The sequence below is a fragment of the Leucoraja erinacea genome, chromosome 7 (genome assembly GCF_028641065.1).
Source record: "Leucoraja erinacea ecotype New England chromosome 7, Leri_hhj_1, whole genome shotgun sequence".
Lineage (NCBI taxonomy): Eukaryota > Metazoa > Chordata > Chondrichthyes > Rajiformes > Rajidae > Leucoraja > Leucoraja erinaceus.
Window position 1 is genome coordinate 10,301,831 of NC_073383.1, and position 72,089 is coordinate 10,373,919.

General features: G+C 43.4%; 1 protein-coding gene across 2 annotated transcripts; it reads left to right on the plus strand.

The window, feature by feature from the left end:
• Positions 1-3,495: 3,495 nt before the first annotated feature.
• On the plus strand, positions 3,496-49,791 carry nab1b (NGFI-A binding protein 1b (EGR1 binding protein 1)). Of its 2 annotated transcripts, none has more exons than XM_055637772.1 (8): positions 3,496-3,799; positions 12,300-13,130; positions 17,636-17,769; positions 17,867-17,918; positions 26,403-26,522; positions 39,610-39,775; positions 43,934-44,086; positions 47,424-49,791. In XM_055637772.1, the coding sequence occupies exons 2-8, from the start codon at positions 12,315-12,317 to the stop codon at positions 47,528-47,530; spliced, it is 1,548 nt and encodes a 515-aa protein (XP_055493747.1). In that variant the 5' UTR covers positions 3,496-3,799; positions 12,300-12,314; the 3' UTR covers positions 47,531-49,791. The 2 variants fall into 2 exon arrangements, with proteins under 2 accessions (XP_055493747.1, XP_055493746.1); XM_055637771.1 differs by lacking the exon at positions 3,496-3,799 and adding an exon at positions 3,886-4,288.
• The last annotated feature ends 22,298 nt before the right edge of the window (positions 49,792-72,089 follow it).

Genomic DNA, 72,089 nt, shown 5'->3' on the forward strand with positions numbered 1-72,089 from the left:
GTCACTACCATTAGATTTGGAGTATCCAAATTATTTTCAGGTTAGTGCAGTAGACCACAGTCCAAAATTAATGTTGGCATGAATTTGAAAAGTCAGTGCATGGAGGCAGCTGTGCAATTGAACTTGTGTCAAATAACTTGTAAAACAACTTTTCTGAATCTCATTTCCCTCTTTCGGTCTTCCCTCCATAACCTTAAGTGTAGGATAGTTGAAATTTTCATCGACTCTGAACTCAACAGCTTCATGAGAATGGGCTTTAAGATTCCTCCAAATCTTTGTGCGAGAAGCCTTTCAGTTGATATTGTTTAACAGTCCAATTTTTTTAAAGTTTTATCTCTTTTAATGGAATCTTGTCAAAGAAAGGTTTCCCTCTCCGTAGCTAATCAACGTCTTCAGTCATTATAAATGTTTCAATTGGATTGATCTTTTAATCTTTTTCATACCGAGGCAAATACAAAGTGGCCCCATAACTTAACTCTATTAACCAAGATGTCTTTCCGACTAGGATAGAGCTCCCCTGCTCCTTACCTTGAGCCGCTCCAGCCTCCACATCCAACACATCATTCGCCAATAGTTTTGCCACTTTCAATGTAATCCCACCACCAGTCACATCGCCCATCCCCACCCCTATTTGCTTTCTGCAGAGACTGCTTCCACTGCAATATATTGGTTCACTCATCCTTCCCCACTCAAACCACTCCCCTCCCCAGGTACTTTCCTTTGCATTTGCAAGCACTCTGTCCCTATACGTTCTCCCTCACATCCATCCAGGTACCCCAGCAGTCCTTGCATTGAGACAGAGGTTCACAAGCACCTCCTCTAACTCCATTTATCATATTCACTGCTCCCGATGAGGTTTCTTGTACATTGGTGAGACCAAGCATAGACCAGGCAACTGCTTCGCAGAACACTTGCGTTCAATCTGCCAAGGCCTATTGGATCTCCTGGTTGGTAACAATTTGAACTCCCCTTTCCATTCTCATACTGACCATTCAGTCCTGGGCCTCCTCCATTTGCCAGAGTGATGTCACATGCAAACTGCAAGAACAGCACTTTCTTTATATGCCACCTGGGTAGCTTACAACAGTATGAACATTGAAATTCTCCAATTTTAGATAACAAGCTAACCAACAAGCATTGGGGTAATATAGAACTAGTGTGAAAGGATGAACAATGGTCGGCATGAACTAGGTGACCAAAGAGCCAGTTTTCATTGCTGTATCTTTTCATCAATTAATCGTTAATTCTAAAACTCAGGGTGGGTAGTTTATGTTAACTAAAGGTATTAGACCATAGAGCAGTACAGAATAAGGCAGGCCCTTCGGCCCACAATGCCTGTGCTGGACATGATGCTAAGCCTATGCCCCTGTCCCACTTAGGAAACCTGAACGGAAACCTCTGGAGTCTTTGCACCCACCCAAGGTTTCCGTGCAGTTCCCGGAGGTTTTTGTCAGTCTCCCTACCTGCTTCCACTACCTGCAACCTCCGGCAACCACCTGCAACCTCCGGGAACCGCACGGAAACCTTGGGTGGGGCGCAAAGTCTCCAGAGGTTTCCATTCAGGTTTCCTAAGTGGGACAGGGGCATTACTCTTATCTGCATGCACATAACCCATATCACTGCATTCCCTGCATATCCCTACGTCTATCCAAAATAATTCTTAACTATCATATCTGCTTCAACCACCACTCCTGACAGAGTGTCACAGGCACTCACCTCCCTCTGCATTAAAATTAACCCCGCACAACTACTTGAAATTTTGTCTCTCTCACCTTAAAGCCCTCTATGGTGTTTGATTTTTCCATCCTGGGGAAAAAGATTCTGACTGTCTATCCTATCTATGCCTCTCATTGTGGTATATGCTTTTATCAGGTCTCTCTGCAACCTGATAGTGTTCAGAGAAAAAGGCAATTGTGCAAAGCAGGGTAACTCGAGTTTGGTCACATGAAAATAGGAGAATAGACTTATTGAGCCCTTATTCTTTTGTTTTCCTAACCTCCTTAAATAACAAAGTAGCATCGGCAATTTCCTAATCCAGAGGACAAATTCTTCAAAAAGGCAGCCTGTAAGAACATGACGAAGCCTGCAGCCCCATCTTCCCGTTTTAAACCCATAAGGCGAAGTTGGTCAGATACTGGAGATGTGTCTATCATTAATCTTTTCTTCATTTCTTGCTTTGAACCTAACAACTCTTCCAAATTTCTTTGCTTTGAGTCAAGGAAGGCACAGAAACTGTTAACCAGTGAATTACAATAATAGCAATTCAGAGTTTAGAGACCCATTCTGTAGGAAGGCCCAACATTTCGTCATCTTTTCATCAGCCAAAATAGTAAAAACGTATATAGTACTGTTAATAAATTCAGGGACGATCTCCACTTCAATCCTGAATGTAAACACATTACACAGCAGTGTCACACATACATGTGAAACAATAGTAAAGTTATTCCAAAAAACCTTCCAAATGCAAATGCTGGCATCAACTGTTGGCTTACAGTTTTCAAATTCACATTCATATTCACAACTTTCTATGTTTAAGATAAAGCCTAATAAAAGGAATAGTCTGTGCATAATGAGCCGGGAGGGGGTGTTGCAAAACTGAATATGTTTGCTATATTTCTAGCATTGTTTTCTGTAATGTATTCTTTACAGGTTCTATGATAAATGGCCAAGTCACGCAGAAAGAGCCGGGTTCTTGTGATCACTTGGATTTCGCCCGCAGGTTTGAATCAAATGATGCCGACAGTGATCTGAGGTGATGTACAGAAAGCCAACAGTGGTGCGCTTAGTAGCTAGTCAGGCTGTGGCAAAAAAACATCCAGTCAGTGTCAATTATCTATTTTACACCATGAAGTGTGCGGCAGAGTGAATCTAACGGGGGAGGGTCTTTGCAGGATTCCCTACATACACACACACATATATATATATACATACATATATATTAAACCACTGATGAAACCATGTCTTAAAGCTCGAATTGCGGGATTATCAACGTAATTCTTGCCCCTAAAACATTGGGTCCCGCGGTCTGCAGTTCAAACCCCCTTCATTTGGATGTTTACTAACAAAAACGCGGCACAAAGCAACGACATCTGTTTCAAAGGCAGACAAAAATGCTGGAGAAACTCAGCGGGTGAGGCAGCATCTATGGAGCGAAGGAATGGGTGACATTTCGGGTCGAGACCCTTCTTCAGACTGAAGAGTCTCGACTGAAGAAGGGTCTCGACCCGAAATGTCACCTATTCCTTCGCTCCAACCCGCTGAGTTACTCCAGCATTTTTGTCTACCTTTGATTTTTCCAGCATCTGCAGTTCTTTCGTCAACATCTGTTTCAAAGTAGCCTTTGACATCAAGTGCAGGGGTGGGTGTGGAGGTCTATGGAAGTGGTTAATAAGTTCACACACACAGCTACAGAAATGTACATTTTGTATCAGCTCATCTAGCACCATCTCCGCCCACTCCAAGTCTTTAGAGTGTGTGAGAGACCACCCTCTCAAAGCGAGATGTTACCACATGTGCTCCCGCAAGCAGCGGCAGAGTTGCTGGTCTGCAAGAGAGGCAAACGCACAAGGGTTTTTTTTTTAATTTAAAGAAAAGCAACACAAATGTATTTCTCTTTCACGGCGAGGGAGACTTTATAAATAGAGGCGACAGCAGTCCCTGCAGCTACTGCTCAGTTGGTAACAAGCTGACTGGATTTGCAATTCGGCGCGACACTAGTTATGTTCGGTATTCCTTCCACCAGCCTCCCACTTGCTGCGCCCACCCACGCCAGGATCTGCGTCACGCTGCCCGTGTGGGAGTGAGTATGAGCAAGAACAAGATCGGAATATCCCATAGGGGCTGGAGGGGGAGGAGGCTGTGTGTGTGAGTGAGAGAGAGAGAGAGAGAGAGAGAGAGAACGAGAGGAGGAGGGGGAGAAAGTTGAGGGGGTGTGTGTGTGTGTGTGTGGGAGGGAGAAGAAGCAGAGCAAGAAATCCAATTCGCGTAGGTGGCTGCAAGAGACGGACTGTGTAACTAAGCGGAGCCGCGGGCAGATCTCTCCGGGCAGAGAGAGGAGGGAGCCCAGTGTCACATCACTGAGAGTGAGAACAAGTCCTCCCACTCCCTCCCTCTGCCCCCACGCTGTTCCAGGCACTGGCGCGACCAGAGAGGACCAGGCGCTGGGACAACAGGCGACAAAGTTCTCACTTGGCTCCACACACACAGCACCCAGTTCCACAGCAGGGAGAGTGTGAGTGTGAGTGTGAGTGAGAGGGAGAGAGGCAGGCACTGACTCACAGTGGATCAGGTAGGCACGGCGGTCATTTCTGCAGCTAAGCTTTGCTGGCACATGTTTGGGGCTCTTTCTGTCAGTTGTGACAAGCCTGTGTTAACGTGCAGCGCCAGAGACGGAGAGAGTGGTGTTTGAATTCTGTTGTTTTGGGGAGGGGAGTGTAATGTGGTCAAGCTTGTCCCCCCCCCCCCCCCCCCCCTCTCTCTCTCTCTCTCTCTCATTTTTTCTCCTTTTAATCCGGTCTGTGCGGTCCTTTCATGCCGGAAGGAGAGGGTGGATTTCGTAGCTGTGTGGGTGATTCCCCAAGAGCTCGAATACTATGGGCTTAAGTAGGCGTTCGAGCTGCAGCAGTGCGAAGGAGAGAGGGGAGGGAGGGAGGGAGGGAGAGGGAGGTGGAATGATGGTAGAACCGGCCGAGTTATATTTAATTGAAACCTTTTATTTACCAAATTCAGCCAAATTTTAAATGTTGTCACGTTATGGGCAAATGCTTGTATCTGCGCAGCACTTTGAAGTAAGTGACACATTACTACCGAGAAGCGTCTGATGAGAAGAGAAGGTCTTCGTTTCGTGTTATAAATATCGTTCTTTACAATATATGGACTGAAGTTACTTGGATTCGTTAAACCCAGCAGTAATCTCACTTGACAGTTCGCGGGCCGGTGACTTGATAGGAGGGGGGGTGTATAGAAATCTACACCGATCATTTATTTTCATTCAATTGTGGTTTGTTTGTTATTGATGGCAATGTTCTGGAGAGGAGGGGGTGAGAGAGAGAGAGATAGAGAGGACTTTTTGGGGATAGATACCCGGAATGTTGACCGAAGGCCTATTTAGTGTTTTTTCCCCCCTGTAAAACGGGGTTGTCGGCCTAGCTGGGGACGAAATGTGTAGGAAGGAACTGCAGATGCTGGTTTCAAACCGAAGATAGGCGCAAAAAGCTGGAGTAACTCAGCGGGACAGGCAGCATCTCCGGGGATGAGTCTCGACCCGAAACGTCGCCCATTCCTTTTCTCCAGAGATGCTGCCTGTCCCGCTGAGTTACTCCAGCATTTTGTGTCTACCTAGCTGGGGGTGAGTTGCACAAGTGACATCTGCCTCTGTGTGATGTCGATGTGAAGCATCTCGATTCTCTGATCTCTTCAACTGCAGCAGTGACATGGAATGTACTTCCTGAAGATGGGTCTCGATCCGAAACGTCACCCATTCCTTCTCTCCAGAGACGCTGCCTGTCCCGCTGAGTTACTCCAGCTTTTTGTGTCTACGTGGAATTTAATATCGGTTAACCCTTTTTTTTCCATCAGTTGCCAACTTTCACTTCCCGGGACCCCCCATCTCTCCTTAACTGTGTTATTAACACCCTTTGAGGCCAGTTCATTGGCTATATTTAAAAAAAAAAAAAAATGAAATGATTCAATTTATTGTCATTGTCAGTGTACAGTACAGAGACAACTTAAGAGGGAGTTAGATGTGGCCCTTGTGGATAAAGGGATCAGGGGGTATGGATAGAAGGCAGGTACAGGATACTGAGTTGGGTGATCAGTCATGATCATATTGAATGGCGGTGCAGGCTCGAAGGGCCGAATGGCCTACTCCTGCACCTATTTTCTATGTTTTACCACGATAGCGGGAAATGTCAAGGGAATTGCTCTTGGTGTCCGTCCTTCATTAGCTCCACTTGAGTTGTCGCCGCTACCAAAAGTGGGGCATTTGTTGCCCTTTTGCGCCGTGATTTCAACAGCGGGCATCCAGAATTAGAGGCAAATGTCCCGCTGGTGCTGGCACTGGTCTCGGGTGAATACTGGAGGCGGTTGTGGAGGTGTAGTCAGCCCTGCACAACTTTAGAGGGTAGGGTGGGACCGGCACATTCCACGTTGTATCGGCGCCTGTGAATATTAGGTGAGGCCAGGCGTGGATTCGACTGTCATGTGTTGAGGAGGGGGAAGTGATATCAAACGGTTGGTGGGGAAAAAATAAACTAAATAGCCACGGTTATTTGCCCAGGGTTTCATCTGAATGGCACAGATAGAGCAATAGGTTGTCACAACCGCAAGTTGGGATATGGAGGCTCTAAAAGCAGTGGCACCAACACACATCAGCTCCCAATGCCGGCCGGGTTATTTGAGATGGTGTGTAGTGTAAGAAGCAACGCAGGGCTGGTTTACAGCGAAGATAGACACAGAATGCTGGAGTAACACAGCGGGTCAGGAAGCATCTCTGGAGAGAAAGCATGGGTGGCGAATCGAGTCAAGACCCTTCATCAACCATGTTGCATCATTGCTCCTTGTAAATCACCGGCACACTTGTAAAATATGCCGAAATGTAGGCAATGTGTAAATCTACTTCACTGCATTTAGTCGCTAAATTCCCAAATTCCCAACTTGTCATTTAAGAAAATAGAAAAATAAACAGTAGGGGGGGAAGACAGAAATGCAGGGTATTATTTAATTGGTGAGTGGTGTGCAAATGTTGGTGTGCAAAGGGATCTGGATATCCTTGCATGCCAGTCAAAGAGGCCATGCATGGAGATGCAGAAAGAAGTTGGGAGGGTAAATGTTATGTTGTCATAGAGTAGTACAGCATGGGAACAGGCCCTTCAACCCAACTTGCCGATAGTGACCAAGATGCCTGTGTTTGGTCCATATCCCTCTAAACCTTTCATATTCTTGTACTTGTCCAAATGTCTTTTAAATGTTCTTCCTTGCAAGAAGTTTTGAGTAGAGGGAGTAGGAATATCTTATTACTGTTATACTGAAACAAAAGCAGAAAATGCTGGAAGAAAGTAACTGGTCTGCAGACAGCTTCTGTAGAAACAGCCAACGTTTCAGATCTGTGACCCTTTGTCAATTATACAGGGACATGGTTAGACCACAGTTGGAGTGTAGAGCACTGCATTGGTGTTAACTCAGGATATACGTACCATGGGGGGAATGCCATGAAGTTAATCAAACTGATTCCTGGGGTGGTGGGAATATCATATGGGGTCAACATCGCCTTGTTTCACTACAGTCGGAAAAAGTGAGATGTAATTGAAAGGTACAGCATTCTAATGTGATTGAACAAGTTGCATGGAGGGTGGATATTTCCCTGGCTGGGGGAATGTAGAATCAGCAGTCGCAGTTAGGTTTTGGGAACTATATTGATATATTTGAGACTAAAATGGAAAGAAATGTCTTCATCATGGGATCAAGAACTTGTGGAATTCTGCACTTCACAAAGCGACAAAAGCCAATTTGCGCAATATATATTTGCAGAGAGATTTGTGGACACAGAAGCTATCCAGGTGTACGTAGTGAGACAGTGGAAATACGTACAAAAATGGGAGAGTAGTCAGAATTGTACTGAATGGCAGAGGAGGCTGAGATAGGCTAACTCCTCTTAGTTTTCTGTATTTCCATATTCTGGAGCTACAGTTTAACATTGAATAGCATGCAAATTTTAATTGCAACATAAATGTTCTGCCACCTACTTAGAGCCATTATCATGTATATCTTCTGAGCTTATGGATGCGGTAATTAAACAAGGAGTTGGCACAGTTTCCATTGTTTCTAGATGTCACAGGTTTGCATTGGTGAAAAAGAAGCATAGTGGAAAGAAACATCCAGTTAAAAAATATATTTTTGTGACCGTATTGGGTCATGTGCACACACTACTTTATATTTTGTCAGCTTTTTGCACCAACTTTTCAAATTTTAGAGAGATATTTGCATTTGCAGAAATGTTTTAATTTTTCAGACTGTAAGTATATCCTCTCACCCATAGTTGTGCTCTGGAGCATCCGTCTGTAGTTCCCCTAACCCACCACAATTAAACGTCCCTCCCTCCCGCCCACACCCATCTCCATCTTCTATGGACTTTAGAGCTTTTTGTGGTCTGGCATTACTTTCAAAACTTGTCTTTTATTTAACCATAAACAATTAAGGCTGATTTTTTTTTTTTTTAAATTGTGATTAATTTCTCAACAAAAATGCTGAATATAATAATAATCATTAGCCTTCATTGCATTTTATAGTGCATTGCATCTGTATGACTCTAACTGGCTTTTAGCTCTATTGTTGTCGTTGCATGGAATTAATGTGCACATTTTAAAAAGCTGTTTATCATGAAACCTATTGGAACCTAATTTGACAGTTGTTACAAGTTAATATCTTTCTAACCAATGAACTGTCAAAATGTTTTAAAAAGAAAACGTTTCATTCTTTGCTCGCTTTTTTTGCTTTATTTTATGATGCCTTTGTTCACCTTCTGTCCTTGTGGATTTGTGATAGATATTGGACCATGTCAACCTCGAATACATGTTTTATTTATTTCTATTTATTCCATTCATAGAAACGTAGAAAATAGGTGCAGGAGTAGGCCATAGGCCTTTGAGCCAGCACCGCCATTCAATATGATCATGGTTGATCATCCAAAATCAGTACCCCGTTCCTGCTTTCATCCCATATCCCTTGATTCCCTTAGCTCGAAGAGCTAAATCTACCCCTGTGGTATCAGCCTTCTGTGGCAGAGAATTCCACAGATTCACAACTCTCTGGGTGAAAAAGTTTTTCCTCATCTCAGTCCTAAATAACCTACCCCTTATTCTCATTTGCTGTACAACTGGCAGCCTCCTCTACAGACTTCATGACCCTTCCTTACATATCCAAACAGCAAAGGTTATGTAGCCATGACGCAATAGCAACAAGGGTGTGCACCAAAGGATATGTTGCTGTTTGAAGCATAATCATTTTACATTTGGAAACAAGCATGACAGTTAATGAGTTCTGAATATATATTATGCAAGTGTTTTTTAACAAAAAAACATATATACACACACACACACACACACATATATATATATATGCACATATATATATATCTGTATTTTAAAATATATATATATGTGTGTGTGTGTGTATATACACACACACACACACACACACACACACACACACATATATATATATATAAATATATACAACACATATATACACACATATATATATATTTATATATATATATATGCATTTATATATATATGTGTGTGTGTGTGTGTCTATATATATATATATATATTTGTTAAAAGAAACACTTGCATAATTTCCTGAAATTAATGCGTTATAAACATTCATCACCAGTAAAACTAAAGCATTAATCATTGGGAATTAGCCAGAATTAATCAACAGTTCCCTAAATCTGAAAACAGCACGCAACTGGATGATGTTTGAAAACAAACTTGGATTTTACCTTTGCTGGGAAATATTTCCATGATTTGTCTGAGTTTATAAATATTGGCAAATAATTGACAGCCTGAAATCACGTATATTCTAAAAATAACATAAAAATATGATTTTAAAATCTGTCTCTGCATCTACATATAGTGTATATTAAAAACTCTTATGCCAGATGTTAGTACTTAAACCATTCCAGATTCATTGGTGTCTGTTACTGTTCTCTCCTTTTCAACTCTAACCTTTGTTCACCTTCTTACCAATCAACCCCCCAACTAAAATCCGTCTGAAGAAGGGTCCCAACCTGAAATGTCAACAATCTACAGCATGTCCTCCAGAGATGTTGCCTGACCCACTGACCTACTCCAGCACTGTTTTTTTTTGTACACCACCATCTGCAGTTCCTTGTGTCTCCATGTCACTGTTATTCATGTGAATATACAGCAGCCCCAGAGTATGCAACAGTACATTCAAGATAACAACCTCTCCAGGGGATTCATATGACTTGTTATGTTTTTGTAAATTCACTTTGATGGGGGTTTGATATTTGGGTGGTTATCTTTTCTGGAATCTTTTTTTTTTGCCAAATCCCCACTAACAGCATTGCCATGTTAGCAAACTGGGCAATCCTTTTCCGAAATACGCGGATGTTTTCTGATCTAACTGTTATGGAATTCCAGCTCATGATCTCTCACAGGCTTTTAAAGCAGTCCAAATTTCCCATTATGAACTGTATGTTACAGGAATACTTTATCCCTTTGCTACTTTGTACATTAGTCATTCAAGGGCTGAGTCTCCTTATGTTATTGATGGAATTTACTTATGGCTTTAGCCCCGATTGCAATCAACATATGTGTATATATTCACAGAATGTTTAGTTTAGTTTAGAGATATAGCATGGAAACGGGCCCATCGGCCCACTGAGACCACCCCTTCACACTAGTTCTGTGTTATATCACTTTTTCCTCCACTCCCTGATACATTAGGGGCAGTTTACAGAGGCCAATTAACCTATAAATATGAATGTCTTTGGGCGTGGGAGGAAACCGGAGCACCTGGAGGAACCCTCGCAGTGAGAACACGCAAAATCTGCAATCCCACAGTGACAGCACCCGAGGTCATGATCAAACCCGGGTCTCTGGCGCTGCGAGGCTGCAGCTCTACCAGCTGCGCCACTGTTGTGCTTTTGACTGCTCCAGTCTATTACTTTGACAGCATTGTTTTTGGACTTTATTCACATGAAAGTCTTGTAGCATGGTAAATCTTTTTGCAGCTCACAAAAATACCCCTGATATGGCTTTAAAATATACAGCTCAGAACATACACCTTTGGCTCGCGATGTCTGCTGAATTTGATGCCTACTTAAACTAACCCTTCTACCTACACATGCTGCATTTCCCCCCATTCCCAGCACGGACAATTACAGAGGGCAGCATGTCCACTGAACTTGATGTTTGTTACGATCAGAGTGGGGAACAGGAAGGGCTTTAAAACTATGATGAAGGAAGCTGGGTATAACCTGTTGATCTATAGCCTACTGATGCCAAGACCCAAGGCAAGCTAAGAGGAAGAAATAGGGACAAGAAATACTGCAAACTAAAGTTCTGAGCTCCATTGGTTCCCGCCTCAAAGAAATACTCGAGTGTGACACAAAATCGTATATTTGGCAGTGATCCAATTGTATCTTTTCCCACAGTCACCGTCATTATTGATGAACATTTTTTACCCTTTCCTGGTATTGACTGATGTTAAGTCGTGAATAACGCTAATGGGAAAGGACTTGTGTGGCAGATCTGTGAACATACCTGTAGTTGGGGGCACTTGTAGATAGTAGATCATCTTTTGTTGTTATTTATAGGTAAAAATATCAAAGATTATGCTCTAATAATTTCTAAGTACCAAAAATGCAACAGGTGCATTGAACTAAAGTGTTAATTCCTAAACATCGTATGATTTCTACAAGAGGTCCCATAGATTTCAAGATGCTCATTCAGTGATGGGCACTGGCATTCTTGCCAAGCGCAGGTGTTGTTTTTGCTCTGTTGTAACTTTCTACAGTAACTTGGGTTTAGATTTGGTAAATTAGACAATTATTGGCCTGCATTTTTTAAAATTATGTGATCAGAAAAGCACAGTACAAAGGAAGGCCATTTGGCCCATCAAGTGTACCAGCACTAGGTTAGAGCAGTTTTGCTTAGCCCACATTTTCTGTCTCTTTTTTGGTTAATTTTTGAAGACTATTGTCCACCATCCCATCAGGCATTATTCCAAATCATAATCAATTGTCGCACAAAGGGAAGATTTTGCTTGTGCTGCATCTATTCTTTTGCCAATCAACTCAAAGATAAGATACCTGCACCTTTTAATATATTTTGTTATCACCTATCTGAGCAGGTCATGCATTGAACAACAGGTACATTTTTAGTGATCCCTGGTTTGCAGTGCCAACGTATTAAATTAAGATTTTCATTGGAAAAAAATCACACCGCAATTATCTGAAACATGTAAATAATTTGTTCTGTCTTAAATGAAAACAATATTTAAGTACCAAATATAAATACAAATAACACTTAGATGTACGTGTATTGTGCGATAACCTATAACTTGCTTTGCATTGCATAAAACAGTGGTGAGGTTATCAGGCTATGAATTTCGGAGAACGCCTATGCTCTGAACAAGAGGAGCCTGTCTCGTACCACCTACACACTGCAGAGGTGGAGTGTGGTATGAGTGTAGTCAGAACTTGTTGTGTAAAGAGCCAGAGTCTGACATTAACTCTGCAGCTGGTTTTTATTTTAATTTTTTTGTTAAACCAGGTGCAGCAGTTGGCCATGGCCACTTCACTACCAAGGACTCTTGGTGAATTGCAACTCTACCGTATTCTTCAACGAGCCAACCTTTTGTCTTATTATGACGCTTTCATACAGCAAGGTGGAGACGATGTGCAGCAGCTCTGTGAAGCAGGGGAGGAGGAATTCTTGGAGATCATGGCCTTGGTTGGCATGGCCAGCAAACCTCTGCATGTTAGGAGGTTGCAAAAAGCTCTGCGAGACTGGGTGACAAATCCCTCTGTCTTTAACCAACCACTGAACTCTCTTCCAGTCAGTAGCATCCCACTGTATAAGATATCCGAGGGCTCCGCTGCCTATTCTGGTTCAACTGCCAGCAGCAACGAACGAAGCAATAACCTTCGTGATCCAGTGAAGTTTTCAAAGTGCTTGGCTGCCCTGTGTGGACAGGGAGTGGGGTCAACCAAGCCTGTGTTGGCGGGAAGTTCGCCACTGCAGATGCCCAACGAGCCACGCTTCTGGCAAGGACAGTCCGCAACTGAGAGTGAACAAAGTCTTTCCCCTGCTGATCCCTCGTCCCCGTCCTCGCCAAGAGAGAACGGGGAGACTCTCGATGCTGCTGCCGTTGCTGCCGTCGCCGAATCTGTCGAACGGCTGATTCAAGGCATTCCAAAGACTGACCAGAATGAAGTGAAAGAGTTTTTAAGAACAAATAAGAAGTTAGCAAAGATGATCAGTCACATCTTCGACATGAACGATGGCGACCCCCACAAAGAAGAAGAAATACGAAAATACAGTGCGATTTATGGACGATTTGACTCCAAAAGAAAAGACGGAAAGCAGCTGACACTTCATGAGGTACAGGATTTTCCTTTCTGTCTTGTACTCCATTTTGTCTTGTTTATAACATTATTACATTTTGCGGTTGAAATGTTGAAGCCCAAGATTTCTTTAATATAAATGTTGCCGCAGCCGCCGAGCCATGCATGAAAATGGGCAGGATTTCAGCACCTGCCCTAGTTTAGAAATGACATACCTTCGTGCATATGGTCATGGTGGGTGGGAGTGTTGTCTGTCTTGGGTGCGTGGATCATTTACAAGAATGTGCAAAGCCTGTAGTTTTAGTCGTTAATGTCACATACTGGTTTTCCAATAAAAGTTGGGCTGAAGCAGGAACAAAACAATTAGATCACATTATAAAAGATCAAGTGACTTTTTAGACAGTCGACAAGAAGGCTTTTCAGAAATGCTCAAGAGCATTTGTCATCTACCTGCAATGCATATAGCATGAAGTAAAAGACTGTGGACAATTAAATGCAGCTCACGTTGTCGGTTGGCAACTTTTTTTTAATACATTCTCCCAGATTGCTTTACCGAACTGTAAGGGCACATCTCCAGGTACATCTTTTATATATTTTCCCTTGCCTTTCAATGTAACATTTCCCATATACATTACTGATATTAAAGCTGTTTAGGTTTACTATTGTGTCATGTACCGAGGCACAGTGTAAAGCTTTGTTTTGTATGTTAGCCACACAGAAATGATATACCACATATTGATACAATGCTCAAACTCAAGCACAATGGATAGAGCCATGGGGCAGATACAGAGTGCAGAATATAGTTGGCAGCTATACGGATTATCTCAAACCTCACCGCCTGAGGGGACCACTGATGTCTTTTCATAACTAACGAGATTCACTGATTGAGAAAGGAATAGGGGAACAATAGATAAAAAATAATGAGCGGCACAGTGGTGCAGCGGTAGAGTTTCTGCCTTACAGCGCCAGAGATCCGGGTTCAATCCTGACTGTACGGAGTTTGTACGTCCTCCTCGTGACTGCATCGATTTTCTCCGATATCTTCGGTTTCCTCCCACACCCCAAAGACGCACAAGTTTGTAGGTTAATTGTCCCCAGTGTGTGTAGGATAGTGTTAATGTGCGGGGATCGCTGGTCAGTGTGGACTCGGTGGGCCGAAGGGCCTGTTTCCATGCTGTATCTCCAAACTAAACTAAACTAAAAAGAAAGAAATATGATGAATGCGAATAAGATTGTAAACAGAAAAGGAGATTATTTGATTGATAAAGTAGCCAAAGAAAAATAAAAGATCTTAAATGACCCTCTCTCTACCCAAAACGCCACCCGTTATTTCTCTCCAGAGATGCTGCCTGTCCTGCTGAGTTACTCCAGCTTTCGATGTCAACATTTTGTGTCTATCTTTGGTTTAAACCAGCATCTACAGTTCCTTCCTCCACAGTTTAAGTTGCCTGCCCACTTTTTGAGAAGAGAGAGAGATTAGTATTCCAACACTCTGAAGCACCTTTGGTGTGAGTGGGAAGGTCTGTACCGACAGAGTTGTGTGGCTAATTGGTAATTAGTGCTAAGATGCAGCAATTTCATGGAATTCATACAGGGCAAGGTGTCATTTTTGCATTTGACTTTTGCCATAGAGCACCACCTTTCAGGCACCTTTTGTTAAGGATATACATTAATAACAGTGAATTGCATTAAGATCACTGTAATTGCAGTGAAAAAAATCTAGGCTATTAACTTAATGTTATTCTGTAAATGATTTTGGCATAATGTTAACAACTAAAATTAAAATGTATTAATCATTGTATTTTACATATAACATTTGCATCCACTACATGTTTCCGTTTTTTTTCTCTCAACTGCATTATATTTTTAAAAACTTGTATAACCTTAAAATTACTCATCATCCAACACATCATTCTCTGACATTTTCACCAGTATCAATGTGGTCGCACGAGTGGCCAGATCTTCTCCTCCTTGCCCCTTTCTGCTGTCCGTAGAGACCACTCTCTTTGCATCTCACTGGTTTGCTCATCTCCCTTCCCTTCTCCAGCCACTTTTCCCTGCAACCACAGGAGGTGTAACACTTGTCCCTACACCCCGTCACTCACCTACATTCAGTGACCTCAACAGCCCTGCTAGATGAGAGGGAGGTTTTACATCCACTGCCTCCAAAAGTGTTTAGTGCCCATTATGTGGCCCCCTGTACATCGGTGAGGCCAAGCATAGACGAGCCAACCACTTTGTCAAACATATGCGTCTATCTGCCAGGGTCAACTGGACCTCCTGGTTGCAAGCCACTTCAATTTCCCTTCCCATTCCCAGACCAACCTTCAGTGAAACACAAAGTGCTGGAGTAACTCAGCAGGCCAGGCAGCATCCCTGAAGGACAAGACACAAGGAAGTGCAGGTGCTGGAGTCTTGAGTAAAACAAGACACAAGGACCGTGTGTCACCCAACCGACCTTTCTGTCCTTGGCCTCCTCCGTTGCCAGAATGAAGCCGCCCGCAAACTGGAAGAGCAGCTCCTCATATTCTTCCTTGGTATCCTGCAACATAACAACATGAATGTTGAACTCTCCAATTTCAAGAACCCACCCCCTTCTCTCTCCTTCCAATCTATCCAGGCCTACATTTCTTTCCCCTCCCTCTGCCACCATCCCCCAATTCCTTTCCACTCATCCACCACACTCTGCACATCACACACCCCTAAACCCTCCATGCCCGCCCCCATTAGCTCCGCCTCCCTTGTTCCAATTACTCGTATCTCTCCCACAACTTCCCCAGTTCATCTTAACCTTCACTTCTTATCAGATTCCACCAACTGGAATCCTTCGGCTACTCCACTTATCACCTCCAGCTTTGCTTACTATCTTCACCTTTCTTTCTTTCCTTCTTTCCTTCTTTCTTTCTTTATTTTTTCTTTTCTTTTTTTTTATGATACTGCCTGTAAGGGAAATTCATTTTGTTGTCTCAAATTGAGACAATGACAATAAATTTGAATACAATACTCTTTGTCCACCTGACTCATTGACCCTTTTTACCTGAATATGCCTATTTTTTTTTTTTCAATTCCTGCCCCACTGCTTCCCTTTCCCTCTTTCAAACATAGAAACAGAGAAAATAGGTGCAGGGGTAGGCTATTTGGCCCTTGGAGCCAGCACCGCCATTCAATTTGATCATGGCTGATCATCCAAAATCAGTACTCCTGTTTTCTCCCCATATCCCTTGATTCCGTTAGCCCTAAAAGCTATATCTAATTTTCTATCAGCTATCTCTCCTTTAGAATCCCCTTTTATTCGACATCCTAATCCGAAACATCGTCTACCCATTTCACTTCATAGAGGCTGCTCGACTTGTTTGTTTCTCCAGCAGATTTGTGTTTCTCTTTGTATAAAACTAGTTTATTTGGGGAGCTCCATATATCATAGCAAAAGATTCCTGCAAATATAAAGGCACAACTTATGTGTTTGTTGCCACTGGAATCTTCTTCAACTCCAGCTTCAGAAGTATAATTTATACTGCACCAAAAGTAATATTAAGCAGGTATTTTGGAAAACAACCTGGTATTCCAACTAACCTTGGAAGTGGATGTGAACTTGTATTATGAAATGTGTTCTCATAAATTTAGTTTACATTTAATTTAATGAGTGTCAGGGGTTTTGGAGGGAGAGATAGATCAGCCATGATTGGTGCAGACTTAATGGACCGAGTGGCCTCATCCTGCTCCTATCACTTATGCATTTATGGTATTGCATTGTTTTAATTCAGTTATGGAAAATATGAATTTAACTTTCATTAAATACTTTGTTGAAAAGCTTTAATTTTTTTGGCAATTTTATCCCCTACATTCTGTAAGGAATATATAATCTCTGTATTAATCATAGGAATATTGTTGAGGATAAATTATTTTACAGCCATCCAACAAATGGACTTCCCGATGCCAATAGACAGCAGCTGTAGAAGGGTCTCAACCCGAAACGTCACCCATTTCTTCTATGTTTAAGAAGGAACTGCAGATGCTGGAAAATCGAAGGTACACAAAATTGCAGGAGAAACACAGCGGGTGCAGCAGCATCTATGGAGCGAAGGAAATAGGCAACGTTTCAGAACGTTCTTCAGAAGGAGGGTTTCGGCCCGAAACGTTGCCTATTTCCTTCGCTCCATAGATGTGCTGCACCCGCTGAGTTTCTCCAGCATTTTTGTGTACCACCCATTCCTTCTATCCAGAGATGCTGCCTGCCCCGCTGAGTTACTCCAGCATTTTGTGTCTATCTTCAGTCAAGCAACAAACTTTGTTTCTTTTCCCACCCTGACCTTGGTTGATTTGTGAATCAAGTTCTTGATTATGATCTTTCACACCCCACCTAGTTTCTCAGAAGCACCTCAAACTGATAACTAGTGCAGTTACTATTAAAGTAGCCCTCTTTGCCACAGATTAGCTGACTCATACAAAGATCGTCTTTCTACTAATGGCTCACCCGCTCCCATTTCAGCCAACTATGCCATCAAAGTAACATTACAACTCATCATTTGTTGTTTTCTGCAGCTGACTGTAAACGAAGCAGCCGCTCAACTCTGTACGAAGGACATTGCTTTGCTCACTCGACGAGATGAACTATTTACATTATCCCGTCAGGTGTCTCGCGAAGTAACCTACAAATATACTTACAAAACTTCCAGGTGAGAACCTTCATTCTAAACTAAATTTGTGTTTTCCTGACTGTTAATATTTTGCATTGTCAGATTATTAACGTTACTCACGTTTCCTTAACCGCAGGTCGAGATGTGCAGAGCAAGAGGAATTATCTCCTAAACGTATAAAGACCGAGGTAACATATGATTTCATATTTTAGGGGCAGCCTTACAGTTCATTCTGTACATGTGTGCATGGGATATGTAATGAAGTGTATAGGTTCTAAGTTTCTTGAAGATGCATTCCAGTAGTGTTTGCAAAGCGTCAAAGTTTCATGTTGGTATAATATACACTCTGGTTTCGAAGTGGCGAAAATGTGGTTACATACAGAAAAAGGAGAGGAATATTTAAAAAAATAGTTTGCCACAATGGAAAATTAGGCCATGCATGGGTGGAATTTTCCCTTCTGAATAAGTGAGATTCAATTCTTTGAAATTGTAGTCTTTTTACCCATGAGATTGGTTGTATTTTCAGAGTGCACACATGCAGAATCGACATCTCAGTAGACAATAGGTGCAGGAGTAGTCCATTTGGCCCTTCAAGCAGTGATCACATGATCAATGTGATAATGGCTGATCATCCACAATCAGTACCCCGTTCCTGCCTTCTCCCCATATCCCCTGACTCCGCTATCTTTAAAAGCCCTATCTAGCTCTCTCTTAAAAGTATCCAGAGAAACCTGCCTCCACCGCCCTCTGAGGCAGAGAATTCCACAGACTCACAACTCTGTGTGAAGAAGTGTTTCCTCATCTCCGTTCTAAATGGCTTACACCTTATTCTTAAACTGTGGCCCCTGGTTCTGGACTCCCCCAACATCGGGAACATGTTTCCTGCCTCGAGTGTGTCCTAGCCCTTAATAATTTTTTATAGTTCAATAAGATCCCTCTCATCCTTCTAAATTCCAGAATATACAAACCCAGCCGCTCCATTCTCTCAGGATATGACAGTCCCGCCATCCTGGGAATTAACCTTGTAAACCTACGCTGCTCTCCCTCAATGGCAAGTACTCACTCGCACAGCAAGAACTCACATTTCGGACTCACTACTAGAACAGGGTGTGGTACAATTTAAGAAAATCAGAAATCCTACAAAGTATAATAACTGGGCCAAAGGTTACACATGCAGTTGAAATGACACAGCCTGGAATGTTTTAAAGAAATAATACGCATCATGTGTAATTTTCATCGGAACTTATTTATGTAATTGTACAGAACACATAAGGGAGCATTAGTTATTTTATATGTAGGAAGGAACTGTAGATGGTGGTTTAAACCAAAGATAGACACAACATGGACAGGCAGCAGCTCTGGAGAGAAGGAATGTGTGACGTTTCGGATGGAGACCCTTCTTCAGACCTATGACGGATGTCAATGTTCTGTGCAATTAATTACATTTACGTCCAAATCCTATAACTAGGCTGAGATTCTCATACATCAAATCATTGTGTTTAACACAATATACTATGCCAAAAAAATCTCTATTTTTAGCATATATGAAAACAACATTAAACACTTAAAAGTGTACGAATGAACAGCAGATGCTGGTTTAAATTGAAAGTAGACACAAAATGCTAGAGTATCTCAGTGGGACAGGCAGCATCTCTGGAGAGAAGGAATGGGTGATGTTTCAGGTCGAGACCCTTCTTCAGACATTCTGAACACTTAAACAAGAAATAGATGGAATATTTTAAATGTTTCTCATTGCTTCAGACAACTGTCTTAGACATCAGAAGTGCTTGCGTATGTTTTACTTGAAAGAAGGTACACAAATGGAAATTCAGCCCAGTAGGAGGTAATCAAAATGTGGAAAGGTTTTATATAGCTGGTAATGGGGGGAGAGGTAGCTGGAGAATTGCAGCCAGATTCATTTGACAGGTTGAAATATAGAAGCTGTGGAAGATGATTTTTTGTTTTGTACAAATAACTGAAAGGCAATGACAGAAATGGTCTAAGGTTAATTTCTAAGATGTCTGCTATTTAATAATTCAGTAGAATTTCTGGATTTCTTCTATCTCACGGACTTGAATAAAACCTGTGTATTCTAACCAATAAAATGAGGGTTGGAAATCTGTCACCCCCAGCAGTGAAAAGTTCATTCAGGACACTGGCTCCCGTCTAACACTAGATATTCTCACGGTTCACTCTCAAACTTGAGGAATGCTGGAAAGTTTCCTTAATAACGTGCTTGTCATGGGTTTAACAAAACTTGAGTCTGCAGATTTCACGTATTGCTCCTGGCAATTCATGGCTGGTCTGTCAAGAGGGTTGCTTTCCAGAACCAAACACACACTGGCAAGCTTCCATTTATGCTATAGTAAATCTTCACAGCCAAGCTTTCCTTTACTATTAGATACACTGTAGTGATCCATTACTGTTTTTATATGTTAAATGCGATTTAGACTGGGGACACAATATACAAAACAATTTTTATTTTGCTATTCTTATGCAGCCTGTCTTGTTAAGGAATGATTGCAGAGTAAATCTTCCTCGTCACCTTCCTTGTGTTTGCAATCCAAACACGTGCTTGTCTAAATGTTTTCAATCCATAAATAGATTTTTTTCTCGCCAACGTCAGTACTGATTTTCATTGCCTCAGCTTTCAATTGCCAATAAAATAAGCTGCTAGGCTCTACCTTCAAGGAAGCGGAAATAAATCATTTCAAACATGGCTCGGATTTTTGCTGATGTCATGTTGGCATTTTGGGTTCTACATCAAATAGGCAATGATGTGTTTAACTGGGTTGAGAGAAGAACATAATATCTCTTCCGTAGTGTGCCCGTGAGTCTTTGTAGGGTAAAAAGGATGTGTTGGAAGGAACTGCAGATGCTGATTTACACCAAAGGCAGACACAAATGCTGGAGTAACTCAGCATCTCTGGAGAGAAGGAATGGGTGACGATTCGGGTTGAGACCCTGCTTCAGACTGACTGAAACATCACCCATTCCTTCCATCCAGAGATGCTGCCTGTCCCGTTAGTTACTCCAGCATTTTGTGCCTAAAAAGGATGTGTTCATTTGAACTTGGCACTTCACCAATTCCACAAGCCTGTGGTATAGTTTTATTTGAATGGGAGTTATATTTAAGCACATTTTGAGTACTAATTAGAGATCTGTGATTATCTATGGAGACATTTCCCTTGGCAGGCTGAATGGACAGTGCTGACATTTATAGCAGCATTATTAGTAGTGGATTTTAACCACCAATTTTCATCTTGCACTCAAATTTACCTGGAACATCTCTGACACCTCCCACCCTTTTCTTGATCTCACAGTCTCCATCACAAAAAAACAGACTATTGACTGACGTCTATTACAAAACCCACTGACTCCCACAATTATCTCGACTACACTTCATCCCACCCTGCTTCCTGCAAAGACTCCATCCAATTCCTCTGTCTACGCCGCATCTGTGCCCAAGATGAGGTGTTCCATACTAGCACATCCGACATGTCCTCATTCTTTAGGGAACAGGGTTCTCCTCTCCCATCATAGATGAGACCCTCATTCATGTCTCCTCAGAACCCCACAACGCCATCCTTGCTTCCCCTCCCCCCAGTCGCAACAGAGACCCCCTAGTCCTTGCCTGCCACCCTATCAGCCGTCACATGCAACACATAATCCAAAATTTCCGCAACCTTAACGGGATACCACCACTAACCACATTTTCTCATCTCCACCCCTTTCCGCCTTCCGCAGAGACCGTCCCTTCCGCAACTCACTGGTTAACTCATACTTTTCCACCCAACCACCACCCCCCCCCCCCCCCCCCCCCCCCCCCCCCAAGGTACCTTCCCCTGGAACCGCAGAAGATGCAGCCCCTTCTATAAACCTTCTCCCCTCGACTCCAGGGACCCCGACAGTCCTTTCAGGTTAGGAAGAGGTTGACTTGCACCTCTTCCAACCTCATCTACTGTATCCATTGTTCAAGATGTGGGCTCTATACATCGGTGAGACCAGACGCAGACTTGGCGATCGTTTTGCGGAACACCCTCACTCAGCCCGCGTGAACCAACCTGATCTCCCGGTTGCTGAACACTTTAATGCTCCTTCCCATTCCAACACAGACCTTTCTGTCTCCTCCATTGTCAGAGTGAGGCTAAACGCAAATTGGCGGAACAGCATCTCATATTTCGCTTGGCCAGCTTACAGCCCAGCGGTATGAATATTGATTTCTCCCACTTCAGGTAGCCCCAGCATTCCCTCTCTATCCCTACACCCCCCCCCCTCCCTCATCCCACCCAAGTCGCACTAGCTTCTCATTTTCTCATTTTCACCCAACAACTAGCTTACAACGGCCTATTTCCTTTATCATCGTTACTTTTTTGCGCATCTTTCATTCATTGTTCTTTATCTCTTCACATCACCGTCTGTAATTCTCGGTTCCCATATCCCTACCCAGTCTGAAGAAGGGTCTCGACCCCAAACGTCATCCATTCCTTCTCTCCAGAGATGCTGCCTGTCCCGCTGAGTTACTCCAGCTTTTTGTGTCTATCTTCAGTGTAAACCAGCATCTGCTGTTCCTTCTTACACATGCGGATTTTAAGAGTGGACTTGAAGGTCTCACTGGCCTTTTACCCAAGATTAATTTTTAAGAGTTCTTTAATGATTTCACCAGCCAGAACATTGGCTCATTGTGCAAGGTAAATTAGTTTTCTGTGTCCTCTCAAAGGTTCTCTGCGATTACTTATTACACATTATGCCCACGTCCATTTTGGAGGTGATATGGGAAAAATTGGTCTGCATTTAGAAAAATGGTTTACAAATGTGAATTTCAATAAGTGCAAGAAAAGAACATTTAGCTTGTGTGTAACTTTGTTGTAAAACATTTCTTAGCTGTAAATTCACAATCAATATCTATCAGTGGACGTTTTTTTTATGTGGAGAGTCATATTGACAATCCGAATCTCTTCTGACGGCTACCCGTGCTAATAGATACATAGAAACATAGAAAATAGGTACAGGAGAAGGCCATTCATTGTGATCATGGCTGATCGTCCCCAATCAATAACCCGTGCCTGCCTTCTCCCCATATCCCTTGACTCCACTAGCCCCTAGAGCTCTATCTAACTCTCTTAAATCCATCCAGTGACTTGGCCTCCACTGCCCTCTGTGGGGAATTCCATAAATTCACAGCTCTCTGGGTGAAAACGTTTTTTCTCACCTCAGTCTTAAATGACCCCCCCTTTATTCTAAGACTGTGGCCCCTGGTTCTGGACTCGCCCAACATTGGGAACATTTTTCCTGCATCTAGCTTGTCCAGTCCTTTTATAATTTTATATGTTTCTATAAGATACATCCTTCTAAACTCCAGTGAATGCCATCAATAAAAGTCGTGAACTTCCTCAGAGGACCGTGTAATTTTTTTTTTTGTTTTGAATATTGTTACTATGTGTGACATGGTGGCATAGTGGTAGAGCAACTGCCTTAAGCGCCAGAACCCTGGGATCAATCTTGACTATGGGTGCTGCCTGTATGGAGTTTGTAATTTCTCCCCGTGACCTGCGTGTGTTTTCTCCGAGATCTTCGGATTCCTCCCACATTCCAAAGACGTACAGGTTTGTAGATTAATTGGCTTGGTATAAATATAAATTATCCCCAGAGTGTGTAGGATAGTGTTAATGTGCAGGGATTGCTGATCGGTACGGATTAGGTGAGCCGAAGGGCCTGTTTCCATGCTGTACCTAAACTAAATTAAATTAAATGTGAATGTCAGATAGTTGGAGCTTCTGATGTCTCTGACAGCCACAAAACCTTAGGGCAAGACATAGCTGGCTGTTAGTATGTTTTGAATGGTGGGGGTTGTTGTTTGCTGCAAGACTTCACAGTACAATAGCACCATCCCAGTAAGGACCAGGATGCTGCTGCAATGAAATTGGCTTGGGCCTGTACTCACTGGAGTTTAGAAGGTTGAGGGGGGACCTCATTGAAACTTACAGAATAATGAAATGCAAGGATAGAGTGGATGTGGAAAGGATGTTTCCACCGGTGGGAAAGTCTAGGACCAGAGCTTATAGCCTCAGAATTAAAGGGCGCTCTTTTAGAAAGGAGGTGAGGAGGGTGGTAAATCTGTGGAACTCATTGTCACAGAGGGCTGTGGAGGCTAAGTCAGTGGATATTTTTAAGGCAGAGATAGATTCTTGATTAGGACGTGTTTCAAGGCTTATGGGGAGAAGGCAGAAAAATTGAATGTTTAAATGGTGGAGTAGACTCGATGGGCCAAATGGCCTAATTCTACTCCTATAAGTTGTGAACTAGTGAACTTGTGAAATACTGGCAGTCTGCAGACTGACCAACATGAACTGATGACCCGTCGGGAGTGGCTATCGGGTTGATTGTAGTGCAGCACTGATCTCGGGGGTCTTCTTCACCTCGTAAAATCCTGTGGACATCTTATTATACTTTGTGGAGCTGCTTCTTTAAAATCAAAATGCATCCTGAAGAATTTTGAATGCCTTTCTCAGTTGTGCTACATACATGTTGTGTCTGCAGTTTCTCTTTAGCTGCTATGAGCATTGGCAACCAGCCTAAGATGGAACTAGAACAAAAGCTTCAATCCTTTATTGAAGGCAGTAACTCTCACCGTTCCTGGGTACAACAATTTATCGAATCCCAACATTTGACACAAACCTATTATTAAAGTCACCCAACACTATTAAAATAAAACAACATCAAATTGGCCCAGATTTTTGTGGTCAGTGCCGAATGAATGGTGTTTATCAAATGTTATGTGCACGGCGGCCCACAGATTTTCCATGGGTTTTTAAGCTGCAACTTCATTACTAGAGTTCCTTCTCTGTCTGCTTCCCCGTGCAGAGGATCAGAGGTGTTTGAGTGAGCAAAGGCGGTCTTTTCAACCAATCCGTCAAAACCATCCTCACATAGTCTAAACCTAGAGGTTTATATCAGAATAACAAAAATCATGTACAGAATATGACAGAATAAGCAGAAATGAAAATGTGATTGTGAGAGGTAAAAGTCAAGGGAAATAGAACACTTTATATAGAATCAAGTCAAGTTTATTCGTCACATACACATACGAGATGTGCAGTGAAACGAAAAGTGGCAATGCTCGCGGACTTTGTGCAAAAAGACAAACAAACAAACAACCAAACAAACTACAAACAGAATGGAACAGAATCACGTTCTTTTTCATATTAAATATTGTGGGCGGAAGAAAAAATGCAAAAAAATAGCAATTTAAATAGAAGCAGTAGGGTGGTTCAGTAAAGTTAGTCCCTGGTGAGATAGGAGTTTACAGTCTAATTATCTCTAGTATAATTTGAGATGTGGCACGGTGGAGTTGCTGTCTTACAGCGCCAGGGACCCGGATTCAATTCTGACCATGGCCGCGGTCTGTCCAGAGTTTGCACGTTCTCCCTGTGACTATTTTCTCTGGATGCTCCCATTTCCTACCACATGTGGGTTTGTAGGTTTATTGACCTCTGTAAATTGTCCCCAGTATGATGGTTAGAACTAGTGTATGGGCGATCATTGGTCACCGCGGACCCGGTGGACAGAAGGGCCCGTTTCCATGGTGAATCTCTAAACTAAACTAAAAATCTAGTTTTTCTAAAATGAGACTTGACATTTGTAACATTGAATGTTCTCGGCCAGAGAGAGAGATTTGGCGTGAGGTGAGGCTCAAAATGTTATTGAAAAGCAAAAGATATTCCTGATTTAACCAGCATTTCTGACATATTTAGTGGGAAAGTAATGCAAGTTGGGTCAGATCCTACCCACCACACACACCTACCCCATGCATTCACTCAGTGACTCTTTTTGTAGTCACTCAGTTCCCTAAAATCTTAATGCCCCAGTTTGGTGGTCGTCCTGCCCCCAGCACAACCCTGGTAGCCTTTCACAGTCCATGCTGGCTAATTCTCTGAGAGTGAGAAACTTTTTCAAAAAAGTTGCAATTGATTGATAACTGTAAATTACTTTGTTCAACTTACCAAATGTATCCAAGTTGCTGTTATTATAAAAAGATAATTAAATGAATGCTTTTGATAAAGGTCGCTGACCAACATTGAAATGAATGGATCTCTGCAGGAGGCACCCATCATGATTGGTATAAAGCGGTGAGGTTAGAAAGGAGGCATATCCCGTTCCTGAAGAAGGGTCTCAACCCAAAACGTCACCCATTCCTTCCTCCCAGAGATGCTGCCTGTCCTGCTGAGTTGCTCCAGCTTTTGGTGTCTATCTCCCGTTCTTTCACATGAGTTACTGCAGATTCTGTAGTATCCAAAGATGACGATCAGATCCACTCATATCTACAGCATGTTTTATACTGTACTCCACTGGAGTGTATGTCCGGGATGTGAGGCTATGTGTGGAAGCAATCGGTATAGTCTGGCTCAGGGTCTTTAGTGTATTTGAATGCTGACTATGTTAATGATGCTTGTGGAGCTACAAAGCAATTCCAGCAAAGATCCTTCAACGGCCATGGAGAGGCTAGACGTTGCTATTTGACTTACTCTGTGCCGACAATTAGTATTGACAGCCTCGTCATTATTCCTTGTGCCAATTTTGGCACATTGCTTTCACTGATGTCTATAGTTGATTGGTATAAAAATCTTCTATGATGAAATATTTAACTGATGATTGCATTTTCATATTTGCAGGATGCAGCTGTTCACATTCAAGAATCGTTACAGATTTTACAGCAGAGACAAGAAGGGTTAAAAGAGCAAATGACTCTTGCCAAGATGAAAGGTGATGATGCGATGGTTCGTCATGTTCAGGTACAAAATTAGAACATTGCGTATATTGTTGAAGGTTCTAAGCTGACTTCCACATAAACCATAAACTGATTCTTTACTGTTCCTAAATGTCACAGATGCTGTCCCTTGGAGCATGAAAGTGATTACATAGCTCTCGGGTTCGGTTTGCTTGTCGAGCCCTTGCATGGTTTGAAGCTACCACGTTGCCCCTGCAGGGCGAGAGCATGCATGACCTTTTTTTTTTTTTTTTTTTTTTTTTTTTTTTTTTTTAAATTTTATTAGAAGTTAATACAGCACAAAACAGTACAGTGGCACCTAATTTTAGGTGCCAACTATGTAATACCGTAATCCATTCTATGTACAACCTCTAGTTTTATGTTATAAGAAGGAAGTAAGCAGGACAAGAAAAAGAGAACAATAGAAAGGGGAAAAAGTGGAAAAATAGATGGTAGAGAGTAGAAAAACGTGAAGTGTGTATATAAAAAATAAAAAAAGGAAGAGAGAAAGTGGAAAGTAGAAATAGAAGAGAAGGCCCCTTAAAAGAGAATTTTTCAAATCTGTATTCGGAGATGTAGATCTATCCGCGTCATGAACTGAAATCAGCAATCCTTACGGTACCGCTGCATCACATGATTCCAAAAAGTCGATGAAAGGAGACCAACTCCTTAAGAATTGGTCATGCATGACCTTAATGATGTCAACCACAAGTCTTGGTTACAAGTTTTTTTTTAATTTAGACATCCAAGACATTTAGTTACCACAAGGTTTTTCTATAAACATTCCATTATGGGACTGAAAAGTAAGCGTTTTCTCATCCCATTGACGAGAATGATGATTTCCACATCAGACTTATTCTGCAGTGAGTCAATGGTCAATGGTCCTTTATTACCACATGTACAGATGTACCGTGAAATTTATTTTTCTGCATACAGTTCAGTAAAGTATCGCCATACCTCAGCACGATCCCCGATTAATACAAAGTGGATAGAATTAGTCCACGGAGGCCGCATGCAAGAGTCGCCAGGTTTTGCATTTTAGAAGTCTAATCCGGGCCTCTTACGGTCACCTGGAGCGGCACTTGATCCAGACGCGCTCCGGGATGCTGCTGGGTGTCCAGCGAGCTGTCGTCCCTCTCCTCGCCCGGCCATCTTCAGCATTTCTGCACCTCGGCCACCTCCCACAGCCGACCACAAGGGCACGGAAGTAAGCTCCCCAGTTCTCTCTCTCACCGTCTTTGCTCTTGCATCCGCTGTCGCCAGCTCCCTCCATTCTCTTATCCGGTTCTCTGGTCATCCAAAGGCAAGTAGCGGCTGGGCCCGCCAGTCCTTCTTTCTCAGGTCATGACCTTTTTCAGAAAGACCTATGGTGAGGAATCAATATTTTTTCAGAAAAGGCACCATGAATTATCCATGTCTATCGAAAGACCTCTTAATTGACACGATCATATTTGCCTCCATCAGCAACCCTGGTAGTGCACTCACTATTCCTTGTCTAAACAAAGGCTTGTCCCGTACATCTCCTTTAACTTTGGCCCCTCTCACCGTAGAACTATGCCCTCTAGCTTTGACATAGATCAATGTCAGTTCTCAATTCTGTCGTCTCTGGACATTCAGCATAAGTGGGAAAGGTATTTAGATGTTATTTTTTACAGTCAGTTTGGGAGTGAGACTTTGATGTGGTGGTGAGACAGTTTTGGTTAGTCTAGTTTTTGGTTTTTAGTTTTTGGGGGGGGGGGGGTGTTGAAACAGGGCTTGCTGTCTCTCCCTGCGGGGGGAATGCGACTTTTTTGTCGTATTCCCCTTCTCTGCCTCCGTCTGCACTGAGGCCTAATGGTGGAGCTGGCGACCTCGAGGCTCAGGAGGCAGAGCCCGCCAGGACTCGCCCTGAGCTCGCTGCCGTGAGGACGGTCCGGCTCGGGGCTGGAACAGTGCTTCCGTGAGGGGCTGTGACGCTCCCATGAGAGCGGCCAGCACGAGGGAGGAACGGTGCTCCCGTCGGAGTGGCCGAGCTCGGGGAGGTACGGCGCTCCCAGCCCGAGGGAGGAGCGGCGCCCATGTCGGGGTGGCCCAGCCTGAGGGAGGAGCGGCGCCCATGTTGGGCGGCCCAGCCCGAGGGAGGGGCGGCGCCCATGTCGGGACGGCCCAGCCCGAGGGAGGAGCGGCGCCCATGTCGGGGCGGCCTGGCGCGAGGCTGAGACGGTAAACTTACGTGTAGGCGATCCGGCTCGGGGCTGGAACGGTGGTCCGGTGGCTGGGACGGCGTTCTGGCGGTGATGACCTGAGTCCGGGGTTCGGCCGCGAGCCAGCGGCTGCATCAGCAGGACTGGTGGACGGCAGCTTCGACCACCCCGGGCCGCGGTGATTGAGCTGCGGGACTGTTTTTAACATCGCCCGGTGGGGTATCGCCTCAGCGCAGAGGGAGAAGAGGAGGGAAGAGACTGCAGACCTAAGACTTTTGCCTCCATCACAGTGAGAAGGTGCTAGGTGGACTCACTATGGTAGATGTTAATATGTGTTTATTGTTGTTTTTTTTATTTATTGTATGTATGTATGACTGCAGGCACGAAATTTTGTTCAGACTTCGGTCTGAATGACAATAAAGGAAACCTGTAACCTGTAACCTGTAGGATGGAAGTGCACACAAGTTCATAATGGGAGTCTGCAGAAGGGTCCCCACCCAAAACATGGGCCTATGCATTCCATCCACAGAGGCTCCCTGACCCGCTGAGTTACTCCAGCACTTGGTGTTGTGCTGAAGATTTCAGCATCGGCAGTTGCTTGTGTCACCATAATGGCAGTATTACACATTGGGCTCGGTGTGCGAGGCCCGTGTCTGCCCTATATTGTGGTAATCATCACAGTTGGCCAAGGGAGTGAATTGCTAAAACGAAAACAGAAAATGCTGCAAATACCCAGCAGACCCAGCTGCAGAGTTAACATGTGTAAGAAGGAACGGCAGATGCTGGATTAAATAGACCCAAAAAGCTGTAGTAACTCAGCAGGTCAGACAGCATCTCTGGGAGAAATGGAATAGACCTGAAGAAGGGTCTCAAGCCAAAACGTCGCCTATTCTGTTTCTCCAGAGATGCTGTCTGACCCGCTGAGATGCTCCAGCTTTTTGTTAACTCCAGAGTTAACATTTCAGGTAAGAGAACCTTCATCGGCATTTTCTGTGTTTAGTTTAGGTTTCCAGCATCTTCTGATTTTTTTTTTTTAGTTTACGAGAGAATGAATTGCTGCCAATAACATTGCTTAATTCCAGTATATTTGCAATGAAGTTGTGCAGTTTCGGAGGAGGTCAGGACTGTAAATATGATACCAATCACATGAGTTTATTAAGACTTGATGTTTGACAGTTTCATACGTGTTGCTTTCCAGGACATTGGCTTCTGTTGTTCTGGGCATTGCCGTTGGTCAAGTTCAGATTATGGTCAAGCCACTTGAATTTACAATGTTGTAAATTGCAGAATAACTATGCTGCACCTGCCTTTATTGAGTCAATAGCTGGTTAATTTACTGCGGAGATAGGAAAGCTGGATTTAAAAGTAAGTGAGGAAAATGTATATACAGGCGAATATCCTCTTGCGTAAATTTGGTGCGTGTGCAGATGTGGTGAAGATGTCGCTATTTAGAGCATACTGCACACCACTCTACACTGTGCACCTGTGGTCGAACTATTTAAAGACAAGTATGCAGAGACTAAAGGTGGCATATAACGATGCCATGAGAACATTGCTAAGGCAACCTAGATGGTGTAGTGCCAGTAATATGTTTGTGGCTGCAGGAGTCAGTACTTTAGAAGCTATCCTAAGACACCACATGTATAAATTAATTTGCAGGATAAATGGCTCTAAAAATGTGCTTATTGTGGCCTTCGCAAACATAAGGGTTAGCACTACACGCTACGAATCCCAGTTGTGGAGAAACTGATATCGTTGTCTCATTGTAGGACATTGATCATCTTTTAATCTGGATTTTTAACTTAAGCATTGTGGTTTTTTTGGGGGTTTTTTAAATATAAATTATGTTTTTATGGGATATACCACGATTTTATGATATTTAATATGCAATGCATTTTTAATGTAATGTTGCCCCTTGTCTGGACCTTGAGTCCGTAATAAAGTTTATTATTATTATTATTATTATTATATACTTTCCAAAAGCGGACACTGTTATGGTACTTAAATTAAAGTACCTATACCCAATAAAGTAACAATATTGAACCTTGTTTGCAGTTCCCTATCCTCCAACCACATTTAAAGGCATACAAGCCAAATTAGATTTGGTATTATATAGAGTGCTCAAACAAAATGCTTCAGATAAATCAGATAGGGCGGTATGGTGGCGCAGCGGTAGAGTTGCTGCCTTACAGCACTTGCAGCGCCAGAGACGCGGGTTCGATTCCGACTATGGGTGCTGTCTGTACGGAGTTTTACGTTCTCCCCGTGATCGCGTGGGTTTTTTCCGAGATCTTCGGTTTCCTCCCACACTCCAAAGATGTACAGGTTTGTAGGTTAATTGGCTTGGGTTTGTATACTTGGTATACAGTAAGTGTAAATTGTCCCTAATGTGTGTAGGATAGTGTTAATGTGCAGGGATCGCTGGTCGGCCCGGACTCGGTGGGCCGAAGGGTCTATTTCCGTGCTGTATCTCTAAACTAAACAAAAAAAAACTGAAGCATGCACGTACTGGGTAAGCAACTCTTTAACGACATGCTGTATTTCCATGCTTAACTTTCCATAACTTTCCCACATCTATGCTTTTGGCATCAAACAAGGCATCCTGGAATATGATCCCCAGAGTTTTACTAAAATTCCAAAATCCAATGTGTTTTTTTTTAAGAGTGTCCTTCAGTTGCTATAAATCAACTGCCAGCAGATTGACTTTTGTCATCCCTCCAAGGGACCAGCTTTACTTCCTTGGCCACATCAACTGTGATGCTGTACTGTCATTAGTATCACAGAAAACCCTGGCCATTTTACTTCCTCTATTGTCTTGAAGATGAGCAAGAGGCTCCGTCCAAGAAGCTTTGAACTGCCGGTACACAAACATGCTGGAGAAACTCAGCGGGTGCAGCAGCATCTATGGAGCGAAGGAAATAGGCAACGTTTCGAGCCGAAACGTTGCCTATTTCCTTCGCTCCATAGATGCTGCTGCACCCGCTGAGTTTCTCCAGCATTTTTGTGTACCTTTGATTTTCCAGCATCTGCAGTTCCTTCTTAAGCTTTGAACTGCCTGTGTGTTTTGTAGAATTTGGATACCTACATTCTATGGATGGATATTGCTTGACCATAATGACCTGGAATGGGTGAGCTGCCTAGAATTCACAAGGAAATCTGCATTAAAAAAAAACCCCAAACTGTTTCTGCAATATTCAGCTACTTGTTTCCATACATTTCTATTTTGATACCACCAACTATTTTACCACATTGTTAATCTTGAAACAATAGCTCATTCCTCATATTTTACCTAACAATGTGTTTTGACTTTCCCATACCTCCTCCGCCACATGCACACTTTTATAAACCTGACTCAGTTTATTTCTCCTTCCCTTTCATACACGGACATTTCTGTCCTCGGTCTTCTCCATTGTCAGCGTGAGGCTAAACGCAAATTGGAGGAACAGCATCTCATCTCTTATCTGGCATTCCCCCTCTCTCTCTCTCTCTCTAACCCTCCCCCATCCAAGTCGCACTAGCTTCTCATTTTCTCATTTTCACCCTACAACTAGCTGACAATGGCCTGCTTCCTTTATCATCGTAACATTTTTGCATATCTTTCATTCCTTGTACTTAATCTCTCCACATCACCGTCTATATATCTCAATCGAGATATCCCTAAACAGTCTGAAGAAGGGTCTTGACCCAAAACGTCGCCCATTCCCTCTCTCCAGAGATGCTGCCTGTCCCGCTGAGTTATTTTGGTTTTTTATGTCTATCTTCGGTTTAAACCAGCATCTGCAGTTCCTTCTTGCACACTCAGTTCTTCATAGTGGTCTTGGGATTCCTGCTACCTCTGACTGAAGTTACCTGTATTTGGGGTGGCACAGTGGTGCAGAGGAGGAGTTGCTGCCTTACAGTGCCAGGGACCAATGTTCGATGCTGACTATGGGTGCTATCTATGTGGAGTTTGTATATTCTCCCTGTGACCATGTGGGTTTCCTCCGGGTGCTCCAGTTTCTTCCCACATTCCAAAGACGTGCAGGTTGTTGCCTAATTGGCTTCTGTAAATTGTCCCTCGTGTGTAGTACAGGAACTAGTCCACGGGCGATTGTTGGTTGGTGCCGACTCGGTGGCTGAGAGGCCTGTTTCCACGCTCTATCTCCAAACCAAACTAAACTGTACCAGTCAATGCATGACTAGTTGACCCACTTCCCCCACCGAGTTTGAGTTTGGTTTATTGTCCCATGTACCGAGGTACCATGAAAAGCTGAAAGGGGTAATACTTTCCTTCTTCTTATTATTCTCCACAAGAACACGGCTGAAGTTACATTGTCTATAATTGTGTGATTTTTGAAAAGATCTTTGGATTGATTTGCCCGGCAGGTTGGCTGAAGATGGAAAGTTTGCGATGCACGATGTTGTGCTGGGCATTTCTAGCCACAGTAGAAATTGAGATTGAGCAGCTGGCACCAAGCGTGTCTGCTGCTCATAATGGCGCACTTCTGCTCCTCTGGCCACCCTTAATCGAATTCCTCTGATAGTAATTAATCATACTGCATCTAATAAGAGCATAAAAATCTGCTTGGCTGATATTTAAAATGTCACACTCGGCTAATGACTCACATGAGTCATATCTTTAGACTGCCGAAGGCGCAATGATACGTCTAGTGTGTGTGATGCACTACAACCTGTAGCTTCCTTTATCATACTAAAGTGCTGCAACTTTGGGGGGTGAGGGGGGGGAGATGCAACGTTTGACCTTTGGCTTATATTACCTTTGATTGCTTGCGTGAATTTAAATGCTTTGTCCTCGAGCATACTTTGCCCGTTTCTTACATTCTGCTCCCGAGAAGACAATCTTAGTATTTGTGGAAACAGATGCTGGTTTATACAAAAAATAGATACAAAATACTGTAGTAACTCGGTGGGTCGGGCAGCATGCATCACTGGAGAACATGGATAGATGTCGTTTCGGGTCGGGACCCTTCTTCAGACTGATTGTAATAGGGGGGAGAGCAGGAAAATAACTGGAAGCGAAAAGAGGCAGGACAAATCATGGCTGGCAATATATGACCTTAGGCAACGGGGGGGGGGGGGGGGGGGGGGGTTGGTCCCTGATAGGCAGATTGTTGACAAAGGCTAGAGATAGAAGCAGGTGTGAGCCTAAGAGGAATGCATAGTTGCACCATGTGACGCTAGTTATAGGACGTTTTGTGGAGGTGGGATCGGGGAAAAGCAGGTGGAAGTTCTGCTGGGGTTCAAGGGAAGCGAGTTGGGGGGTAAGTAAGAGTGGGAGTGTTGGGGACGGGGGAGGAAGAAAGGTGTTTGTAGAAGTTACCCGAAATTGGAGAATTCATTGTTCATAGCATTGGGGTTTAAGCTACCTAAGCGGAATACGAGGTGCTGTTTCCCCATTTTGCATGCCGCTTCTCTCTGGCAATGGAGGAGGCCCAGGCCAGGAAGGGCAGTGTGGGAATGGGAGTTAAAGTATCTAGTGGCCGGTGGTTCACAGTGCCACTAACATTTCAGTTTGAGCATGAGCAATTCCGTTAATCAATAGCTCATGATGAGGACGTCTGGCATTCCAAGTATACTGTGACTGAAATGGGCAAAGATCCTGAGATGGACAGAGGGAAAGATTTAAATATTTGCGCAAAGATTCGTTGAGGAAATGCAACTTCTGCACCGATTGATGGGGATGTCTGGCCCACGGCCGGTCAAAGTGGAGGACCAGCTTTGGGGATGGTATTGTGAATCTCATCACACAGGTCCTGCAAAACGGTGGAAGGAGTTCGGCATGTCACAAATTCACCAGCTACCTGCCCTCTGAACCACCAGCAACACAGGGCAACATAGTGGGGCAGCTGGTAGAGTTGCTGCCTTACAGTGCTAGTGCCCTGGGTTCAATCCTGACCTCGGGTCATGTTTGTGTGCAGTATCCATGGCCTCGCTGTGACCATGTTTGATTTTCTCTGGGTACTCTGGTTTCCTTCCAAATCCCAAAGATTTGGGGCAGCATAGTGGCGCAGTCATAGTACTGCCTTACAGTGCCATAGACCTGGATGTGAACCTGATTACGGGTGCTGTGTGTACAGAGTTCATACGTTCTCACTGTGACCTTGTGGTTTTTCTCCGGATCCTCCATTTTTCTCCCACATTCCAAAGATATGCAGTTTATTGGCTTCTGTAAATTGTCCCTAGTGTGTAGGATAGAACTGGTGTGAACAGGTGATTGATGGGCGCACCGCAGGGCCTGTTTCCGTGCTGTATCGTTAAGCTAAACTAATTTGCTGTTAGGTAGGTTAATTGGCCACTGTCTATTGCCCCTCGTGCATGAGTGAGTGGTAGGGTCGTGGGGAAAGTTGATGAGAATATAGGGGGAAAAAATGGGTCTGGTGTAGTAGGATCAGTGTGAATGGTGAGGACTCTTTGGGCTGAAGGACCTGTTTCTGTGATGTGCCTCTCAACACCTACCTGTCCCATCCATAGAATGATCTTCAGACACCTCAGAACTAGACTGTAAGTAAATCATCCTCAACACCAAAAATACCGAGCAAACAGAGAATGATTGTGTGATGATGTGACCTTGACAGATAGTGATGCATAGGGATTGGTGACTGGGGATAGTGAGGAAGAATGGGTATTTGAGCTTGTGTGGTCAATGCTTTGAGACTGTATTTTTGCCAACAGACTAGGAGAAGATAGGGTGGGGTGTGGTTTGGAAAGGGGGCTGACGATGGAGGCGAGCAGGCCCAATAAAGGGAAGGGGCTGAGAGAGGAGAGAACTGGGAGAAGGGACACTGAAGACAGTTTGGGGAAGGGCACTTTTGGCGAGAGACTGGGGGATGGGTGAGAGTAGAGAGAGTGTTTGTGTCGGGTGGATATTAAAGTGCATCTGCAGTTACTTCATGTGTATGTACGGCATCTTTAGATGTATGGAGAGAGATTCTGATGTTGGGTGATGAAAGGAGGAGGGTAATCGAGGGAAAGTCCAGGAGGGGGGCAAGGGAGGAGGTCACGTGGAGGGGGGACCCCTGAGTTGATGCAGGAGTGCAGACTGTGTATGGAAATTCCTGAGCTACTGGGAATAGAGGGGAAGTCCTGAGGAAAGGTATGTAGGTGGATGGGAAACCTGAGGGGTGGAAATAAAGGAGGTCTGGAGGTAGTGTGGGGAGTGAAGGCAAAGTCCAAAGAGAGCAAGGAATGGGTGGCAGAAGAATAAGAGATGCAAGGTAGGTCCAGAAGTGGCTGGGCAGTGAGGTTGGGGGAGGTAACAGATATTCAGGGGTGACAGGAGCGGGCTGTCAGGTTTGAGAGAGAAGTGGGGAGGGGAATGGATGGATATTCTACTGGGTTTTGGTCTTGTGTGGTTTGGGATGAAGCTTAAGCTTTTGAGAGATTGATCAGGCCAAGATGTATTCTTTCATTGTACCTTTCTTCCCAGGTTTTGATTGATTGATACTTTATTGTCACAAGTATTTGCTACAGTGAGATTCTTTGTTTGCATACAGTAGTACACTTGTATGAGTTGCCACGTGAAGGGCACCCACAAAGTTACAAAGGTAATCCTTGTGTGTAATTGACGCACAGACTTCAAAAGTGTTTTATGAAGTTCAGATGAGAAAGAGGTCAATTCGTACTCCCATAAAAAGACAGCCGAGAAAATTCTTGAAGGATTTTATTGTCAGTCAGAAAACCAAGCATTGTACACAAGTGAGTGCTGGACTGGTCTCGAGATTGTCCCCACTGCTGATGAGCAAGCAGAGTCGAGTTCAGCGCGTTGGTTGGCGAAAAGGTCAATGGATTGTATTGCAGCGCAAACTACTGGTACAATATACCTCAGTTTTCCAGCAGTTTGGGTAATTCACCATGACGGAATTCATTCTTACAGAATTTACTTGAGCAAAATTAACTAAAAAAACGCAAATTGTGAAAGAATCAACAAATGTTGTCAATTTTTGTCACGGGTTTGGGTTATGAAAAATTGCGATATTAACATTAGTTTAAGAATGCAACCCCTCCATAATGTGGGAGCGCACAGGCCCGAAATATAGACCAGAAACTATTTGACCAAAATGTTCCATTTACAAATATCAGGATGAGTTATGGAATTGAGATACAAATATATATCTAACTATGTGAAAGTGGGGAAACTCCAATTGGGATAATTGGATGCATTTGTAATCAAATTTTAAGTGGAGTGATTTGTCTCGTGTGTACATTACATTAAAATCTGGGTGGACTGATTGCAGAATTGGTTTGTTGTTAGATGGTGCCATTACTAGCTGCCCACAGGCACACCAGGTCTATAGGTAAGCATTTAAATATGAATATAATCAAGAGGAGTAGAATTTCAAGAATGGTGCACATTATTATGATGTTTTTTACCATTAAAAAAAACCCATTTACTTTAAACCTTTTATTTTGGAGCATGCTTTTCCCTTCAATTAAAGTTGCTAAATGAAAAGTTTCAATTTGCTATTTGGAGTGAAATGTAAAGGTAGTTTAAACAGCTCCTAAGTGGAATAGATATTTTAACCAAGAATATTATTACTGCAATTTTAAGAGTATTAATCATTTTTGAAAGTCCTCCCTTTTTCTCACAGAGGGGTGAGTCTGTGGAATTTTCTGCCTCAGAGGGCGGTGGAGGCAGGCTTCTCTGGATGCTTTCAAGAGAGAGCTAGATAGGGCTCTTAAAAATAGCGGCGTCAGGGGATATGGGGAGAAGGCAGGAACGGGGTACTGATTGGGAATGATCAGCCATGATCACATTGAATGGCGGTGCTGGCCTACTCCTGCACCTACTGCACAATTGGCCTACTCCTGCACCTATTGTCTATTGAAAGGAAATATATCAAACACAATTGTGCACTAGAGTATGTAATGCGACTACAAGAATATAGATGGAAATACAGATTTTGGTTGACACTAAATTATTTGTCTATGATTTTATACCATAAGAGCAATGGAAAAACAGAGTTGCTGTGTCTTTTCTTGCCCATTGAAGTGAATTTGATTCCTTTGTACACGTGTGATCCTTAATGTCTTTAAAGTGTGCTGCAGCTAACTCTCGTTTAACTGCAATCAGGTTAGATGATACTCTTGCATGGGAGGAGAATTTCATTGAAATGTTATCTCTGTACAAATATAGCTGCAGCCAAAATACTCGAAAAAAGAGGTCTACACCTCAAAGTCAAAGTATCCTTTATTGTCATTTAGACCTTTCGGTCTGAACAAAATTTATAGTTATACATATAAAAAAATAACAAACCACACAATATACACAAATTTAACGTCCACCACAGTGAGTTCACCAGACACCCCCTCACTGGGATGGAAGGCAAAAGTCTTAAAGTCTTTGTCTCTTCCCTCCTTGTTCTCCCTCTGCGCTGAGGCGATCCAGGCTTCCGATGTTGTGACCCCCACCGGGTGATGGTAAGTCCCGCGGCTGAATCCGAGCTCCGCGAACGGGCCGGTTCAAACTCCGTGGCCCGGGGTGGTCGAAGCTGCCGCCCTCCAGTCCAACGGACGAAGCTGTTGCCGCGGGAGCTCCGGAAAAAACAGGTCACCAACCTGTGACCTGCGAGCTCCCGACAATGTCGTCCACTGGCCCGCGGCCGAGCCACTGAAGTCGGGTCGCCGCCGCCGGAACGCCGCCACAGCCTCTGAAGTCGGCCAGCCTCGTGCTGGTAAGTCCTGGCTGCCTCTGCCTCTGGAGCCTCGAGGCCGGTCCCAGTTAGAGGCCGCCAGCTCCGCCATTAGGCCCAAGAAAACAACAAAAAAGAGAAACAAACAGACGGACTGCCGGCAAGCCGCAGCTGCTAAGGTAGCGCCGCCACTTCCTGAGATAGACAGACTGAAGAAGGGACTCGACCCGAAACATCGCCTATTCCTTCTCTCCACAGATGCTGCCTCACCCGCTGAGTTTCTCCAGCATTTTATGTCTACCTTCAATAACTTTCTATCTCACTTTAATTTCAATCTTTGACGGGGTTCCCTTGTTAGTTTTCCCCTCTGGAGGAGCTGGTGGCCTCACTTGATTCATGGTTCCTCCTTGTTGGCGAGGACCTTCTGGACACAGTATGTGGTCTGCTGGACCCTTGACTCATCCACCTGGAGATGCCGTGGATTCAACCAGCCCCATTTCTTTAAAAGTGGGTGATAAGACCAAGACTGCTCCTGGTTTACAAGGAAATGTCATCCATAACTGTGGAGCCTGCTGTCTCTTTGACTCTTCCTGATCGCCCACTACACTTAATGCATTGGAACAGGCACAGGGTAAATGTCTATTTTGAACAGTGATTGAGCCTGGTGTTGCATCTTATCCGCTGGGTGCAAGACTCATAGAGCTATAGACCTACACAGCATGGTATCACGCCTCTTGGCTCAGCTAGTCCAGGTGACCTAGTTCCATTTGCCTGATTTGAACCCATATTCTTCTGAAGCCTGCATTTATCAGTTATATTATCTGTCATATTATATTATCATATTATTTGTCCGAAGCAAAGAGGTCAGGTTAATGTTGATGTTGCCACTGCCCAGGATTTAGTCTCTGGAGAGTGGTGGATTGGTGGGAGATGTGAGAGGTGACATTGCTCATGGAGGCCTGGCTGATGGCACATGATCACAAACAGACCGCACGTGCGTGCACGCGTGTGCGTGTGTATTTGGTATGGTTCAAGGTGGTAGCTGATGAGTCTTGCAGGTTGGATAATGTGAGTGTAGTTGCTTGCAAAGGTGAAGAAGGTATGGAATTGTGAACAGCATTAAAACCAGACAAACAAAGGGTGTTAACATGTAAGGATGTAAAGGGATGTGATGTTTGTGAATAATTTTAATATCAGGTCATCTTTCAATATAATGGAGTTAGTATGGGGAGCGAAGTGCCTACCCTCTCATGTTACCCATCAAATATCACTAATTAAACCATATGTTGAATTTTTACAGGTCCAGCTTGAAGCCATAGCAGCTAAATACATAATGATCGTACGTGAACATTCAGGTCAAGACATGTTTCAGACAGATGACCCACGTCTGTCTGCCACAGCTTGTAGACAATATTCTGAAGAGCGCAATTCCAGAAGCCCTTCAGCTGAGAGCATGGATGGACCAGGTACCAAATCCAAATTGTGTACACCAATAAATCATCTGGTAAAAATGAAATGGCATATCAAACAATCCTTATTAACTAAAAATATGATTGCATTTAATTTTTTAATCCAACGATCTACAGCAAAATGCTATTTTAATTTTTTTCAGGATTGACTAATAATTTTCAAGTCTTGAAAGCATAGGTGCAATATTCAGGCTTCTGCCTCATTGTGTGCAGTGTCAAGCTTCGAAATGAATGTGATATTTTGCGAAGCTCGTTTAATTTGTGGTGCAATTATGAAGTGGTCTGCTCTCTAACTGACTAAACCTTGTGGGGGAAGGGTTTCTAATGGATAGGTTTATTGTGGCAAGTTTTTTGCAATAATTTGTAAATCAAACTTAAAAGACTATGTATACAGTACATACAGAGCCTGTTTAACAAGAATCCTGTTGTTCCATGACAGTCTTTTTCTAATAGCTATAATACAAAATTGTTTACAAAGATTAAACTAAGTTCTCAGTGCATTTGACTAATTATTGCAGGGAGCAATGTTATCAAGCTTTAATCAAACTTAGCAAATGAAATGTTGAGGCCCCCTTTGGCCCTTCTAATTGCCCATTTAAGTTCTTTCCTTAGGTACACAAAATTGCTGGAGAAACTCAGCGGGCGCAGCAGCATCTATGGAGCGAAGGAAATAGGCGACGTTTTGGGCCAAAACCCTTCTTTAGACTGAAATGGCATATCAAACAATCCTTATTAACTAAAAATATGATTGCATTTAATTTCATCAGTCTGAAGAACGGTTTCGGCCCGAAACGTCGCCTATTTCCTTCGCTCCATAGATGCTGCTGCGCCCGCTGAGTTTCTCCAGCATTTTGTGTACCTTTGATCTTCCAGCATCTGCAGTTCCTTCTTGAACACTAAGTTCTTTCCTTATTGTGGTAACTTGCTCCCTTTCTGAATGGAGTAACACTCGACTGCAGCCTGTGTGTAACTCAAATGGCTGCCTAATCCCATTGAGCCGTTGCAGTATAACTTTAGAGTCTTTGTTTTGTTGTCCATGCATGAGCTAGATTTCTCTGGATCTGTTTTCTCTTGCACGGTTTTTTTTAAGAGTACATGTCCCTTTAGCACACTCTGCAGCTTCTTTTGCTTTGGCATCTAATCAAGTCCATGTGTTTCTGCCACTGGCTCCCTGCCAAGTCACATGATGGATTCATTTATCCATACTTACATCAGCTTTGCAAATCCTACCACTTCTCCCGCTCCAGATATATCCTTCTTAATGTTCTATCATTCTCCAGAATGCTTGATTTTATGTTTGTGAACAAAAATCTTTGCGAACCGCACGAGAGATTTGTGTGGTGTGCCTGCTTCTCGGTATGTAACAGTTGTACCGACATTCAGTTGGTCCCCAGATGTTGTTGGTGTGCTCTCATGCAGATAAGCCTCTGTCTCTTTTCATGTTTATTATTGCCTCTCCTCAGTGCTTTGTGAAGGCATTACAATTGACAAATAACTACCTCTGACTGTATACCTTCTCCCTCTTCGCTCCTCTGTCCTCAGTTCATTGAGGTTTTTTGTTATGTGCTTGGTACTTCAGTAGATTCAGCTTAAGGGTAACCTTCTTGATGTTTTCTTTCCCCTTGTGTACTTTTCAAAGGGACATTTTACTTGTGGGAAAGCAATTTTCTGCTCAGTCTGCACTTCATAGAACAGTTGTGATTGAGTTGCAACTGGAAACACAAAAACATGACCTACATCTTCCTGCGCTGTTGCATGGCATGTACTTTGTTGCGCTGTTGCATGGCATGTACGTTGTTGCACTGTGCTTCCCCAAACTCGTTTTTATAGATGTTACCATCAACTAAAGACGTAGTTGCAGGCATAGCATATTTTTTAGAAAAGGTTGTACTAAATTTGTGCAAGTCAGCCAGTCAAACCCTTATACCAATAATAAATGTGCGCGAAGTTGCAGTGATGAATTTTTGTGTTATCTAGCATTGATATCTGTGAACCTACAATGCAAGCAGAAAGTTAAATCTGACATAAGATCATAAGTAATAGGAGCAGAATTAGACCATTCGGCCCATCAAGTCTACTTCGCCATTCAATCGTGGCTGATCTATCTCTCCTAACCCCATTCTCCTGCCTTCTCCCCATTGCCCCTGATACCCGTACTAATCAAGAATCTACCTCTGCCTTAAAAATAGCCAGAGACTTGGCCTCCACGGCTTCTGTGGCAAAGAATTCCACAGATTCACCACCCTATGACTAAATAAATTCCTCCTCATCTCCTTCCTAGAGGAACATCCTTTACCTCTGAGCCTTTGACCTAGCCTCTCCCACTAGTGGAAACATCCTTTCCACATCCACTCTATCTAAGCCTTCACTATTGGTCTCCTCAGATCCTGGTGAACTTCTACCGCTGCACCATCGAGAGCATCCTTACCAACTGCATCACAGTATGGTATGGCAACTAAAATGCCTTCCGGTCTCCGACCGGAAGGCATTGCAGAGGGTGGTGAAAATTGCCCAACGCATCACCGGTTCCACGCTCCCCTCCATTGAGTCTGTCCAAAGCAAGCGCTGTCTTCGGAGGGCGCTCAGCATCGCCAAGGACTGCTCTCATCCCAACCATAGACTGTTTAACGTCCTACCATCCGGGAGGCGCTAAAGGTCTCTCCGTTGCCGAACCAGCAGGTCGAGGAACAGCTTCTTTCCGGCGGCTGTCACTCTACTCAACAACACCCCCCCCCCCCCCCCCCCCCCCCCCCCCCCCCCCCCCCCCCCCCCCGGACACTTATTATTATTATTTTAAATTCAAATCGTTTGCTATGTCGCTCTTCAAGGGAGATGCTAAATGCATTTCGTTGTCTCTGTACTGTACACTGACAATGACAATTAAAATTGAATCTGAATCTGAATCTGAATCTATTTGACATGGGATCTTGTACACATCAGTAAACAAATAATTAGCTGTTGTCCCATCCCCCACCCTCCAAGCTATAATTACTCTGCTATTATTTTGGTTAGTGATCACTTTCAGCCAGTGTTATGGCTGGGTGAGCCAACAATGCAGGCAAGATACTTTATATGGCAGTGTGGTGTTGGAAGACAAATAAGAGAAGTGATTTCATGTTAAAACCGAGTACAATTTGTGGGGATGTGAATGATGGTTAGAAACTATGGGAATAAAGTGTGATTTTTCATAATCTGAAATGTTGAAATTGAGCAGAACATTCTGGAAATGTCCAGTGCTTCTATGGCATCGACGAATAACGTACCAAGTTTCAGTCTGATGAGTTTTGAGTGGGAGTCAGAATCTCACAGCAGGAAAAGCAGCCCCACAACTCACTGAATCAGCACCTACCATGAAACATCCATCTACACCAATCCCGCACTCAATCCCATTCTACTCTTCCCACAGCTTCCACTATTTTCCTGCATGCCAGAACTAATGAACCCACCAACCACCATGTTTTTGGAATGGGGCAGAAACTTGCACATTCACAAGAGGATATTTGAACTCTACATAGATGCATTTGAACTTCAATCTAACAACTTCACCAACAGTGTCATTGTGGTGTCTATAGTCTCCAGATGCAAGGTCATTGACTTGTAAAATTCATTCTAGAAGCAGAAGGAACATTCGGTCTTCAAGTTTTCAGTGCCATGTGTTTGGGACACAAATAACTTGAAGCTCAATTCTACTTTTTACATCGCCCCATTTATACCTAAATCTAACTGAAGTCTCCGAGAAGCACCAATAATTTGTTGACATTTGTGGGAAAGAGTTCCAGATTCCCACTAACTTTCATGTGGAAAATGCCTTTCTGATTTAATTTTTGGGTTTAATTTGTGCCCCCTTGTCTACACTCTAGTGAGTTGTCAGTGACTGCTTTATCTTTGTGTAAAGAAATAGTTTCTTTGTAATTACCCTAAAAATATCTTAAATATAATAAAACACACAGAATGCTATTCAACTCTATTTTAGAAGGGATGCAAGCTGAAACTAAGATTGTCCTCGCTTCTTAGAAGTTGACTAATCTGATTAATGCATTGTATTATGTATTTTGTTTTCGATTCCCAACAGTCACATTTATTCAATTAGTTATGTTTGGGAAGAGTAAGAAAAAGTTAGTGATCGCATGCCTTGTTTTAATCTTTTCTCTGCAGCTGACAAGCCATTGAATCTCAGGATCTCTAATCAGCAGAGCAGGCAAATAATGCAGCAAATGAGATCTGGAGAAGATCTACACCTGGCTAAGCAGGTGTCCAATGAATTAAGCAGACTATATTCCAGCCATCTGAGAGAGCCTCATTCCTCAGGTAATGTGAATGAATCTGGGAACAAGATAATGCAAACCATTTAATGATAGTCATTTTTTTGCTGTTTGAACTTTTTGTTACGGCGGCAGGCGCGGGCACACCGCGACGCCCTGTGTCTCCCTTTCAAGGGAGATGCTAAAAATGCATTTCGTTGTCTCTGTACTGTACACTGACAATGACAATAAATTGAATCATTTTTTTTTTTTTTTGTTTGTTTTTTGTTTACAAAATGTAGCCATAGACCTCAGCCAGAATGTCTTGGATGCATTTCACGTAAAGATGCCTCTTCAGTCCTTTAACTTTATAAGGATACAGCCCTTACACAGACCTGTTAATGCCCTTACTTGAACAGCCTGACATTCGTACCTGTAGAAATACACACTTTTGCCCGTACCTCCACAGATGATCAGACTCAAGATCTAACCTTCTTTTCCTGACTCACTCAAACGTACTAGTGTGACTGCTAGAAACAGTGCGGTGCAGAGGCAATTGGGCATAAAGTCAAATCCATTACTGAAGATACCCCTAACTGATGCTATTGTCAAAACCTCTTTGACTGGGACAATGGAGGGGTTTGTCCTGGATCTTCATTTTGGTGGTAGCTTCGGTCTGATTGTACCTCAACAGCTTGCACAAAGTATTAATGGCCTCTGATGGTGGTTGGTCTATGCTTGGCCCTTCTAGTCACTCCAGAAAATTGGGAATTAACTTTACTCTTTGCATTTTCCCAAGGGTTTCAACAAAGTAAAATTAGTAGCGCGGAACTAGCTGTTTTTTTTAGTTGTTATGCAAGGGTACTATATTGAAGAAAAGAGGCAACTTGTTATAACCAACCAAGATAATTCCATGTGTTAATGGGGAGGGTTGCATTTCTAGAAAACAATCTATATTGCCTTTTTCCATTACACAAAGCTATGTAATCTGCAGAGGCATCGTGAAATTCAAGTTGAGAAAAAATAGATCATGTATTTGTTTCCATTTTTCCACATAATTTCTATGAGAGAGAATGTTACTACATATCTTTACATTTTGGGGCATGATTTGTGAATTGTATAAGGGCGAATTACTGTTGCCCAACCAGGCATGAGATTTGCTTGTGTATTGATTATTGACTTGTTCGGCTTTTTTATTAATCTAGTCAAAAATGAAGTATTTAAAATACTGTGATCTAAGTTCCTTGATGTTAATTTAAATTGAGTACATTCAATAACAAGGCCTGGCACATTTTATTGGCATTTCTGAAAATATTGGCATAAGCAGTTCATGTCACTGTAGAATTTTGTGTACTTTCTAATGGTGCGAAGGGGGAAAGAAGGGAGTTTTTAAATGTGGTAAAACCACAACAGATCTAAATGTCAGTCTATGAGTAAAATCTAAATCACTATATCTACAGAGATAATGGCAGTGGCAGCAAATTCCATCTTCTCTGTTACTGCAGGTTCGACAAACAGAAACTTAACCCTGGTACCCCTCCTACAATCACCACTTTACACCTACTCACAGCAGTCTGCAAAGATTGGCCCTTCCCCACCCACTCCTCCCCAATCACCACTTCACACCTATTTACAGCCTGACTTGAGTCTGCAAAGACTGGGCCCTTTCCCACGCACCCCTCTCCAGTCACCACTTAACACCCACTTACAGCCTGACTCCAGTCTGCAAAGACTGGGCCCTCGTTCACTACCCGCCCTCCTTGCTGCCCATCATCAGTCTCCGTCACCAACAATAGAAATAGAAGAGGTGGAGAGGCTATTCAGGAGACAGAAAAGCCGGAAATCTCCACAGATGTTTCCCCCTCTACCCTCAAGCTCTGTGCCGAAGTGGCATCAGTCCACATAGACATTTTCAACCAGTCTCTGCAAACCTTTACTGTCCCTGCCTGCGTCAAAGTATCCACTTTTGTCCCTGTACCCAAAAAGACAAGGATTACTGTCTTAATGACTACAGGCCTGTTGCACTGACCTCTGTAGTCATGAAGACCCATGAAAGACATGGGCTGGCTCAGCTGAAAAATATCACAAACCCCCTGCTGGACCCTCTGCATTTTGCATACCGGGCTAATCAATCAGTGGATGACGCAGTCAACCTAGGCCTGCACTTCATCCTCCAGCACTTAGATTGGCAGGGGACCTATGCAAGCATTTTGTTTGGGATTTTACCTCTGCATTCAACACCATTGTGCCAGAGCTACTACACTCCAAACTCAGTTGACTGTGGCTGAACCCTACTGTCAGTGGATCACCAGCTTCCTGACAGACAGGAAGCAGCATGTGAGGCTGGGAAAGCACATCTCGGACCCGCAGACCCTCAGCATAGGAGCACCGCAAGGCTGCATACTCTCTCCTCTCCTTCACTCTCTCTACACCAACGACTGCACCTCCACAGACACCTCTGTCAAGCTTCTCAAGTTTGCGGAGGACACAACCCTGATTGGACTGATCCAGGATGGGGAGGAATCCGCCTAAAGACAGGAAGTGACACAGCTGCTGTCCGAGTGCCTTCGTAACAACCTGGAGCTCAATGCTCTTAAGACAGTGGAATTGATACTAGACTTTAGGAGAGCTCCCCTCTCCTCCCCCCCACTCACCATCAACAACACCACAGTCACATCTGTGGAGTCCTTTAAGTTCCTTGGAACCATCATCTCCAAGGACCTTAAATGGAGGGGCCACCATCGACTCCACATTCAAAAAGGCACAACAGAGGATGTACTTCCTGCGGCAGTTGAGGAAACACAATCTGCCACAGGCAATGATGGTCCAATTCTATACGGCCATTGTAGAGTCCGTCCTCACCTTCTCCATCATGGTCTGGTTTGGCTCAGCCACCAAGCACGACATCCGGAGGTTGCAGCGAATCGTCCGATCAGCTGAGAAGGTGGCAGCATCCTTCCCCCCATTGACGAACTGTACACTGCAAGGGCCAGGTAACGAGCGGGTAAGATCATCCCTGACCCTTCTCAACCTGGCCTCAAACTCTTTGAAGCACTTCCCTCTGGAAGGCGACTCGGGACTGTCAAAGCTGCCACCGCCAGACATAAAAACAGCTTTTTTTCCACGAGCAGTTGCTCTACTCAATAACCAAAAGTTTGTAGCCTCCTTTTGCTCTGGTATTTTATTTCATTCATATGTTTAAACTGTAATGTTTTATTCTTAATGTTTTAATGTTTTCTTCTTAATGGTTTACTGTATGTCATGTTGTTACTTGCGAGCGGAGCACCAAGGCAAATTCCTTGTATGTGTACATACTTGGCCAATAAACGTATTCATTCAAATGTATACTATAATCAGTGCTTATCTATCTGCATTACTAAAATATTTTTTTGTTTATGTGACAGAAAACATAGGCACATTGAAGGAGTTCTGTCAGACGATTCTAAATCATACAGAAAAGAAGAATGAAACATTGAAACCAATAAAAATAGAGCCTGAAGATATTAGATAACCTTTTCCTAAATCTGCCTTTCTCAAAATGGCATCAACAAGTACCGTACCCAAAGCCTTAAAGACCAGGGTTGCCTCGTACCTGTCCAATTATTGTGGTTTTCTGTCTTTTCAAAGTTGCTGTGGAAAATGTTTTGTTAGTTCAGTAGTAAACAGAATAATTACAAAACTGTTACTTCATTGTTGGCTGTGTTCATTAAGTACTACTGCTTGTTTGAGCAGTGAATAAACTGTTTAAAACTAACCTATTTAACATTATTTTAAGAAAATGATTCAACAAGAAAAGCAAACTCTAGTGAAAATGGAACACAGTATTGAAAATAGTCAATAAACAACACATCTTTTTTAAACTACACTGTCTTAAGAGATAGATAATGCATTGCTTTTGTCTAGAATCTACTTGCTTAATGAAACTTTCCCACACATTTTATACTTTTATTTTGATCAAATGTGATGTGATGTATGCATGTAATGTCAAAGCTTATATCAAGTACTGTAATTATATATATTTGACATGTTCATTTATCATCAATAAGGCATGTGGGATAGAATTCTATCAGGCACAAGCTTTGCTGAATTAGTGTTGTTGAGGTGCACCAAAATAGGCCACAGGGCAAACACAACTGTTCAACCTTCTAATGTATTGAAAGAGGAAAAAACTAATGCTTGAAAGCAGTTCTGAATGTTACTCTGCATTTTAAGCACACATTGAAGTTATTTTCAGGTATTAGAAGCAGTGCAAATGTTTGACTAAAATACAAGTGTTGGTCGGCTCCAATTTTATTTAATTAGTTTGCAGGTCAGACATCGGAAAATGTCCACATCCCTATTTAGAGGCAGAGGGCAGATTGTAGGAGGATTCTAAACATGCCATTTTTCTATTGAAAACATTTTAAACATATGTTTATATACATTATCCATCAATCTTTTCACCTTTTATATTTTTATTACTCTGTAGTTTATACGATTAATCATTACCAAAAATTGCTGCACCTTTGTTTTTATTTGAAACACCAGCCTTCAGCAGATCTGATGATGGAAGACTCAATGGTAAACAAAAACCTTAGTCCAGAGCACTCAGTTTGCAACATTCCTATTGAAATTAGCAGAAATGATACTCAGATTTGGATTGCATTAAAATTTGTAGAATTGTTTTTTTTAAACCTTTTAATTGTGCTTTTACTTTTTTGTTCATGTTAACAATTATGTTGCATTTTGTTTGTGGAGAAATTAGTTGATGAAAGCACAGATATTTTAACCTGATTGTACTGGTAGCCAAAGTGCCATACGATTTTTGCTACAGAGATCAAAAATCAATATAATAGTAGCATTGAAGAGAAAAGACACCAGGGAGAAAACAACTGCAATAATGACAGAAATAATACTGATTTAATGCATTTGATTTGAACAGCTGATAGTACATTTGTGTTCATAACATGTAATAAGCAACTTTGGGAGCTGATTATTACATTTTAGCCAAACTTGAGTGTCATGTTATATTATCCATAGTTAACTGGAGTATATCTTTAGAATTATATTGGCAGATTAGGTAAACGGGAATTGAAAGCAGTTCCTTGTGGTACAATTGAAATAATTTAAATACTATGTTGTACAATGTTGCCATGATATGTTCTCGTGAATTTCGACCTGTAATGTACTGATGTTACTATAATAATGTCTTGATTGTTAGCCGGTAGTATGTTAGAACATAATTTAAAACTCTATCTCCCTCATAACCCTTTAGTAACTGTAAAGCAAAGATCAACAGTACCCATACTCTAATATAATCAGTAATATGTTGTGCTAATATCATTGTTTCCTTTTGGAACATTACAAGGGTCCAACAATGTCTGGGAGAATGATTATTGTTCTAATAGTCTGTACTGTATTGAAATTGTTACTTAATTGACAAATGGGCCAGTGTTAATTATTCTGAGTGGTCTGAATACAACATAAGATGTTTTAGATAAACACTAATGTATTTAATTTGTAATATAAACATTAAAATATATTTTTGGAGTTCGGATTTGCTGTCCTGTGGTTTATATTCTTCAGAAAACTCTCAAATTCTGGTGCCACTCTGTCTATCTGTGTTGTAACTTTTGTGGAACTATGTACCTTAACCCCTAAGCCTTTCTGCTCTACAACACTTCCAAGGCCCTACCATTTACTATGTATGTCTTGCCCTGGTTTGTCTTACCAAATTGCAACACATTGCATTTACCTGAATTAAACGCCGTATGCTGTTTCTTGGCCCATTGGCCTTGTTGATTAAGATGCTGTTGTAATCTTTAATAACCTTCTACTTTGTCCACTCTATCACCAATTGTTCACTACGGCTTTTGAGGCAATTCGTCAAGACCTCTGTGAACTTTGTTTTGTGTCCTGGAGCCAATTTCTGGTCAGTGGTGCCTTAAATTTATGTGCACCTAATTCATCTTGCATCTAACTCTTAGATGGATCAACATTTTGGGCACTTCTGCCTACAGAAATCTATTTTAAATCCATCTTATTTTATTTTCCCTTCTGAATTATTTCCTTTGTGTTAGTCCATTTGAAAGTACACGAAGATGTTCTGTTCAGGTGCTGTGAGGCCTCCAATCCCTTCACATCCTTCGGACGAAGGCTTTCTTACATCACTAGCATTCATTTGATTGCCCAACACCCCTGCACTAGATAAGCAGAAGTCTTCTACTGCATTGGAAGGATGGTTAACATTGTCTTCAGCCCCGAACTCCAACTCCATTCCTTCATCACAATCTGGAGTGCCCCGAGTCCAACTCTTCACTGCCTTGTTGACCTATATACTCTAGCAAGTGCTTGCAAACATAGTCAATAAATACTATGTCCTCATTCACAATATTATCCGTCTTACGCTTCTGCTATGGGTTTAAACATCTATGCGTTCCTTTAGAATCTATGAAATATTATTCTGAGAATCATGAATACAGGGTCCATTCAGTCTGCCCAGAATCCTGATTTCACCTAAGATCCACATTTGTGTAATAATGTCCATATTTTGAGTTGTCTCTTAATACTTCTCTAATCCAGAAATATGGAGGTTAAATGTGGTGACTTTATTATCCCAATTACCCAGGATAAAAATTTCAGTGGAGTTCTACATGGATACTGTGAAGTTGGAGTCATCAGGGCAGATGTACCTGTGAAACTGCTGCTGTGGATCCTTTGCTAAAGTTTTTGAAAGGCAGGGAGATCTTATATTGGTGAGTTCCCGCACTTCGCGTTGATAGGGTGAACGCTGATGTGCCTTCCTGGGTCCCCTACGCTTCCAGGCTTTTCTTAAGAACAGAAGGCATTTTGTTTACATTTTTAGGACATTTAACAATGAACTAGACTAAGTGGGACCCGTTGGGTCCTATTCTCACACGGGAGGGCTGGTCCCCCAATGCAATATTCCACCTCTCCACCAATTCCAATATTCCACGCATAGACTCCAACTGCACAGGCACGGCTGACGGGTTCCCGCTGTGACGCCCCTGATCCCTTCTCCTCCCCCACACTCCGCCCCTTGCCCTTCGCGCCCCCCACGCATTCACTCCATCCCCCCCCCCCCCCCTCTCAAAACCCCCCGCCCCCCATCCACTGTTAGCGGCTCTCCGACAGCACAGCCATTCCCTCCCATTGGGTTCCCAATGTGACGTAGACACATAGAGACATAGAAATTAGGTGCAGGAGTAGGCCATTCGGCCCTTCGAGCCTGCACCACCATTCAATATGATCATGGCTGATCATCCAACTCAGTATCCCTTACCTGCCTTCTCTAACATACCCCTGATCCCCTTAGCCACAAGGGCCACATCTAACTCCCTCTTAAATATAGCCAATGAACTGGCCTCAACTACCCTCTGTGGCAGAGAGTTCCAGAGATTCACCACTCTCTGTGTGAAAAAAGTTCTTCTCATCTCGGTTTTAAAGGATTTCCCCTTATCCTTAAGCTGTGACCCCTTGTTCTGGACTTCCCTAACATCGGAACAATCTTCCTGCATCTAGCCTGTCCAACCCCTTAAGAATTTTGTAAGTTTCTATAAGAACACGGAGGTATTACTGCGCAGGTAAAGCTGACGGGCACCGCAGGTGGAAAAAGGGTTTATTAAAGCTTAAAATGTGAATAACTCTTAAAATATAACAACAATTTAAATGTTAAAGAGGAGATTCATTCAGTCCATTCTTTCTTGTTGCGTCTCTTGTTGCATTCTGCAGCCGGGGGAGGGGATCGACTTCAGGCGGGGTCCGGTGGGGGGGAGCATCCTGCAGCCTGGGGAGGGGGGGACACGGCTTCAGGTGAGGGGCTGTTGGGGGCCGGTGGAGGAGGGGGCAGGGGAGGGAGGGGGTGTGCAGGGGGGGCTTTCTGGGGGGGGGAGGGGCTTCATGCAGTGGCCAGTGCAGAGGGATGGGGGGGGGGGGGGCTTCTGGAGGGCTAGGGGGATGTTGGAGGGGGAGGGGGGGGGTTGCAGGGGTATGGACATTGTGGGCCAAATGGAGGGGAGGGCTATTCCTGGGGCTGGGGAGGGGGGAGGTTGGAGGGGGAGGGGGGGCTGGCAGGTGCAGGGGGGGGGGGGGTAGCCAGGAGAGGGGGATTGGGGGGAGGCCAGGGCAGGGGGAGGGGAGGGGGGGGCAGGGGAAAGGGGGGGGAGGTGGGGGTGCGCTGCCGTGGTTTGCCGCTGGGGGTGGGGGGGGTGGTGGTTTGGGTGGGGATGGGGGTGTGGGGGGGGGGGGTGCAGGGGGGGGGGGGCAGGGGGAGGGGGGGGGGGGGTGCAGGGGAGGGGGTGCAGGGGAGGGGGGGGGGGGTGCAGGGGAGGGGGAGTGCAGGGGGAGGGGGAGGGGGAGTGCAGGGGAGGGGGGAGGGGCAGGGGGGAGGGGGAGGGGGGGTGCAGGGGAGGGGGGTGCAGGGGAGGGGGAGGGGGGGTGCAGGGGGGGGGTGGGGGGAGGGGGGTGGGGGGGAGGGGGGTGCGGGGGGAGGGGGGGGGGGGGGTGGGGGGGAGGGGGGGGGTGCAGGGGAGGGGTGTGCAGGGGGAGGGGGAGTTAAGGGGAGGGGGTGTGCGGGGGAGGGGGAGGGGGGTGTTGCAGGGGGGGGGGGCAGTGCAGGGGGGGGGGGGTAAGGGGAGGGGGGTGCAGGGGGGGGGGGTGTGCAGGGGGAGGGGGAGGGGGGGGGTGCAGGGGAGGGGGGGGTGCAGGGGAGGGGGAGTTAAGGGGAGGGGGGGGGTGCAGGGGAGTGGGGAGTGGGGGTGCAGGGGAGGGGGGTGCAGGGGGGGGGGGAGTTAAGGGGAGGGGGGTGCAGGGGAGGGGGGGGGCAGGGGGGGTGCAGGGGAGGGGGGGTGCAGGGGAGGGGGGTGCAGGGGGAGGGGGTGTGCAGGGGAGGGGGAGGGGGGTGCAGGGGGGGGGGAGGGGGGGGTGCAGGGGAGGGGGAGGGGGGTGTGGGGGGAGGGGGAGGGGGAGTGCAGGGGAGGGGGTGCAGGGGAGGGGAGGGGGTGTGCAGGGGGGGGGGGGGAGGGGGGGGGTGCAGGGGAGGGGGGTGCAGGGGGGGGGGGTGAGGGGGGGGTGCAGGGGGGGGGGTGCAGGGGAGGGGGAGGGGGGTGCAGGGGAGGGGGAGGGGGGGGGGGCAGGGCAGGGGGGGGGGGGTGCAGGGGAGGGGGGGTGCAGGGGGGGGGTGCAGGGGAGGGGGGTGCAGGGGAGGGGGGTGCAGGGGAGGGGGTGCAGGGGGGGGGGGGAGGGGGGGTGCAGGGGAGGGGGAGGGGGGGTGCAGGGGGAGGGGGCAGGGGGGTGCAGGGGAGGGGGGGGGGGGAGTGCAGGGGAGGGGGTGCAGGGGGGGGGGTGTGCAGGGGAGGGGGAGTTGCAGGGGAGGGGGGTGCAGGGGAGGGGGGTGCAGGGGAGGGGGGGAGAGGGGGGGGGGGTGCAGGGGAGGGGGGGTGCAGGGGAGGGGGGGTGCAGGGGAGGGGGGTGCAGGGGAGGGGAGGGGGGTGCAGGGGAGGGGGAGTGCAGGGGGGGGGGGGGTGAGGGGGAGTGGGGAGGGGGGGTGCAGGCAGGGGGGGGTGCAGGGGAGGGGGGTGCAGGGGAGTGGGGTGTGCAGGGGGGAGGGGTGCAGGGGAGGGGGGGTGCAGGGGAGGGGGAGGGGGGGGGGTGCAGGGGGGGGGGGTGCAGGGGGGGGGGTGCAGGGGAGGGGGGGTGCAGGGGGGAGGGGGGGTGCAGGGGGAGGGGGGGGTGCAGGGGAGGGGGGGGTGCAGGGGAGGGGGGTGCAGGGGAGAGGGGGTGCAGGGGAGGGGGGGTGCAGGGGAGGGAGAGGGGGGTGCAGGGGAGGGGTGTGCAGGGGGGGAGGGGGAGTGCAGGGGAAATTATATTGTATATTTATTTCCCCATAATTCACCACCAGAACATTTTCTTAAGACCAGTGATTTGAGAAACCAAACCAATAGTTTGTCACAACCTCACTATGTTAGCTGAAAATTGACAAACGGTAGCACCATCTTTACATTACACCAACCCAATTTTCTACCAGTAATTAATAAACAATTTGGTCTGGTGATCCATCAGTAAATCTGAGTGAACACATGTTCAATAATTCATCTGGCAATAGTAATCTCAGGATTAGTCATCAGTCTACATCTTACTAACTAGCTGATAACTCACCCACTGACTCAAGATCCAAGTTACTTATTTTGTTAATATAGCCCTAGACCTTTGTAATACCAAACCTGTGATAATATAGAGCGAGTCATCTAATTTGTAATCATTTTCTATTTAATGCTGTTCAATAATTGTTGCCTACAGAAGGTTATTCCAAAACGTTATTAAATAAGTTATTAAAATGTACTTTCCCTTATTAATGAAAACATCCTTACACATGTCTCTGTACAAAATGTATATCGTTGTTTAATTATTTTGTTCAACAAGTGTCATTAACTGCTCTAGTTGCGCCATCTGTAAAATCCACTATCATCCCAGGTCTTAGTTATGTTCCATTCCCCAGCAAATTAATATGCCACCATCTCCTCCAGCCCACCTTACTCCATAGAACAAAATAACACATGTAACTTTATACTGTGGTTGCTGGGGTTTATAGTGCTTTATATAACTCAAAGAAAATTTTATGAAATCAGGAAAACTGGATATAAATTTATCATGTGTAATTAATGCAAATTTAAATTGTGCAGAACCAAAAGCTTTGGTTTGCAATGTATCAGAAATATTCAACTCTGAATTGTACTTTTGGATTGATGTACCAGCAGTTGACGGTGAAATGTACAATAATATTTGGTCCTGCAACTGACTATAAACATAATAAATTATTAAAAGTACTAAAGTATGGAAATGCTGCAAGTTCACTTACATACCTGAATGATTTTGAATGCAACATATCAACTTTGGATTATTTTTATTTCTCAGTGGTTAATTGTTGATATGTGTCTTCAATATATAAAGTACCCTCCATAAAATTTGGGACAAAGACCCATCATTTATTTATTTGCCTCTGTACTCCACAACTTGAGCTTTATAATAAAAAAAATCACATTGTCAGATTTTAATAAAGGCCATTTTTATACATTTGGTTTCACCATGTAGAAATTACAGCACTGTATATACATAGTCCCCCCCATTTCAGGGCACCATAATGTTTGGGAGACAGCAATGTAATTTCATGTAAATGAAATGAAAGTAGTCATGTTTAGGATTTTGTTGCATTTCCTTTGCATTCAATGACTACTTGAAGTCTGCGATTCATGGACATCACCAGTTGCTGGGTGTCTTCTCTGGTGATGCTCTGCCAGGCCTGTATTGCAGCCATCTTTAGCTAACACCCTCACCACCATGTTTCACGGATGAAGTGGTATGCTTTGGATCTTGGGCAGTTCCTACTCTCCTCCATACTTCATCTCAACTGTCCACAAGGCTTTTTTTCAGAACTGTGCTTCTTTTAAGTACTTCTTGGCAAACTGTAACCCGGCCATCCTATTTTTGCGGCTAACCAGTGGTTTGCATCTTGCAGTGTAGCCTCTGTGTTTCTGTTCATGAAGCCTTCTGCAGACAGTGGTCATTGACAAATCCACACCTGAAGAGTGTTTCTGATCTGTCGGACAGGTGTTTGGTGATTTTTCTTTACTATACTAGGTTTTGGCCCGAAACGTTGCCTATTTCCTTCGCTCCATAGATGCTGCCGCACCCGCTGAGTTTCTCCAGCACTTTTGTCTACCTTCGATTTTCCAGCATCTGCAGTTCCTTCTTGAACATGTATAAAAATGGCCTTTAATAAAATCTGACAATGTGCACTTTAACCACACGTGATTTTTTCTATTACAAATCTCAAATTGTGGAGTACAGAGGCAAATAAATAAACGATGGGTCTTTGTCCCAAACATTATGGAGGGCACTCTAGGTTTGTCAGCTACAACTCCTGTTGCTTTGAACATCAAATCTCTTGAGTAATCAAATGATTGGTAATCCTATCATTGTTCACAGTGGCTGGTATGGGGCTTATGTTCCAGTTCCTATATTTCAGAATTCATCAAAATTAATTGGCCCAAGTCTCAGACAAAAATCTGAATAGTCAGAGACGTCATTCTGCTGCAATACATGTAGGGCAATTGATGAAAAGAACACTTCAATTTTAGCAGTCATAATATATCTGTGATTTGTGTGATTGTGATTTTGGAACTGTCGCTTCAATAACAAGGTCATGATTTTCTTTTCTTTCAAGTTCTGCAATGAATTTAATGGTGGGGTTGTTGAAGATCGTGTGCGTAAGTGGTATATATAAAATTTCACCTGGAGATTAATAGATCACTGGAAAATAAAAGCATGACAGATTAAAGAGAGGGTAGGAGATAGGTTAGGCTATTTCCTTCTCTGGTAGAAGAATACAATGATGCTCCCTAGAATAAAATAAAGACAGCAGGGTGGTCATTGGGAGAGGGCTTAGGAATTGCACAGGGAATAGGTTTAAGGTAAAGCTTAGGTTTAATGTAAGGAATAGGGCGTTTGGAGGGAATCCATTGAAGAATTTTTTGTCAAATGGTTAGAATTTGGATCATGTTATCTGAGAGGATAGTGGGAACAGATATTCTCATAATAATTAAGCAGTTTCTGGACAAGCACATGCATTGTCAGGGTGTAGAGATGCTGGTTAAGGAGATTAACATAGATAATAAGTACATGGTTGTTAACATAGGCATGATGGGCTTAAGGGCCTATTTCTGTCTGCATGACCCATAACTCTATACCAGATAATTAACTTTAGTTGTGTGGAGAGATTGGAGAAACTCTGATTTCTCTCTTTATAGCAAAAATGATTAAGTGGACAAAAAATAAAAATAAACTACAGGTCCTATAAATCTGAGTTAAAAACAAAATTCTGGAAACACTCAGCAGGTCAGGCAGCATCTTTGGGAAGAGAAAGAGAGTTAACTTTTCAGCTGGAAAATTGTCAGTGTATTATCCCAAGTTCCAGTTCTTTCTGATTGAATGACAAATGACACGCATATAATTACAAGCTAAAATATAAAGGCTTATGATACACATTGCATTAGATTATTTCTACATATAACAGGACATATATGAAACCAGAAGTTATATGTCAGAAGTCAAATTGGAATGGTCATTAATAGAACATGACAGAAAGTTTTGAGAATTTTACTTTGCGTGGGATTTAATTTATGGAGATTTTTCCTTGTCCAATCGTTCAGAGAAAAGTTGAATTTGCAGAGTTAAAATAATTTTGTGAAACTTGTCTTTTCAAACCATCACCGACACACGTAAGAAAATGGTAATTTCCCATGGTGTGAATACACTTTGCAGTCAGACCAATATTTCAAATTTTATGAATGCTTCACTTGTTTCTGCACCTCTAAAGTGTATAATTTACAAAATGAGCCATTGTCAATTGCAGAACTTTACAAATAGTTTAATGAGTCTAAGAGTGTAATAAAAAATAATCAGGTTATTGAAATATTCCCCATGGCTTCTGTTATTATGAAACAACTGCAGAGCTATAAGCATTGATTATATATTATGAGATAAATGGGATGTACAAGTATGATGCATCTTGCAAACCTAAGTAAACAAATGAGGCTGCATTTATTTTTAAGACCAATCCGTTTTTGTGACACTGTTTACAATGTGTCTATGATTGCACTCTTTGTATGAATAGGGAGGGGGGGGGGGATCAGAAAATGATTGAGAAGCGATGGATGACAACTGCACCCCTCCACCCCCACATCCCCACCTACTATCCATTTTTTTAACATCATCTTGTCTTGAAATTCAATCCAAGAAAAAAATAATTTGGTACAAATATGTCATTGAGGCCACATTGCAGATCTAGGTAAATGGAAATATGCAAATGTAATTTATTTTTACACAGGTTTATTTTGTTAATTAAATTTGATCCTTGTCCACAAATTTCTCTCGGCAACATGTCTTGAATAATACATAGGCAATCAATTGTCCTAAAGTATGGTAAGCCTGCCTGGTTGCCTTCAACCCTGTCTGAAGAAGGGTTTCGGCCCGAAACGTTGCCTATCTCCTTCACTCCATAGATGCTGCTGCACCCGCTGAGTTTCTCCAGCATTTTTGTGTACCTTCAATTTTCCAGCATCTGCAGTTCCTTCTTAAACTCAACTGGCTGCCTTATTATTTACTCGAATTGGTTCTCTTAACAAAGCTGTATTTGTTGCAAACCTATTTCTTTTGAGGCTCGATAGTGGGTCTTTTTGACTGGTGCAGAGGATAATTCAACAGTAAATTAAACTGGGAATTTCATGATTTTACCACCGTACACTTTGGAAGAACTATTCAAGATGTTACATGGCTTTGTAGGAAACTTTAAGATGAAGGTAATCTATAGAACTTGCTGCTCTATTTTTCTTGCTGTTTCAGGGTTATGGAGTGAAATGTTCTAATGGCCTAAACACGTGAATTGGTTTGAAGGTGGCACATGCCACAAACATGGGAATGAGGGTAATGGAGTGAATTCTGAGTTGAGCACCAGAGACTCTGATTAAATGGATTATTTCTGGATGGTGAAAATGCAACTTGAACTTAGATGGTGAAATGGATTTGAGGAATTTAGGCTGGGTAATTGAGGTCTCTACCTAATGTGCATAAAACATTGTTGATGTGAGTGTTCATTTTCGGATTAATAAAAATCTCCCTCCTCCCTCCAAGATATTGATGGAGGGGTATTCAATAATGGAAGATTATGGGGAGACAGACAGTTGATGGTCATTGACTATGGTCATTGCCGATTATCATTGCCTGCCAATTTTGCAGAGGGAATGTTACCAGCCCAGTGTGAGATATTGTCCAGGACATGGTACTTCCTTGGAGGAGTTGCAATTGTCCAGCCCAAGGTACTTACTTTTGGAGGAGTTGCAATTTAAAATATGGTAAATCAATCTGGTTTGCAAAATGCAGTAGAATTCACAGCATGTTTAACTTCCGATTTTATGATAGTTTGATTAAGGACATGACAATGATTGGATCTAGATCCCTACCCAGAGGAATTCTTGCAGAGATATCTTAAGGCTATAACCAGTTGACTGAACAACCACAATCATTTGTTTCTGAGCATCATGTGTGGCTCTAGTGTGGTGTTTATCCCTTGATCTTCATTGGCCTTACATTTACTATGGCTTAATGATGCCATAACTAGAGGAAAAGTTACATTCTCTGTTCCTCCACTGTTTATATCTATAAGTAATGGAGGCTATAATTTGGGCGGGAATCAAGGGCACCACTTGACTGCACTCATGACCGTTCAAGACAGATATTCATGGGTATCTTTCTCCATTTGCTTTTGCGGAGATTGGGAACTAGTCATTTTAGGTGCATTGCTGTAATCATGAGATATTTAGTATATAATCAGGAAATAGAGTCCTTCCTTAATTTGTATGAATAATTTGAGAATCAAAAGTGAAGCATTTGTGTTTGCTGAAAATGCTTTATTTTTTAATAAAGCAAGGAGGTTAATAAGTAAGTCTGAAAAGGTTTCTGCTTTATCAAACTTAAATAGGAATAAAGATGGTGAATTTGAGAGGAATCCATGCTTGCGGTCAGGTTTTCATAAGAGCAACGAGTGTTGTATGTAGTTTAACCATTGATTATTAATGCACACCATCATTCTTAGCAATGGCTGCTTGCTGATATGCGTAAGGAAGCTGTTAATGGATCATATTAAGATTTGCATCACACTTACACAAACTGAAACTGAGGAATGACTCATCCATACACGAGCAATTTTTTTTGCAATTTACGACTTTTGTTTAACAGTTCGAAAAGTACTGCGTATACGCCTACATAAAAACCTAAACCAGGGCCTTTTATGAGAAGCCAGTGTGACAGATAGGTCAAATAACCGCTGCTATGAAGACGCTTCAGAGTGGGCGTGTGGGATGTAACTCCTTGTTGCACATAGCATTCAGTTACATGTCCTGAACAGAGCTGCTTGGGCAATGTGGCCAATATGGTCAGAAATACATTTTGTGAGACACAATTGTGAATGAGAGAGGAAACATAATTTCAAAATGTTCTCTTAACTTCTCATACCATTGGAAAAATCACTTAGTTTCAACATACTACTGAAAAGATACTAGGAGGTATGATTATATATGTTTTCTTTACACAAGATGTAGTGATGATATTATATACATATCACTTACAATTTGTTCATTATCCTGGATCATCTCAGTCAGGATGGGCAAATCATTGTTTCCCCATAATTGGTTATTGTTTGTCCTAGTTTTGGACTGCAGTTTTCCACATTTGCTTTCTAAATACATTGTTAGTCAACAACATATCCTGGGATTTTTCTGTGCAATGTGGAAGGAAAGAATACGACTTCCATGAGAGAGATCAGCACAGATTGAACACGGTGATGTAGGTTGCTCACTGGAGATAAAATGATACCATGGCATGGAAAGGAAACGGGTTTCTATCAGTGAGAGGGTGAGAATTATTTTTTAAATAAACAATTTATGCTCGTATTATCAACTGAATTAACACCCACAACACATAGCTCCAGTGTGCAGAAACCTGTAGGGATGGTTGGAAAAACATGAAACTGTTTAGATTTTTATTTTATTTTTCATCATTTTATTTTACTTTGCTCACTTCTCCTGAGAAAACAAAATCATGCTAGCCCTTGCAACAACCCCATCCCCACCTCTTTTTGCAAGATTCCAGCATCTGCTGATACCTGTGCCTCCAAAACAAAATCATTGCCTATTTCAAATATATTTCTACAGCAAACGCACTCTATACTTTAACTTAAAGTCCCTACCTTGGGTATAAATACCTTTTCCCGACAGAGTGAATGTTTGGATTAGACTTAAGCACGGATTCCTCTCAAATTCACCATCTTTATTCCTATCTTAGTTTGAAAAGACAGAAACCTTTTGATACTTATTTAACCATTTTCCTTTATTAAACAAGAAAGCATTTCCAGCAAGTCAAGTCAAGTTAACACCCACAACACATAGCTCCAGTGTGCAGAAACCTGTAGGGATGGTTGGAAAAACATGAAATTGTTTAGATTTTTATTTTATTTTTCATCATTTTATTTTACTTTGCTCACTTCTCCTGAGAAAACAAAATCATGCTAGCCCTTGCAACAACCCCATCCCCACCTCTTTATATTGGATACTTCCCCTTTATTCATTCAGTCCAATTGAAGGATCTTGACTTGAAACATCAACCGTCCATTTCCCTCCACAGATGCTGCCTGACCCACTGCGTTCCTCCAACAGCTTCCCGCTTTTTTTTTTGCAAGATTCCAGCATCTGCAGTTACCTGTGCCTCCAAAACAAAATCATTGCCTATTTCAAATATATTTCTACAGCAAACGCACTCTATACTTTAACTTAAAGACAGCCATCAGCCGAATTTAGAAACATGGTAGCTGATGGCTGTCTTTAAGTTAAAGACTTGGTAGAAACATGGTATGCCCAATGATAACTTTGCCTGACTTCCAATCAGGTTTTCTAAGAGTTAAGTTATGGCAACGTTGCATGAACAGTAATATGAAACATTACAAAATTGATGCAATGGAGGTTTTAAGAAGAACACATGATGTGATAGAATCTTCTTGCGTATGTGCACAGCTTAAAGTTGTAGGACAACTTCTTCTGTTTAATCTTATTTGATTGTGCAGGTTGATTGCATTCGTCGAAACAGGGCGGACCACATGAAGGTTGCAATCTCCCACCTCATGTCACAGAATAGGTGGCTAAGCCAATTTCCTTCAAAGAAAGCATGCAGAACAAAGGGTGCTCTTTTAAAATTTGACCTCTTGTATTCAGGGCGTGATGCCAGGAAGCTCTTCACATGAAAGGTAATGGGATCCTTAGTCTCCTCAAAGTTAAATTAGCTGAAAATTTCAAAAATTCTGGTTGGTAGACATTTTACACAAAGGTGCAAAGGATTATTAAGGCACATAGACTAAACGTTCCACATTTAAACCTTTGAACTTAATCTTCAGACTAAACAATTGGTCACCCACGCTTGTAATTTGTCATCAAATTTTATTTGATAATATGCCTGTACCCCCTTGGGATATTTATATGCAAAGGAGATGATATTGACGTATTTTGTTATTGATCTGGTAAACTAATTCTCCCGTTTCTGGTAGGCACAATGATTAATACCATTGAATGTCCTTTTTAAATATTGTGCGCCATCTAGTGGTGTAATCAGAAATCAATGAAGAATTTGCAGGAAACCAATAGAGTAAATGATAGTTTTGTTGCTTCAGTTATGGCTTTAGCAGTCCCCACCTCGGGTATAAATACCTTTTCCCGACAGAGTGAATGTTTGGATTAGACTTAAGCACGGATTCCTCTCAAATTCACCATCTTTATTCCTATCTAAGTTTGAAAAGACAGAAACCTTTTGATACTTATTTCACCATTTTCCTTTATTAAACAAGAAAGCATTTCCAGCAAGTCGTCAAGTCAAGTCAAGTTTATTCATCACATACACATACGAGATGTGCAGTGAAATGAAAAGTGGCAATGCTCGCGGACTTTGTGCAAAAAGACAAACAAACAAACAACCAAACAAACTATAAACAGAATGTAACAGAATCACATATTCATAATCAGCAACCAGAAATGCTTCACGTTTGATACTTAAATTATTCAGACAGAATAAAAAATGAACAGAAGGAAGCACGTGAGCAATTTTCATGCCTGTATTTTACGGTGACAATACATTTTTTTTTGTAAATTGGAAGAAAAATAGAAGCTCATATCATTAAAATAGGGCCTTCTACAATTTGGAATTTGACTTTAAACTAAAAAAGAACAAAAATAATTTATCCAGAATTGTGGATGATTGAAAATGATTAGCGACAACTAAAAAACCCAGGTTACTTGTCTGCCATTTATTTATCATCTTTCCAAATAGCAACAATCTTTTCTCTAAGCTTTATTCTAGGTTTTTCCAATGTCATTGTTAGGTTCTTATCTTTCTCCTTTTTCAGAATGCAGAATGACACCTGTAATCCAATAATCCTCGAGCACCAATCCTACATCCAAGGAATAATTGGAAAATAAAAGACCCAGCCTCTGCTGTTCTCACCTTAACTTACACAACAACCAAGGATATCTTTTGAGTATACTCGACTTCGAATAAAAGATCCAGACTTTCTATTTTTACTACTTAAAATGCCTCCTCTTTAGCTATATTTATTCCATCCAATATCACTGGTACTTCTTGTTTTACTGTGATATTGGCAACAACAGCTTCTACAGGAAAAACAAAATGCTGCACAGTGCTATTTACACACAAAGCAGTAAAATACATTTCCACAAAATGTTACTGGTGACTTGGTAGCATGGTCACCCTAAATCATAACATTTCAGGGTCAAGAACCACTCCACCGATGAACAAAAAGTACAAGTTTAAATACGTTAAATAGTGCTTTATTTGTCGCATATGCAACTGCACAGTGAAATTCATTTTGCATATAATACACATGCAGGTGCCGCCAATTTAGGCGCCATTATGCCAAGTTCAGTCCAGTCGGCCTGCACGCTCGATGTACTGGAACCGACGTCCCACTTATCTCCTCGCCCAGCCATCCTTGTGTCCCAGGGGAACCTCCTGCAGCCTACCTGAAGGCGCTGGAGGCATTACTCCAGTTCACCCTCCCACCGGCCCTTGATTCTTGGGTCCGACTTCTCCAACTCCCTCCCGGTTAAGCCAACTGCTGAGCTCTCGGGTGGGTTCCCGATCCCGCCAACAGACGAGCCTTCAGATAGGTTTCCAATCCCGCCGACTGCCGAGCCTTTGGGCAGGTTCCTAAGCTAGAGTCACAGGCGGATGATCGACATCAGTGGCAGTGATCGCACACAATCAGCTCCCACAAATGAAATTGGAAAGCATAAAAATGGCAATGACTTCGGCATGTTCAAAAATTATTATGCGTGCTTTCAAGAGTAGAACAATGACACCCCTATACAAGTCATTTTTCCCGTCGAGGCAATAAACATCTTCCCTTCGCATTCCCACCTATATTTCCGAAGTTATTAATCGTTTAAAGTTTTAAAAACAGCCCAAAAACCCACCCATTTTGGAAAATAAACCTGAGTGACGTCACAATGCACTCGCAAGGCAGGACGGGACACTCCGGGTGGGAGGGGCACTCCAGCGCTCGCAGTGAACAAGGAGTGGTGGCTGCCGGCGCCTGACAGGGAGGGTGGTGCTGGAGCTGGGATGAGGGCCGAGACTGGGGCTTGCGATGGGGCCGTGACCGGGGCCGAGAAAGAAGCCGCCGCTGGAACTAAGGATGAGCCAGGGTCCAGGGTCAGGGACGAGCCCGGAGATGAAGGGGGCCTGCACTGAAGCCCAGGTGGTGGCCGAGCTGACAGCTGGAGTCTGGAGATGAAGTTGGGGCCTGCACTGGAAGCCCAGGCAGTGGCCGAGCTGACAGCTGGAGTCTGGAGATGAAGTCAGGGCCTGCACTGGAGCCCAGGCAGCGGCCGAGCTGACAGCTGGAGTCTGGAGATGAAGTCAGGGCCTGCACTGAAGCCCAGGCGGTGGCCGAGCTGACAGCTGGAGACTACAGTGAGGGCCGGGCTGAGTACGAGAACCAGGCCGAGTTCCAGGCCTTGGCGCTGCTCAACGACCTGGGTAGGTCCTGGGGCAAGGAATGGGAGAATAAGGGACATGAGGAGGGAGATGGGGTAGTAGTTGGAGGTGGGGGGGGGGGGTGTGGAGGAGGGAGATGGGCGGGGTGGAAGAGGGAGATTCCCCCTCCCTATCTACCCTCACCCACCCTCTCTATCCCCTCCCTCCCTATCTAACCCCTCCCCCTCCCTCTCTCTCTCTCTACCCCGTCCCTCTCCCTATCTACCCCTCCCCCTCCCTCTCTACCACCTCTCCCTCTCTACCTTCCCTCCTTCTCTAGGAATTGAAGAGAGAGGGTGAAGAGGAGAAGGAGGGAGTGCTGGGGAATGAGGAGAAATGAGCCACGTCTACGCAGTTGAGGGCTATGCCTGGGTGGTGAAAGATTGTGTTGGTGGATTGGCTTGCGTGAGGGGAACAGGTGAGTGGTGGAATCTTGCGTTGGGGAGCAGACTTTCCTCTTGTGTCCTTAAAAAGGATAAATCCATGAAAAATGTCCAGTGCGGGTGATTTTTCTGGCTGAGTACACAGTTCCATCTTTCATTTATAATTATAGGTGCTATTTATAATTTGATTGGTGATTTGGTAGCATGCTTACCCTGCATCAAAAAGTTTCAGTGTCAAAAACCACTCCACCAATGAACATAAAGACCTGTGTGGACCAACTGACTGGTGGAGCGAAAGACATTTAACAATATCTCAATTCCCACCTGCTTCAAGAGGGCATCTAACATATCGGTTCCCAAGAAGAGCACAGTGACTTGCCTCAATGGATACCACATGGTGGCATTAACATCTACTGTAATGAAATGCTTCGAGAGGCTGGTTTGGGCATGAATCAACCTCTGTCTTGGAAATAACCTGGATCCAATTTGTTTTGCATACTTTAACTTTAATCTTATTACTTTATTGTCATTGTAGTGGTGCATACAACAAAATTCAGGTGCACTGCCTGAGCGAAGCTCAAATGTACAAGAACAAAAAATAACAATAAAATAACAGCAAAAAAGTGAAAGAAAAAAAAATTCATACACTCACATGCACATACAGTGACACATACACACAGATTCACACACGCATACACATTTTGTCTACGTATGCACCCTTACCAGAATATAAGATATTGCACAGAATAGTATTATAAAAATAAATATTATCAATGAATATATCAGAATTGCACAAAGGTACAATGTATTCAGAAAGTATTCAGACCCCTTCACTTTTTCCACATTTTGTTACGTTACAGCTTTACTATAAAATGGATTAAATTCATTTTTTTAATCATCAATCTACACACAATACCCCATAATAAAACAGCAAAAACAAGTGTTTAGAAATTTTTGCAAAGTAATTAAAAATAAATAACTGAAATATCACATTTACATAAGTATTCAGGCCCTTTACTCAGTACTTTGTTGAGGCACCTTTGGCAGTGATTGCAGCCTGAAGTCCTCTTGGGTATGACGCTACAAGCTTGGCACACTTGTATTTGGGTAATTTCTCCCACTCTTCTTTGCAAATCATCTCAAGCTCTGTGAGGTTGGATGGGGAGAGTTGATTCACATCTATTTTCAGGTCCCTCCAAAGATGTTCGATCGGAGTCAATTCCGGGCTCTAGCTGGGCCATTCAAGGACAAGGACAGTCACGAAGCCACTCCTGCGTTGTCTTGGCTGTGTGCTTAGGGTTGTTGTCCTGTTGGAAAGTGAACCTCCACCAGTTTGAGGTCCAGAACGCTCTGGAGCAGGTTTTCATCAAGGATCTCTCTGCTCCGTTCATCTTTCCCTCGGTCCTGACTAGTCTCCCAGTTCCTGCCGCTGAAAACCATCCCCACAGCATGATGCTGTCACCACCATGCTTCACCGTAGGTATGGTATTGGCCAGCTGATGAGCATATTCCATCTCAGTGGCTGTCCACTCTTCTCTGAACCATCTTGATACAGAAACATATACGTCCGGCTGCTGTTCATTGATCACAGCTTGGGGTTCAACACTTTAATTCCTTCCAAACTCATCATCAAGCTCCAAGACCTGGCATTTCGCCTCTACTTTTGCAATTGTATCCTTGACCTCTTCATTAGCAGACCTGGGGATTGGTAACAACATCGCCTCCTTACTGACAATCAACACAGATGCACTTCAGATGGCATGATCAGCCTCTTGCTCTACTCTTTTTAGACCCATGATTGTGTGGCCAGGCAAAGCCTGAATGCCTTCTATTTGCTAACTGTAGTTGGCTAAATTGCCTGGGGCGATGAGTCAGCATAAAGGCGAGAGATAGAACACATGTTTGAGTGGTGCTCCAACAACAACTTCTCACTCAACATCAACAAGACCAAGGAATTCATTGTAGGGCAAGTTGGCGGACCACATGCCAGTTTTCATTGGTGTGGTGGAGGTGGAGAGAGTAATCAGCTTCAAATTCCTGGGTATGAACATCCTGATGACATGTCCTGGGTCCAGCACATAATGCATTTGTGTCATTAAATGTCTACAGATGTACTGTAGAAAGTTTCCTAACTGGTTGCATCATGGCCGGGTATGGCAATTCCGATGCACAGAAATGCACTATCACAGGCACATCATCAAAAGCATCTACATGAGGTGTTGCCTCAAGAAAACAGTATCTTGTACCAAAGATCCCCACCATCTTGCCCATGCCGCCTTCTCACTGCTCTCATTAGGAAGGAGGTACAGAAGTCACACACCACCAGACACAGAAACAGCTATTTTCCTACAACCATCAGGTTCATGAACCGACATAACTGTAATCAGACCAGGCAGGATCTGCGAAAAGAGAAACAGGGAACTAATGGTTTAGGTTGAAGACCCATCATCAACAGAAAATGTGAGGATCACCAAGCAGGTCAGGTCAAGTGTCAACATCTGCACCTTTTTGATTTTTCATGTTATTTCCTGACTAGCTAAAAGCCTGCGATGACATATTATGTAAATAGAATAGAATGCCTTTTATTGTCATTCAAACAGATTGGTTTGAACGAAATTGCATTTCCACAGTCTTAATATTACAAAAAAAACCAAGACACACACTTAACACAATTTACACAAACATCCATCACAGTGAATCTGATTCAGATTCAATTTTAATTGTCATTGTCAGTGTACAGTACAGAGACAATGATATGCATTTAGCATCTCCCTGGAAGAGCGACATAGCAAATGATTTGAATAAATAATAATAAGTGTCCGGGGGGGGTGGTGATTGGCAGTCACCGAGGTACGTTGTTGAGTATCTCCAACACCTCCTCACTGTGATGGAAGGCAAGTCTTATCTCTTCCCTTTGTTCTTCTCCCGGGTCCAGCAGTCCCACTGCAACGTTGAGGCGACTGGGGCTCCCAATATTAAAGCCCCCAGCGGGCGATGGTAAGTCCTGCCGCCGTTTAAGTCGCGCCGGGCGATGTTAGGCCCCATTCCGAGTCATTTAAAACCCGCGATTCCAGTGGGAAAAGTTGCCGTTGCGGGAGCTCCGAAATGCGGTCTCCCACCAGGGACCTGCAAGCTCCCGATGTTCCTGTCCACCGGGCCTGCGGCTGGAGCCTCCGAAGCTCCGAAGTCGGGTCGCAGCCGCGCGCCACCACAGCTCTTCCCGCTCCGGTCGGCCAGCTCCGCGATGGCGAGCCCGCAGGCTCCGCGACTGGAGCCCTCAGGATAGTTCCGGCCGGAGGCCGCCGCCGGCTCCACGATATTAGGCCCAACTACATCGGAGACCCGACAGGGAAAAGTCGGGTTCCCGTACAGGGAAGAGATTAACGGTTTCCCCCACCCCGCACATATACACAGCTAAAAAAATAACAAAAATAGAATCAACACATACATTTAACGAGACAAAAATTAAAAAAGACGGACGGACTGCAGTCGAGCCGCTGCCGTTAGGCGCCGCCACACCAAAAACTTTAACTTTGCATGTAGTCTTCAATGAACTGCACTTTACATTTGAAATCAACCGTCTATCTGCTAGCTTTTTCATTAATAATTAATCAAACGTTAATATTACCATATACGATCTCCACATTCTTAAATTAATCATACAAGTGCTTTCATATTTCTAATTTATTTTAAAATTATCTAAAATATAATACCACAATGCATCCCACTGGTGGCTAACCATAGCAGAATAGATAAATGTAAAATGCAGCAAGAAATGCAGATGCTGAAAATCCAAAACAAAATAGAAGATGGTGGAAGCATTCAGCAAGTCAGGCAGCATGCAAAAAAAAAAAACTATGCCCTATTAAATGTGAAATATAACTTTAATTTGGCTAACAATTGGTACCTGTCCTCATGATAAATGATCAAGGCAAGTAGAAAGAGAAAGTCAATATCACATAATTACTGTTTAGTACCCAGAAACCTTCAAAATATTTGAGCCTTATAACCTTAGTGTTCGGAATGCAAAAAAAAAGCTTTATTTGACCCTTATTTATTACCTGTGCTTCTTTGTCAATAACACAATCTTGTTGTTTTAAAAGTAAAATCTATTTTCGAAGCGGTCATAAGATGTCAAAAATTCCCCACATTACCAGATTAATTTGGCATCTATCTATGAATAGATATTAGCAACATGAAATAATGTAATCATTTAGAAAATACCTGTCAGTAAAGCTGATGGAACAAATATAAAATGTAATAGTTTTTTTAAAGAGAAGGAATTATTTAAAAATTCTTAGTTAATCAATGACATTAATGACAGCACAATTAAATGGCCCTTTCTTCCTTAAAGCTGTAAAATCTCCATTAAATGGAGGGATCATTGATCCTGCACCTGCTCCTGGTACAACATCAATGAACAGATTCTGCTGCATTAGTGCTAAGAATCTCAGTAGGTTCATGGTTTGTTTTTGGATTTTATGTGGCATTCAATGATGGACCATGTTAACTGTAAACTGCAGATTTTTAAGTTAGAAAATACATGCAAACTTGTCAGCACTTGATCCGAAAGATCTGGTGGCCCTTCAACAGTAAGATCTGGATCAACAAGAATCAAGAACAATGTAGCACTTAACTGTGCACCAGATTTCGACAAGGCCGTGGCATAATTAAAAAAGGTGACCTATAAAGATGTCTTCATGACTGTGATGTTCATAATATGGGTGATTAATCTAGCAATAGCTATGCTCCCAATATAATCCGTGGGTATATGCAGTCAAATGTGATGGCACAATGGTGTTTAATTAGTAGAGTGAATATAAAAGTCCTTAAGTATTGGTGTCAGCCCCCAACAGATGTCATATAATCGGGTAATCCCTGATAGATAAAACCACGAGCTGATTACCACATATAGTTCTCCCCCCCTAGTGATGAATTTATATTCTTCCATATTGCGTAACACTTTGAAGAAGCGGCGAGTGCAGAAAGGCTCTCTGAAGGAGTGTTCAATGCCTGTCACTAACACGCTTGATAGTATCAAGACTACCACTGAGGTCAGTGTTGAATGACAGGTTAAGTACTGTTGCAACACAGGTATTTGCCTGATGATGTGGAAACATGTCTAACTCGATTTAAAAATGAAAAATCCAATCTGGCCATCTGTCTTCTCTCAATTACCAGCGAGGTGATGGAAATTGTTGTCAACAGTAACATCAAGTGACATTTGCACTCCAATAACTCAATTACGAACACTGAGTTTGGCTTCCAGCTTAGCCTCTGTTCCAAGATTAGATCCTTGTTCTAAATCTGATCAAAAGACCTGGATTCCAGATCCGAAATACAATACAATACAATTTTATTTGTCATTTGAACCTCGTTGAGGTCCAAATGAAATGTTATTTCTGCAGTCATACATACAAAAAGAAGACCCAAGACACAACACAATTTACACAGACATCCATCACAGCGCATCTCCTCCTCGTTGTGATGGAAGGCAAAAAACGTATCTCTCCCCTGCACTCCCCTCTCCACCCCAATGTCAGAGTCAAAGCCCCCGGCGGGCGATGGTAATTGTCCCGTGGTCATTCAAGCCACGCCGGGTGATGCAAGGCCATGCTCCGGGTCTTGTTGTCCCGCGGCCATTCCAAGCCGCGCGGGGCAGTGATGTAAGGCCCCGCTCCAGGTAATCTTCAACCCTGCAACTTGGGCGGGAGAAGTCGCCGTTGCGGAAGCCCCGAAAAGCGGTCTCCCAGCAGGGACCCGCAGGGCTCCCGGTGTTCCTGTCTGCCAGACCTGCGGTTGGAGCCTCCGAATCTCCGGGGGTCGGGTCACAGCAGCGCGCCACCACCGCTCCAAACTCGGCCAGCTCCGCGATGGTGAGTAGGTCCGCAGCTCCGCGACTGGAGCCCCAGGTCGCTTCCTGCTGGAGGCCGCTCCACGTTGCAACCCCAACGACAACGGAGACCCGACAAAGAAAAGGTCGGGTCTCCCGTGCAGGGGAAAGATTTTAAAGTTTCCCCACCCCACGCCCCCCACACACATACCCCGTCAAAAAAATAAAATTAAAAACTACATTGAAACGAGACAGAAAATAATAAAAAGACATTGGATGGCAGAGGCCGCTGTGACGTGAGTCGCGCCGCCCACCGATTGCTTTTTATGTTATGACAAAAATATTTCGTCTGATATCAACAAGCTCACATAAAAATGGGAATCGAGGAAATCTCCTCACTGTCAAGAACCAACCACAAAGGGAATAGTTGTGGTCAATGATGGTTAATGATCTCAATCCCCAGGATATTGCTACAGGAGGCCCTCTGGCCAGCGTGAAGGCCTAACCTATCTTTTCCTGTATTTTGATGACCGTCATCAGATCAATGTTTGGGGTGAGGCAGCGAGTGCACAGGGGAGAAGTGTTGCTCAATGTTTAGTTCCAAAGTAAGCAAAAATGAATAACAAGATTGGTTTAATAAGAGGCAAGTATGAATATTGGCACACCAGTGCCTGAAAATAACCATCTCCAAAAACAAAATATTTAATCACTCTTTTCTTGACATTCCATGGCACAGCCATCATCAAATTTTTCACCAGTCGCAACATGCACAATGGTAACTTGTCCAGGTTTAGCATGAATGGAATTCCCAATTAACAATTATTAATAGGAGAGGACATGAAAATGCCTCCAAAATCAAATTTCCTCCAAAGTTTCACATCATTAGCCTATCACTTTTTCCTTCTTAGTTGTTTAGATAAAACCGTCTAAACTTTCTATCGTGGCATCGTGCAGAAATATGTGAGTTCACATTCACAATAACAAAGATGTCAAGAAGGTAGCCACCAATTTCCTTCCAAAGTAATTGGAGTTGAACATTAATGCTAGCCTTCCATGTGTCTCAGGTATCAGGTAGCTATATGAAAAACTGTAATGAATATGCAGTTTCAATTTTGCACAATACTTCTTTGTCAAAAAAATCCTGGCTCTCTCCCATGTGGTTACTCAAATATTGGTAAAATAAACTAAAGACCCAAATCACATCCCGT

Excerpts from the sequence above, each read along its gene's own strand:
- nab1b (XM_055637772.1), top strand. The coding sequence starts at position 12,315 with ATGGCCACTTCACTACCAAGGACTCTTGGTGAATTGCAACTCTACCGT. Across the intron at positions 13,131-17,635 it reads AGCAGCTGACACTTCATGAG|CTGACTGTAAACGAAGCAGC; the intron begins GTACAGGATTTT and ends TGTTTTCTGCAG. Across the intron at positions 17,770-17,866 it reads TATACTTACAAAACTTCCAG|GTCGAGATGTGCAGAGCAAG; the intron begins GTGAGAACCTTC and ends CCTTAACCGCAG.